We start from the raw sequence: 72089 nt of genomic DNA on the forward strand, positions 1-72089 counted from the left end.
AAATTTCCGAGAGACATGGGCTCTTTTGCCTTCTATTGAGCAAACAAAAGAGAAGTTGTAAGCAAAGCTTCTACTTGCTGAATCAATGTATGCCCATCGTGAATCTCAAAAACAAAAAGGACGTGACACAGCTTACAGCCTACTTACACAGCTCTACTTATCTCAAATCAACGTCGCTGTTTTAATATGGGAGACAATCTACAAAATGTTTGTTCTTTCTGTGGCTATAGTAATCATACATTTGCAAACTGTCGTAAACGCGAACGTGAGCACGGTGATTCCCAACAAGATAATTCCAATCAACGAACAAATCAAAACCGCGAATGCAATGCACTTATTGCGGTTACGCCAATCATGTTGTTACCGTTTGTCGAAAATACATTAGGGTGGAAAAAGAAAAGTCATCTGGCGATTCTACTGCTACGGGACGGACACGGACTACTACTGCTGCTCGGGATTTTTTCCTGATTATTACAACGGAAAATACGATGGATTTCTTGTTATCTGTTTCCAATCATCATAGCGCCCTCGCCAACCAATGGGGAAAGGAAAAAGTTGATCTAGTCTGTATTGTCATCCGCATATTTGGCAAAAGACCCTTCCCAACCTGGGCTATTGTCTTGGTTCTCCCGTCTGATGCTTGATGGAATATTTTATTTGGATTGAACATTCCCAGCTGGATCCCCATATCATAAGCGAGATTTCTTCTTTTCCCTTTTCCGTCATTCGGATCTACCAAGAATGAATCGAATTGACAAGTAAAAAAGGAGGTAATACGTATAAACAGTGAAAGTTTCTCGTCAGATTCATCTAAAAGCTCGGAACAAGTGTTGGAATACTATATAGAAAGAATGAAGAGAGAGAGAGAGAGAGAGAGAGAGAAGTAAAAATCATTGTATAGTTAGAGAGAGTAAAAGCCACAATCACACGGTCGGCGTCAATGTCATAGTTCTTCTTTTCTTTCTACATACCTGTTTTAGACCTGTTTATAAAATTGCCTTGATCTTTTTTCTCCTAAGAATTACTGCCAAAACAACTCCTTATATTTGTACATTCGAACTGGACACAATAATTTCCTAATTTTGTCTTTACGAGTTGATAGACATCCAACGGGAAAAAGGATGTAATGAAAAATTTTTTGGAAAAAAGAGGGAGAAGGGATAATCTAGTGATAATTAAGGTATAATAGGAAACCGGCGACAGTTAAGATAGTTGACAATCTTTTTCTGATTTTTGTAAATTAAGGCAAATACCAACTACAGATACATCAACAAAAGATTATCTATAACAGCCCTACATTATTTTTAAAATTCCGCTTCAAATCGTGATAAAATGTCGCCAAACAATAGAGAACCCGAACTTGGATAACCTAAACTAGGTAAACACTAAACCTTTTTTAAGTAACTTTTAACATTTATAACAAAAATTTATTCAATTTCTAACTTTCGTATTTCTAGTGAATTGGAGACATATTACTGGTCTAGAAGAATATGGTTTCCTTGAAGCAATGGAATAGAAAGCTACTGTAAAAAGAAAACAATTGAGCTTGTGGGTGTGAGTATTATGAGTTTTTCATGAATAATGATTTCATTCTTTATTGCTATTCTTGGTAATCCACTTCCGTTAGCTCGATGGTTATTGGACACTTTTTTCCAAACGTTTCTTTAACCTAAGCCAACATATCGAAATGGTGCAACCAAATGCCCGAAGTCGACCAGTAGTGACCATAATACTTGAAGGTCATCCAAACCTTTCCTTAAGCATTACCAACATCTTAGAGCTATTCAACTTCACAATAAGGGAGTTCAAGGTTGTTACTAATCGATTGAAATCAAATAACGTAAAAGAATCGGAGCGGAAAAATACGGTGACTAATGCACGAATGGTGCGTTCAACGCAGAAAACAGCCAGACTTTGACGTCACTGGCCAATACCACCGACAATTCAGATTAATCCGGCAGACCAATCAATGATGTACCATTATGCCAAGATTCCCGGGTTTGCTGATGTTGATTATTCGATTATTAAGAGAAAATTTCACAGTGAAATCTTCTGCGTAGAGGCGAATACATACTTTAACCTTACGGTTTTGTGCGACACAAATAAAGAGGTAACGTATTGCTTCAGCATGCATCCAGCATACATCCCCACATTCACATTTTCATTTTCCTCAATCCGTAAACATATCGCAAAGACGGTGGTGCCGCCGAGCCAAGAGGTTGTCTGTCTCACATATCCGGTTTCGTGGTAGAGGACGGCAGACAGCTCTATCGCTGCTCCATTGGCTATCCCCTTTGCCGTTTTCAAACGCTTGTAAGTTATTTTGTGTTTGTGTGCTTCTTCTTCGTAGACTTTCGTTTCGTTTCAATGTCTTGCAATATAACTTTACTTTTCCACACTTATACTGGCGATGTTTTGCGAAGTGGCACTTTGAAATCACTATCTGGAACTTGTACGTCATTTTTAGATTAGAATTTACGTGTAAAACGATGGATGACGGAAAACAAGCCAAAAGAACCCACGGATAGGGAGACCAAGCCAATGTATTTCAGCTCTTGGAGGAACGCTGGGACAAGTTAGCAAAGAAACTTACATCATTTATAGGAGTCTACATAGAACGTACCTGTGAATAGTTTATAGAGAGAAACCCTACACTTAGACCGGATAGTTTGAATATGGAACTGTCGAGAAGACTGAAGCTACGTTGGCAGGTACGTCTTTAATGTAAAACTCTTTCAAACCTGTCTAGACACATCAGTCTGCGCACACGATTGCAACGTGATACCTCCAAGATGAAAAGCTGGATCTCGGAAACTGAGACATCGATTGCGGTTGTAGATACTAGGGTCAAACGCATAGCACCGACTACTTTTCCAATAAGCTTTATGTTCACAACACTAGTAAACTGACATTATTAAATTTTTGGAAATTTCATTATTTATAATTTATCATTTATAATTAATGGATGTGGGCAGAATTAGAGTAAACATGTTCGGATTATTCGACCGACTGCATTACTTGATCTAACGGCCCAAAGATGGTCTTTCCCCTCTTTAAGTGTTCCCCACGCCTTCAACATCCGACCCAAAATCCCCCCTATCTATTTTTCTCGAAATTGATATTGTGCCATGACAGCGTTCTGTAGGACTGCAGAAATCAAAAAGGTGCTTTGAAGTGTCTGACAAAACTCATTTAACAAAAAATGAATAAAGTGAACAATGATAGCTTTAAGATTAAGTGTAAAAATATATTTGGATAAAACATCTTCCATATTAACATTTAAGGTATATTTTTATAATCTGTAATTTGTTGCTGCTACTGTTGAGTTAAAATATATGTCCTCTCAACAACGCGATTGTTAGGGAAACATACATACAATACAAAGTATTTTTTTACGATCACAAAATAAAGCTAAAAGAAATAAAGTCAGAAGCCATTTTCTAACTAGAGTATCAATTATTTCCATGGGGAAAACAGCGCAATGGTCAAGTCCTACACAAATTTCAGTCTTTAACCTCGTTGATGATGATTTATCAGCTGCTCAAAGGCTAAATTGTGTATGTCCATAGCGATGCGTGCTTCAAAAAACCTAGGACGTAACAAGGTACAACAAATGTTGTTTTTGTTTTGTTTTTGGTCTTCAATAATAACTTTGTTCAATTTAAGAATAGTGCGTGCACGTTTACTGTATTACACCTTGGCCCTTTTTGCGTTTCCTATTCACTGTCTTTGTCTGAGCGATACATTTAAGGGATTCTGAAACCACAAAAGAGAAAGAGCTATATACACCTTCTAGAATGACGTGGAGGCTATCGACACCTTTCTTTGCTACACATTCATGATCAGTTATTCATCTCCTTGTTTAGAAAAGGGTTAAACAATGCTAAATAAAGAGGAATTTAGTTGAATGAAATCTGAGCAACTGTGTCTAATTTTCTTGTATTGGGGAGAAAAATTGAAAAGCCAAAGCCAATGCCAATTTTTTTTTTTTTCTCAACGAAAACTGTATGATGAATACAAAATATGCACTGAAAAAATGGAAGTTCTACTACAATGAATAAAATCAATTAATTTCTTTTCACCACTTGGCTGTGCAGGAAAAACTCTAGAACATTTCGTTAATGTGATTTCAACCAACTATGATGAGTAATTTACGAAACGAATTTGCGATATTTTCCGATAACTTCAATAACGAAATTTGAATAACAATTGTAAAAAGTTCTAATTCTAGGAAATTAGCGTAAAAGCCAAAAAAATAGCGCATAAATTTTCCACATGTTCGAGATTGGTGCTTACATAAGAATTGGAAAACTGTACAAAGAATTTAAAAAAAAAACAAGAAAACAAACAACATTTTGGGTAAGACTATTCGTTGGCAAAACTTTTTTAAATAAAAAGTAATATGTATGTGTTGTAAACAAATAGTATTATATAACTGTATTAATGAAATAAGTAATTTTGAAAATTCAGATACATTGTACAAAATAACACTTGAACGACCTATTGCACGCATTGTTTCATATGACATTTAAAAATGAGTGACAAGAAGAAGCTATGTAACATTTTTTTGTGATTGTAAAGCGCAATTTGGTATCAGCAGTAATCTAAACAGACATGAGAAAACTGGACATTCCGTGGAATACGAAAAATCCATTTCTTCACATTTACCACTTCTGAATGAAATAAGTGTACCAAAACTCCATCTAGTTCTATGAATATTTCAAAGAAAAAAATCAGTATTGAAAATTTGAAATGTTGCTTGATCCACTTAGAAAGTATTATTTTTAAATGTATAACTTAAAAAAACCTAATTCAGTACAATTGACTAGGGTAATTTTTTTTATTACATAGTTAACTTTCATGTGATTCCATTTCACCACATAGTTTGGTTACAAGACTACATTGCTTTTTATTAGCTGTGGATATTATCATATACTCCATTGTTGTTGATACCTCGACAGCAATCCTCGCTAGACATGGCGGCAACCTTTGCAAACCTTGGACTTCACTAAACAACTTTTTTTTCCAACCTATTACCAACATTACTTTGAAAGATCAATATCGAGCAGTTTTGTCGGCCTTGTCAACTCAAACATCGATATTAAAAAATTGACGTTGTCTACATTTCTACATGGGTCTCTGGAGACGCCACGGTTTATACTTTTCTTTCTTGCTGCCATCTCCTAGCAGACATTTAAATTAATATTTTCATTTTGCTAGCGAGTTGCAATGTTTTGGATGATATGACGTCATGCAGTATTGCCGTGATCGAAATCAATTTTTGATCGAGATCAATCTCAAACTCAAAAATTGATTTTACGATGAGTTTAATCGCGATCAAACTAAAAATTTTTGATCCAACTCAAACTGAATTTTGCAATCAACATTTTATACTGCACACCATCTACTGATAGTATATATAATTAAGTGTCAAGAAATTGTTACTATTTTAGTTAACGGTCAAATCATTCGAAGGTCAACCGGTCAAGGTTTTTTAAAAAGTGCTTTCATATAAGTTTCATAAGTTTAGTCATTGTATTTATTACATTATAATTTTCAATGGAAGCATAGTTAACTGAAGCAGTCCAAGAATTATTACGTCGGAGGCTTCCGATAATGGCGATTCTGGTGATGAGAATGCAGATCCAAATATAGCCATGTATCGCAACCCTATACTAGGTAACAGTTTCTCATCTAAACATCAAATTTATTGTGTGTGAGTGAATTTTTTTGTAATTGTAGCAACAATTCTAATCCTGTAAAGAAACTAGCTTTACCTGCAGAATTCTTCACATATGTAGGGGAAGTGCCTGGAAAAAATGCCAGTGTATATCGGTGTCTACATCCAGGCTTCGTCCCCCCATAAAAAAAGGATGGTTCTGAGAAACCACTTGTGGTGTATCATTATTCTCGACAGTCGACACAGTGCGTAAAGGCATTTCTTGGTGGGTGTTATTTTCTTACATGCATTCTTTACATATTTTCCTACATGTAAGACTCGAACAATAAATTTTCATAATCCCCTTCCAAAAACATGATTCCGCGAACCAGCTTGGATACACAAAACTTTGAGAAGATGCTGTAAAACTAACTGGATAATTTAACCAGTCAACAACACAGCCACTTCAGTAAATAGACGTGTCATAATTGTACAAGAAGACCATGATAGTCGGCTTTTTAGTCAAGCTGGACTAATTTTCACCGCGAAGATATATCACAAAATGTTTACCGACATAAATTTTGAAATGTTACTTTTTTAAAAACTTCATAACCAAATCCAAATGAAAATTAATTCGAAAAACAATAAATGGTCGGAAGAGTTGATCTATTTTTTGTGTGTTTCATTACAATATTATGGCTTAGTAGGTATCAGTAAAAAATTATACAATGAATAACAAAATAAACAAAATAAAACGGTTGAAGGAAGTCTTAACTCTTAAAGCTTAAAGAACAAATAGTTGTTCACATTTTACAACGTCTTTATTTTATTGACCGCTAGATGGCGCAGGAAATTAATCGCAACGATGAGTTATATCGAGATCAAACTCACTCACAGTTGAGTTGATCGCGCGATCAACTCATCGTCGATGAGTTTAATTTCGATCAAACTCAAAAAAATTCATCGCACGGCAAGACTGGCGTCATGCTTGTCAAAAGCCTTGGAAATAAACTTTAAATCCTACCATTGAAAGGCAAAATGGAAGAATAGACAGTGGGAATCAGTATCAGGCAATATACAAATGAAATAAACCTTAAGGCTATGTGGTGTTCACTTTTTAGATGAGGAAATAATCAAAGGAAGCTTTTTCCATGGCAACAGAGTCAAGAGTCATTATTTATTAGTTTTTTTGCAACATTACGTACAAGGGTAGAGCTTATGTAACACGTACAGAACTTTATGTATTGATGGAACAATAAACATATGGAGAGAAATAAGTAGAAGATATGAACGGAAATTAGCCATTCACTTTTGAAATGCTGGAATGAAAAAAAAATAACAAAACAAATACACCATAAAAAACTTCGTTGAATTTTTTCCACTAACCGGACACTACTTCTTGGAGGTTTTTTAAGACACGAAATATCTCTCTTTAGTCGCAACCACAGTTGGACGTCTTCTATTACAACGGGAAAAGCCGACGGGAAAGTAATAACGTACTCTACCGCCGACTGCTTCAAGGAGTGGAATGGGATTTGTGGTTTCTGAGCGAGTATTAACTGGGGTAACACAGGTATCCCCTTGTACTTAAGACGAACCAATGGAAAGTTGTTGGGGGTTAACCAGGCGGATTTGCAGTTGTTGTGAATCAAGGAGAATACTACTTACAACTCGGCTCTCCCGCTTAACTCGTGGTACTTGGGCACAAGCTTCTTTAATACCACTTGCAAAGTCTCGGCATGTTTGTTAGACACTTGTTTGGTTTACATAAACTTTATTTGCGCTTCTTTATAGAAAGTGAAAGAAATGAACTCTTGTTTGGTTAAATTTTCTTATTTCTGCGCGCTCGGTTTATTATTCCATATGATATAAATATGATGTGAAAAAACCATATCTCACATAACCATATGACATACACAAAACACACACACAAACACGAAAAACATAAATTCTAGTGCTTTAATAAGAGAGAAGGTGATACTAGATGCAACGTGTAAGTAGATTTCCTCACTACCACTTTCAATACTGAAATAGAAAAAAAAATTTAAGACAACATCAAGATAACAACGAAATGTTTCCACTTACCATTACTATTTCTTGAATTGTTTCTTAATGAGACTAAATGTCTCTTATAATAGAAAATCTGATTGGATTACCTTACGTACACTTTTAAATCGTCGACTTGAAGATAAGACGGATTGGTGGAGCTCACCCGTACGAAATTTTTAGCTAGTTCTATACTAGAATATAGCTACGAAGTTAGGGGTATATAGCTAGGAATTTTCAGGTCAAAAATTTTAAATTCCACATTGGGAATTTTAGAGTAGTTTTAGCTTTGAATTTGCTAGCTAGATTTCTTAGATTGAAGGTAGCTTGAAAATTTCTCGCTACCATACCAATTCATGAAAAGAGAATTTCGCGCGCATTCCCTTTGTTAACAGGGTCACCCATCCATTTACTACCGTAGAATTCTTTGCTGCACTATTTTACCTATAGTCACTGGTTGTCCTGATCTGGCATCTATTGAAATATTTTTACAATAAAATTATTTGATGGTACTATATTTGTGTCTATAATTCTTCACATAGACTTCTAATTAAAAAACTAATGAGAAGCTTGTATAAAGATAAACCATTTTTAATGTAAACAAATATTTTCAAAATTTCAGCTATTGCCCATACACATATAGAATTATGCTATGCTTTTTTTTAGGTTATACATAAAAAAAATCTGTATGCATATATTTTGTGTCTAGGACCACCCCACATGTCGCTTTTTTAACCTATTATTTTTTTAATCACGATTTATTCCGATCACATTAAGCGAAATAACCCTAGATTAAAAATTCAATACTAGAATTAGCTGAAAAAGTTAGGAAATATATTAGGGGGGAAAATTTCTAGCTGATTTTAAGGTTAATTATTTCAAGCAAGATCAGGAAACGCCCTAGCTTGGAAAATAAAAGCTGAAATCTGCTAAAAAAAAGTGGAGTGAAACCCTAGATTAAAATTTCCATACTGGAATTAGCTTACAGTTAGGTAAAATATTTAGGGGGGAAAATTCTAGCTGGTTTTAAGGTTTATTTTTTCAAGCAAGATAAGAAAACAACCTAGCTCGGAAAATAAAAGCTGATATCTGCTAAAAAAGGGGAATTATTTTGAGATGACAAATTTCGAGGTATTTGCAGCATGATAAAAGGTTTGATTTTTTAGCCTAGCACCGCGTGAGCTGTTATTAGCGGTTATTAGCTAACAGTAAAATTTTAAGCTAAAAGTTTCGTACGGGCAAGGTCATCCGAACTGTAATTTTTACAGTAAGGCAAGGGACCATGACAGCTATAGTCTTAGCGTACTGATCTTGGTGGATATCGAGCAGAGTGCCAAAATCACCCAACCGGACCTTTAGGGCGTCTATGTTGACATTAGGCGGGTAATCGGAGATTCGAAAAAATTTCTCATCGACGTTGGGGTCTTTGATTAGGACCTGGATCGTTCGACCTTTAAGGACGTGTTTTTGAGGCACGATATGTTTGCCCAGAATCGCCGATACATCTACAGACTTGAAATGAGTGACCCGCACGAATTGATCACCGACCGAAAAGACTGAAGCGATTACCAAGATTTGCCTGTCTTGGAGATCGCACTGAAAAAGTGGGTCGTTGAATTTTTGAAAACAGTAAAGAACTTCTTTGTCACCATGGACATATGGAGCTATCCTGACCTGGATAAGTTGTATCTTGGAGTTGTTGTTAAATATTATTCAAAATTGCCCATCATCTAAGTTGCCGCCTTGGCTTGTCCAGATGTCCCTCATCCTTATTCAGGAATTTGGATTCATTAGCTTTTGGAACAAATTTGTGGGGAATATGAATTGGATATGAAGAAATTAAGTGACATGGTTTTTAACCGATAAAAGAGCTAATATTGTTAGTAATTTTTAACCATATTATTCAGTATAATTCAGTGCCTGAAAAAAACGCCGTCACTCGATCAATTATTAGAAGATTGTGACTGTCCTATTCCAATAACCCCTGATGAGTACGTCAAAATTTTACATCGAAATAGAGGACGAAGATAGCGATGACGAACAATTGGAATCTGAAAATGAATCGGACGAAGACCACACGCCTGAGTCTGGAAACCTTTAAGAAGATGGTGTTCCTGACGAAGATGCTTTCTTAGTTGACCAAGAAAGTAAAAAATGTGCTGTTCTTAAAGCGATTAGTCACGGCGACACCTACCTCGAGGGAAAAAAATATCCAACAGCTGCCTGTATCATCCTCTTAATTTTGTCACTAGAAAAACACTTTACAATAACTAAAGAAAAGGGCCCGAGCGATGTTGAGACTTTTATGTGACCTTCGGCTTTCTACAGATGTGTTCTTCATTCAATTCCAATTCATCTTGAATCGGAAATTCTTTGTTTGAAACGCCAAATTCTCTCCGACGGCACCATTCTGCTTCAGCGAGGTATTTCAATGTATACTTGTCACCTTTAAACATGTATAAAAAATCACTACAGATAACAATATGGTAACGATGAAGGCACTTACTTCCTGTTGCCAAAACTCTTCCATGTACGAATTATTTATTCAGTGTCTTCGTATCCTTTTTGATCGTAAACAGAGACAGGTATGAGACCGTAAATGGCTGGATTTATCAGGATTTCCAATGTAAGCAATATGCATACAGGTGAAAGGATTGGGTTCAGGATTTCTCCGCAAGACACCCAAATAAGTATCGCAGAATCTATCTTGCCATTTGTTGTCAGCCTTCTTATTGGGAAGGGAAAGCCAGCAAACCTCGAAGATTATCTTAAACCATTTCTAGAAGAACTAATAGCTTTACAAATTGAAGGTCTTCAATTTAAAGAAATTTTTTGTTATTCAATTGAGGTATCTTCCTTCGTGTGTGAGACCCCTGCTAGAGCATTTCTTAAAGTTATTACTGGTCATACTGGATAGTTTGGGGATGAGTGATACCATCAGAAAGGCGTTTACAGCTTGGTGTATCTTTCCACTTAATTTCCAGAATTTACTTATTTATTTTTAGAACTGACGCCTTTTCCTGAGCCAAGTAACACAAGCCCATTACTATAGATTTCAAAATTGACGTGATATCTTGTGTGCCTTTGGACTATGTATGCAATTGGTTCTTTTTGGATTTTAAAAGAACAAATGTGTGATAAGTTTTACTATAATCACAAACGCTTTGCAGATTCAATCAAAAATTTGAAATCAAACCTTAATTTGTTTTCATATTTTTGATAATTGAAAGAAGTAAATGAATAAAAATCGAATTCAGTGTTAATTGTTTTATTTTGTGTGGGTAATGCAGCTTGTATTGGTATTTTTCATAGAAATCTAACATATTTTAAGGACAATATTAATTTAAAAAAACTAGGTTACCTTCACTAAGCGAAACTCAGAGGTTTTAGTATTATGCAGACTAGTAGAGAACAAATTTTCAAGCTTCTGTTCACGATTTTCAATGTAATTCTAAAATGTTGGTATTTAAAATACTCTTTCTTACAATCCTAACATATACATCTTTACATGTTTTTTTACTTTCAGTTAAACGTCTCATTAAAGTCTGTGCTTTGCAAAGTTACTTAATAATCCGACTTGTTTTTGGTTGTGTGTACAGCATGTGAATAATACAGCAACAAATGTATTTAATAACCCGGAATTTAGTAACACAGTTTTCTCTTTTTTACCGTTTACAGTTTTCACATTTAACCCCTCCCCCTTATGTATCTAGTTCTTATTCCATAATACCCTTCCTACATATCTTTGAACCATTCAACTTCCGCTACAAAATATTCCTTAAATTAGAGGTAGAGAGGCTGTTTTTGGTAGCACCCTTGTCCCAAGCATCCTCTGTAGTCAAAAGCATTTGAATTCACAGCAAGCGGATCCAAGGCGTTTTTTTACAATTCAAGCTGGAAGGTTTCGAATTCTTTAAGGACCTTTCTCTAAAACTGGGCTATAATGGAAATTCAACCAACCGCGATTGTCCCTGTACGTAGATACTTTTTTTGTTTAGTTGTGGAAGGTGAAATTTTAGTGAAATATTCTGTGGCACTCAGAGGTTTTAATAAAGTATTGGAAACCAGAGAAGAACACTTTTTCAAGCTCATCCCCAGAGGAAGATATTTTGCGACCTGAATTGAAGGAAATGTGTATAAAAAAAGAAAGAAAATGTATGGCATTCGTTTCTGTCTGAGATTTTCACGAAAATTTAGAACTATATCAATTTTTACATTTGATATAATCTATTTTATGTTTAAATATTGAAATTTGTGTTAAAAGTAGAAAAAAACAGATCCGTTAACACATGCGTTAAAAGAAAAAAAATAACCAACATTTTACTTTTGATCCTGGGGCTTCAAAAAATTAATACTTTTATCGCCCTGCAGAGATATTTTAGATTTCTGCAATGTTTTAGTGATGAACTGGTATGGGTTACTTTGAAAAATGCAAGTTACTTGAACGTATGTTTTCTTGTTGAGCTGCCATGTTTTTTTATTTGTTTTATATCAAATTTACTTGCATTGAACAGAGTTATTGAAAATAATTATTATATGGAAATCCATTCCAACTAAACAAATCAATATAACTCTCTATTGGCAAAATCCAATTTCAACAAACAATCTTCGATTCTCTACTAAAAAAATTTGTTCTTCCGATAAAAATATAATTTTGTTCTTCGATGGAAGCAATGTTCAAGTGAAATGAGGAGCACATTGCATCTCCCGACGTTACATCCCCCCTAAAAAAAAACTAGAAACAGGGTAGACAGCAATTTTCTGTCTTTGCAGCGATTGGAAACAGTAAAAGAGTGTACTGAAGAATTTTAGAGAAGTAAATTTGCTCGACGGGAAAAGTCAGGAAAGGCTGAATGTTACGCACCGGAAAGAAAAGACGATAAGAAGACATCCGGAGAAGTCTGGATTCTACGAAGGAGACTACGCAGATGAATCATGGAGAAGAAGACGTAGGAAAGACGGGAGAAGAGCGGAGAGGAGAATAGTTAGTTTGGTGAAGACAAGAGAATTAGAGAGAGGTGTATCAAGAAGAACGACGAAGTAAAATCAGGGAGAAAATAACCTAAATGTAAATATTGTTTGAAATGTACTTCTTGTGTATTTTTTTATGCACTGTGTGATCAAAATAAAGAAGTGTGGTTCTCTGACCCTAACATTTAGAGGAGCGGTTTCAAAGTGGTATGAAAGATTTTAAAGAAGACATTTCATAAACATATGTAATAACTAGCTGGAGTTATTATTTTGAAGTTGAAGCGGCACGTACACTGCACAAACGGAAATGCTGAAAATAATTGAAATACAAAAGCTAGTAGGCAATATTATTATTATTACATTTGTAGAGCGTCTTTTACAAAATATGAGACGAAGTACGTACATCATGATCAAAGGCAAAATATGTGCTAAATTTTCTGTATGTTAAGCTTAAGGTTGATCAACTCCACAAGACGGGACAAAACAATTTCCATTGGCCCTTGGAAATACAATTGATGATCCTCCCTATTTCCCATCCTTCTTTTCCTTCCTTTTATTTCTTTTGAACACTTATATTTTTCTCTGATACCATCTCGAACCAGACATCAAAATTATTTGTTAGATTTTGTTACTGAGTTGCGAGTTTGAGGAAGAGGCTGGATGTCGTCATGGTAATTCCAAAGCCCACTGAAGGGCGAACTGGAAGAATGGACAGTGGCAATTAGGAATGGGTTATTCCAAGTGAAACAACCGTTAAGGCTGTGTGATTGTCGGTCCATTGCGAATTAAAAGACTATTACGCTTTTCCAAAGATCTAACTAACAAATACTCCATTGGCAGTTAAAATATCAGTTTCTTGTAATTGACATTTACTCTTTGCATTGAAGAAATCCAGCAACATTTTAATGTTTCTATGTCTTGCAATTTTGGCACAATCACGTCCACGAATGTCAAGCACAAAAACTTGACTTCTCTTCCGCCAATAGCAGCAGCCAATCTATGTTTAATCTAAAAAAATTAAGAACATTAACAAATACCGGCAAATAATATCACTAACAGTTAGTGGCAATGGGAGAACATAATCAAAATGAAAATTGAACGGAACCAAAAAAAACTTTCTTCTCGACGGCCTAAAATTATTTAACAATTAGTTAACTTATAATTTACATAACAGAACATTTACATTGATTTAGTAAACATACCTTGAATTCTTCGGAATTCAGACCAGAATTAGAATAAAAAATAAATAGCCTTTGACTCAGCCCACCTCCAATTCCTGATTTCGGGCTGCGTAGTGACAGGTATGCATTCTCTACACTAAAAATGTAGTAAGGGGTTGAAACATCCTAAAGGTTGAAAAGGAAACATTTGGTAAATGATTTTTTATTTACTGTCTTAGAATTGCATTTTCTACTTGATTAGAAACTTAACTTAATATAACTTTTCCATTTCCATCTGGAATCAAAACATCAGTTTCCTTCCCGAGTTGGATTAACGTCAATGGAGCAATCTCTGTGGTTGTGGCTGCTTTAAAATATCCGAAACACCACAAAGAGTGATGGCGCACAATTTACCAAGGGAAAGCAAAGCTAAAAATATTGATAGTTGACAGATTGTGAACCACAATAAAAAAACTACAACATCTCTTCTCACATTTGTTTTTTTTCATCCGGAATTGAAGTTCGACCTTCGGATCGACCTGTCTTCAAGCGTTAACTACAAATTGCCCTGTAAGGAGTAAAATAGGTAAGTAGTAATCAAGTTACAATAATAGAAAAATTTTAGTAAATAACGCATTGCTTTTCCAGCAAATCTGTTTCAAGTTTCCAAATAAATGTATAGCTTGTAATGTACCAAATAAACGATACTGAAAATAAACAGTGTTGCTAATTAGATTTCTCTTGCTCTCAATTCAATACATCCATTGTCAATTAGACTATCAAGTTCAGAATTCACGTCACGTAAATTTTAGATTTGATTGAGAAAACTGAAAATGACAGAAAAAAAAATTGAATGGCAACAGCCGCCGATTTTAAGATATCGCAAACACTGTAATCGATTTTCCGGGACAAAATGTCTTGGTTAGTAATAAATATTTTTTCAGATGTCTCAATAATTATTTCGAGTCCAAATTTCGGGAAATGTCAAAATAAAAAATGTCAAAATAATTATTCATTAGTCATGGGTATTTTTCAATCTAGTTTTTCCCAATTGGTTGTCAAATCTAGAGTAACCAGACCAGCATACGTTTTGAAGGAAAAAGAATAATAAGATTTTATTCCAATGATATACACGTCAATGCTGCTACAGCTAATTGAGACAATGGTGGAAGATGCTAATGTTTTTTTTTTCTTTTTGATTTTCAACCATGACCAACAGTTTATTCTGTGCTTCGAACTGCTTTGACTGGTGTTTCTATCGAGTTAAGAAAATCCACTGGATTCGATCAAAGAACAGAGTTGTCCGGGCCGTCAACGTCAGTAAACAAAAGTGGGATTTGTGACCAAAACTGACTCACGAATTCCACATACCAGCCATCGTCACGTCCTGGAAAAAACAAATCTTGAAAAAACAGAGCTATGTTGACTTTTTCTTTCTTCTGTATTGTAGTGGTTAAAAAATCCGAATCGTGGACTTTTTCTCGTTCTGTGAACAATCCTTATTCCTTGTTTTGATGTTTTGCTTGACGAATGACGACAATTAATTTATGAGTTGTTCCTGATGAGCCAAATATAAATTTTTATCCTACCTACAACTTTCCCATTTGCAATTGCAATTGGTGTGAGAAGTGTGAACAGTGTAAAATTACATTTTTTATATACGCGGTCTAATCCGGGAATAGTACCAGCACATGTAATCTTACTTTGATTTACAGAACGCCTAGAAAGATGAAGCTACAAAGTATGTTAACTACCCTTCGTGACATCCTAGCCACCATCAAATTTCAGTAGCATAAACCTTCTCTATCCATCATCCTTAACGGCCATTCTAAATGGAAAAAATGTATATTATGGCCGCAAATGGAGGAAGCGTTATGAGTGGTGGTAATATGGTCCTCCAACAACGGCAGCAGAAGCAGCGACGAATTTTAGTTTTAAGTTCGACTCATATGGTTATGGCTACCACTTCAGCCGTTGCTGCTGCCCTTTTGGAAAATCAACAACTGCAAGCAGCACATGCTCCCCTCAAGATAAGTAGCCATTTTACTCCATTACGGATGTTTTTATGGGTAAATTAGCAGTTTTGACCAGGGATTCTTCTTATAGTTGTATTGACAATCCAGTGATACTTTGATCTTTTTTTATGTGATCAACAATTCCCAGCTCCTTACGCGAACCAAAAAACGCTTGTTTCAATCGAGATATTTATAGAGACCGTTGAAACAACATGTTTTTGCCTGCGATCCGGAAAAATACAAAGGAACCAGTTGCAATTATTATGGACAACTGCTATGGCCGTGATCCTTCTTGTGTTGCCTCGACTACTCAGGTTGAAATTATATTTTTCATACCCAATTGCACCTCCATCTATCCACCTCTTGATCAAGGAATCATAACAACACTGAACACTCTTTCCTAGTGAGAGGTATTGAGCTCTTTTCCGGCTGCGTACGACTGCGTAAGAAAGATTCGAAGAGCTACAAAGAGCTCGCAAAATAGGTTTGATCTTCAGTCTTAATAATATTTTAAGAAATGAGGTTTTAGATATAATTTTCAAATGTTATTCAGGCGAAACAATGCTGGGGGAATCATGAAGAAATGTTGGGACTCCTTGAATAAAAAACCATTTTGAGATGTTTCATTCACGCTTTTTGCCTTCCCCACATTCCTAATGAAATAAGCGCGGATGGTCATGAATGTCGTACTCATCAAGGCAGAGCGTCTAGTAGTTTTTGACATCTTCATTATGTATTTCCAATTCTCATTTGACCCAAATAATTTTGAAAAACTTGATTCACTTGGTCTTTCGGCTTCGAATTAGCGGGGATTATATTATTATTATAGTAAGGCTTTTGCAGACTCTGCCACCAAACTCTCAAAAGAAACAATAAATCAGAGATTTGTTTACAGAGTCTTATTGATATCCAAAGTCAACAGAAGGAAGAACTGAAAATACCAATGCAGCTGTTTGCAACCTATCCCAGGATATAGACACAGACAACGGGCGCCTAGTGAGTATAACTTTTCTCACAATTTCCAAATTTCCATTTATTGTTTATCCATTGTATTGTTCTTTCACATAAATCTGAAAAATTTTGTTTGTGTATAAAGTTTACCATGAAAGTAACATTTTGAAATATGGGTTGTTTGCTTTTCACTGTTGCTTCGTTTTTCATGTAATGGAATAATTAGAAAAGGGTTCATCATAGTAATTCTCCTTACATTTGCTATATTTGTATGCATTGCTTGGCGAGGTATCAAACACAAAGCATACATCTGATCTTATTTAAGAGTGGGAAAAATATGACCATCTATATGACTTCTTATCAGGAATATTAGATAAAGAACCAATTATTTATTATCTTAAAGAAGAAACGGAAAGAAGAAGTTTGTAGATATGTCATTGTTGCAGTATCCATTTCCATTTCTTTAAGGTACTCCGATAACGAGTAACAGTTTAATTGGAAATTTCTTTGGACAAGTGTTTACAATTATTTTTTTAAAATTGGCAAATAAAGAACAAATTTGCTGTCTATCAACACAGTTAAGAGCAACCGTCTTACTAAGTGTTATAACAGAAATAACTGTTGCCGTTTACTAGTTGAATAAAATTGATAGTTATGTTTAATAATGAATTTTTGATGATAAACCTCCCCTTTCCCTATTCTAAATTTGTTGAAGATGTGTTCGGTGTTGTTTTGCCAGACCAAAGGGGTAATACCAATTTACAAAATCGTGATGATGTTTGATTGGTCCTGTTTTTACTACTACTGGAATTAAAAAAAAAAATTACGAAAAAAAATAAAACATGTGATCGCTCCAAAGACGATGTAGAAGACTGTGGCAAAATAAGCCACACTGAAGATATCTGTGACGACGCAACTCACAGAAGTAACGCTATTTCAATGCTATTGTGGAATTAGTATTTTTTTTTAATTCATTTTCTTTTTAATAAGTGCTTGCTCGACTAGTTAACCATCCTTAACCACAAGATTGAATTTGTTTCACAAACTTCGTTTATGGAGACGGAAGTTTAATGTGGTTGGTGAGAGAGCCAAACTGAAGACATCTAAAATGCCCATCACAAAGTAGTTGTTTGAAATGAATTCCTTTTATAACAGCAGATCCTCATCTAATTGATCAGCCTTTACCACTTGCGATGTGAAGTTTGTGAGCAACACTATAGCTGAATAGCAGGATAAAAAACCGATAAGAAAATATGAACAACAACAACCCCAGGAGCATATACCGCAACAAATATAAAAGGAATCCGTGCCCGCTTTTCCAACAGGTACCACACTTCTTTTTGTACATTTTTAAATGAAGAAAAGGGACATCAGTAAAATATTTCTAGATTGCTAGTTTATTGATTGGAATGTTGACAGGGAAAGGGCCTTTTGCGATAGAGAGAAATCGGATACCTCATTTATTATTTCTTTCTTTGGGTTTCTTTATTTATTTAAGAAAATTATTTTGTATATTATTTGTTGCACAACTTTTGCTTGCTTTCGCAAGGATTATGCTGGATTTTTTACGTTCTTTTTTTGAACCCATTATTTTATTATAAGATACTCCCACACAAGATGGGCAGTATGTTACCTCTGTGCCGTTCACAGCAAATTGAAATCTCTTTGTTCTCTTCCCTACTTATTTTCCCTAACGTATTTCATTGTTCTTTCAAAACAGTCACGAACTTTATTGTTTGATAGATCAACTTCCTGTAAGCATCTTCAACTGCTAAGAAACCTACTTTAATCTCCTGTGTCTTTCTCTTCTGGATGTTCCAATTTGTTCGTATAAATCATCTGGTAGCAGCTCTAGTTCCGTTCTTTAGGTGCTCATGCATTCATCGCATTTCAGAAGCCGCTTCCGAGAGTTCAAGTCGTACTCACACAAATTATAAACCATTTTTTTGTTTTACTTTGATTTCCACTACATCGGCTCCCGCTCGGACATTGTGCTCTTCGTTTGCTTCTTTAAGCGTAGGAAATCGGAGAAATTCGTACTCCATTAATAGCGGATCAATGACAGAAGAAGTTTGTGGATTTGATGATTGGTTAATGCATCATTATGATCAGCATCACGCGTGGGATCACGCTCCAGTAAGTTTTCAAGTATGTTCTATTTCATACTCATCCAAAGGAAGTCGGGGGGAAATGCATTTGACCTTGAGGAATTCACCAAACAAAACTAGCTTTTGGTGCTGTTCCTCGTCGTCAATATTGACGTGTGCCACAAAATTTTTGGTTGGAAAGTATATACGAAAGAGCTACATTAATGAATGATTAGTTGGGTGTTCATTGAATCCTACGGGATTCCGGATGATTTCAGAAAATCGGCAATAGAACAAAACATATGAGTAATTCATTTGTGACTGCCCTTTTGAATTAATATTCATAAAATGCAACCTCTATACAACCCTGGTTGAATTTTGCGTTTAAAACGAACTCATAATTTTCCGCAAGAAGATCATTTGTAAGATCTATTGTGCTACGTACATAGTTAATCTCAGCGCCTGTAATGTTGTCTGTGACATGAACAGTTTTAAATTTACTTCTGTGGATAGATGATCTGTTATGTCAATTGCATCAAGAAGTTCATGTAACACTTTACAAATAAGTGCGAAATATTTGATTAGTAGGGAGAGTATAGCACATATACATTCACTCTTTTATATGAATAAAATGAGACTATCGCCGCTAGTGGCGCGACCATCTCGGCAGGCATTCAAGGGAGGGGGGGGGCGGAATAGAGTTTTAAGGAGGCATATTCGTAGCGGACCCATCAAGACGACGCCACCTTCGAGATAATCTTCTGCCATAAGAGACCGGTAACCATAGTTAATGGCTCTGATAATATAGCTAGGGTTTAGTAAAGGTTCACCGTGCATATTTTTGACAATGATTCCTGTGATGACGCCACATATGGCAACTCCGCACCCATCCCCACCCAAAAAAATCTAGATGTGCCCAACAGAGAGGCTCGCGACCTCGTTCCCACTCAGTCCAAGTTTGCCCCTCTTGTAGTGACGGTCACGTTGCATCTCTCTCCGTTCCTAATACAATTGCCTTCCGCTTAGTTTTAGTACTTCACTTCATCATAATTGCCATACTAATTATGAACAGAATAGCCAAACCTCGAGAGAGCGCTAAGCTTTCATCTAGAAATAAACCTTAATTCAGTTTTCAATTTGAATTTGAAGGTGGGGGGGGGGAGGTTAAGGGATATGCACCAAACCATAAAACGTTTGCCATGCTCGTTCTGGTACATACCATTGATATGTACATACCATCATGCTGTATATGATAGGCAAAAATGCTTTGGTAGTATGTATAGCATAGTATGTATGCTATGGACTATCATGCCGGACTTATACCTATGCCATTGCGCTTATACTGCAGGTTGCATTTGTATCGCCCCGTGTTTCCTGTTTCTTGGTGAAAAAAATTTCCCACTCCTAGATGCCGTTCGACTGCACAACGTGCATTATGCACAGTGCAGTGGCCCCATCTCCCAGCATCCAGGCTCTCGACGTATGCTGACGTATAATCTGTTTTCTTTATTACAGAAATTTGTTTTTAATGAAAGTTCTAGATAATCCAAATTGACGAGGAAAGAAAAAAAAATTTTGAAGCTTACCGATATATATATTAGGAGTCTATAGCTCTGTTTTTTCAAACAATTTAAATTTTTAGAAAAAAAAAATTAGCGGCGAGTTGCCGGAATTGCCAGCGACGAAATGTCTTTTTGCTGTATGTGCTGGTGCTGTATTATGTTGGTGGTTTGCCTCGGCCCACGGGCGGAGCAGCAGCTGCTGGTGGCGGATGTTGGCCACGTACCACGGGCGGAGCAATAGCAGCTGCGGATGTTGGTGGTTTGCCACGGCCCACGGGCGGAGCAGTAGCGGCTGATGTAGGTGGCTGGCCCCGGCCCACGGGCGGAGCAGTAGCGGCTGATGTAGGTGGCTGGCCCCGGCCCACAGGCGGAGCAGTAGCGGCTGATGTAGGTGGCTGGCCCCGGCCCACGGGTGGAGCAGTAGCGGCTGATGTAGTTGGCTGGCAAAACAGCTGTTGGGAAAATTCATAGAACGCAAAGTTCACTGCATCCTTTTTTCTTTCTTCTATTACGTCGACGCAAATCTTGTCTAGAGAAATTAAAACAATTTATAAAAACAATTTTTTTTTATTATTAAAATTCCTTTTACCTGTTCCATAATTCGGAAACTGCAGGCTTCAGCGGTGTCTACCGGGTCCTCCAGTTTATGAGAAATAAAAATTTCTCCGGCCAAAATATTTTTCTACTGCACAACGTGCATTGTGCACGTTGTAATATCCCCTGTTCCACATTTCTAGGCTGCTGGCGTATTGTTTCAAATTTGGGCCTGTGGTGAACCTACGCCCGTTTAGGGTCACCACGCCTAAATTTATAAGATGATTGACAAAAATCGTTGCTGCCTCTCGCTTGTTATCGTCAACGTAGTTGTCGGCAGTTGCGTACCGGGCCACAAATGGGTCACCTAAAAAAGTTAAAAATAATCAAACCATAACTGTTATATTAATGTAACATATTGCAATTACTTACCAGGTACTTCAACTGTTGTAAAATAACCATTTTCGGTTGGGAAACTCCGGATAATGGCCGCTGTCCCGATAGTTCCTGTCAGGAAATTGAACAAATCATATATGACTTGCATATGACATTTTAGCCAGCCACCGACAGGTGGAGCAATAGCGGCCAGTTATGGATGTTGGCCACGTACCACGGGCGGAGCAGCAGCTGCTGGTGGCGGATGTTGGCCATGTACCACGGGCGGAGCAGCAGCTGCTGGTGGCGGATGTTGGCCACGTACCACGGGCGGAGCAGCAGCTGCTGGTGGCGGATGTTGGCCACGTACCACGGACGGAGCAGCAGCTGCTGGTGGCGGATGTTGGCCACGTTCCACGGGAGGAGCAATAGCAGCTGCGGATGTTGGTGGTTTGCCACGGCCCACGGGCGGAGCAGCAGCTGCTGGTGGCGGATGTTGGCCACGTACCACGGGCGGAGCAATAGCAGCTGTGGATGTAGGTGGCTGGCCCCGGCCAACGGGTGGAGCAGGAGCGGCTGATGTAGGTGGCTGGCCCCGGCCCACAGGCGGAGCAGTAGCGGCAGATGTTGAAGGCTGGCCACGTCCGACGGGCTGTGCAGCAGCGGTAGATGTTGGATGCTGGCCACGTCCGAGGGGCTGTGCAGCAGCGGCAGATGTTGGAGGCTGGCCACGTCCGACGGGCTGTGCAGCAGCGGTAGATGGTGGAGGCTGGCCACGTCCGACGGGCGGCACAGTAGAAATTAAGTTATTCTTTGCATTGAGTTACTCTTAGTATATTGAGTTACTTTAAATGAGTAGAGTTACTTTTATTAAATTTAGTAACTCTTAATGCTTTAAGTTACTCTAAATTTATCGAGTTACTCTAAATACAATTAAGTTATTCTTTGTATTGAGTTACTCTTAATTTATGTAGGTTACTCCAATTACATTTTTTGACTTAAAACTTTTTATATCATGCGAAAGCTAAAAAACGGTCTAAATCTTACATTTAGGCCGAACTAGTTTATTTGCTACATAGCACAGAATACAAACTGAGAGAAAGAGAGAGTTTAACTTACAACTGTTGAGGACGAGTGAGATGACTAGTCTAACTCTTGGAGGGTGCGACGGGAGTTTATATATGTATTCCCGCGCGCCATTTTGGAATGGTTGTACGTATCGATTATTAAAGTAATTCCAAAATGGCGGGACAAAACGATCATGAGTCATGTGGGGTTATTCAAGCGGGTGTGAGAAACGATTGTGGTTATTAATAGACGAAGAGCATGAAGGGGGCGGGGTTACAGACGATACATCCAGTAAACGATATGCACTCTTCTGGTCAGTCTCGGCTGCGCATTACACACCTCCTTTCTTTGAAAAGACACGTCCTCGTGTCTATACCAAATTTCTTGCACATTTTTCATAATATTTGGAACTTACGACAAGATCTACGAGAAAGTAAAATCATTACTATTAGCGAGTATAAATGCATAAATAAATTGTTCTCGCGATGCTTTGCGTGGAGATCGTCTTGTCTTCATGTAGTGGGTGTCCGTGGTTTTCCGCCGATAGGAAAGTACTGATGTGTACGTATACGTACTCTTCCTTACAAGAAAGAGTAACGCCGACTATGCTGAAGTCTGGTATTACGGCGTCTAGTCTTAAGCGGTAGTACAAGAGGGAGACTGAGGGGGAGAAATGAGAGGGAGAATAAGAGGGAGAATGAGAGGGAGAATAAGAGGGAGAATGAGAGGGAGAATAAGAGGGAGAATGAGAGGGGGAGCAAGAGGTAGAATAGAAGGGAGAACACACTGGGATCCTGCACGGCAGTTACGTTCATGACGTCACATTTATTTAGCAATCACGGGGCGGCCATCCGAAGTGGGCATTACAGTACTGATGTACATAATTTTATCACTTTTTTTCGATTCCGTTAACGGTCCCATGAGTCTGTAACAAAGTTGGTTAGACATCTTTGGGGGAGGGGATCGGGTAAAAGTGGTTTTGAATTGCTCTTCTGTTTCTCTTTGGTGCTGATCTTGTATCCACGAACGATTTTGTTTGATTTGTTTACCACTATTTCCAATAAAATCTAAGTTGAATCCGTGCCGTTGTCTTTCCTTTTTTTTTTCTTTACGGATTCCTGTACCAGTTGTCTGTCAGCTTGTGTGGCGATTAAACTTTTGTCAAGCTCATTGATTTAATCGTTGTCATTGAAGACGTCGTTAGCTGAAAGATATACTTGGTCGCTGTCTCAGGGGCTGTCATCGATTGCATTGTCCTTAATCGACGTTTCTGTTTCCTTATTATTCTTCTTTGGAATTTCTCATATTTTGCGCGCGCATTAACAGTACTTAAATTTTTCCTGTTCATCTGCGAAGTTTATGTTTGATAACGCGTTATTCGCTGGCGGCTGCTCAGGTTGCGTTTTCAGTTTGTCGATTGGAATCTGGAGTTCTGTAGGTTCCGTTCGTTATTCGTTTTGTTTTCCAGATTTTATTTTTCGGTCCATGACAATATCACAAACTTGCAGGCATAAAGCCCATCTAGCAAATTTTGCAAATTTTCTTTTATTTCTTCATAAATTTCTTAACGGCTTGTAGTTGCTCAATGCTTGATTTTTCTTCCGTTTCTCTACGGGGAATTAGCTATGCCGCTTGCACAATTGCGTAAGCTTTTCTTTTAAATTTCTCGACATTTATCTGAAATGTCACGAAGTTATAAGCAATGGCGAAAAAATTTTCATTTCACGCCAATTTGTGTGCGTTTGGCTTATTTAAACTGATACTACACCGTAATTCTTGTCGCATCATTATGAATATGAATCTCTCGCGAAAAGATTCGGATAGTGTAAGATTGGTGGGCTGATCAGGTACTTCGTTAAATAACTGGGAAGATTTTCAAATATTTTTTTTTTCTTCTTCTTCCTTTTTTTTTCGGGCCCTTTTAACTACGGATTAATTTTCCGTGTCTTCTTCTTTGTGGTGAGCATTTTTTAGCAAAATTGAATGTTTCTGGCTAGTCTGAGAAGACAGATTTATTGGCTAATGGTTTTCTTTCCTTGAATTTTCTTCTTCTTTTCGCTTGGTTTCTTCATGTTTTAAATATATAGTATTTTCTTGCACTTCCATTACTTTGGATTTTTATTTTTTAACTTTCTTCTTTGATGCAGCTATTCTATTACTACGATTATATATACTACAAGCTGTTGATGTGTTTTTTTTTAGTTTTCGGCTTTCTGTTGATTGACTGACATACTCTCCAACTTCTGAAGTAGTAGTTTCAAGTTGTTGACTTCTTCCGACATTTCCTTACTTTCCTTTGCTGCTAACATGATGGCAGTGGACAAGTCTTTATTTTCCGTTATTTTTTTTCATTTCAACAACTTTTTCACATTCTTCGGCCGATTCTACAGTTTCTGGATAGGTTTTGTCGTTCAAATTGGGCCTATTCCAGACTAGATCTGCTATTTGCGGTTTTAGTCCGTTAAGCAACACGTCTTTCAATGTTTCATTACGCAGTGCTACTACGTCTGCGTGACGACTTGTTGCTGCGTTTACGCCGTATGCAATTCTGTAGGTGTCGTCGATTCTGATTTTAAAATCTCTGACTCGTTCTGTTTCTTTTTGTTTGAGGGTCTTCAGTTGTTCCTTCTTCCTTGCTTTTGTTGTATTATCTGTTAGGCCGTCTAGTAGTGCTTGTTTCCATACTGCATAAGTAGCTTTTTCGGCTGCTGTTAGAGAGTCGTTAAAGTTAGCGGCTGATTTGCTCATTCGTTCTTGGAAAAAACGTAGCTTTTGCACGTCTGTCCATGCTGCGTGTGTTGCTATGCGTTCGGCTATTTTAAACCATTCTTCGATTGCCATTTTTCCTTCGATTTCTCCGGTGAAAGCTGGTATTTCTTTCTTTACGTTCTGTGCATTTATGAATAATAGTCCGTTTTCTAGAATTTCAGCTTGCCTATCTACTGCTCCTTGCCAAGCAGTTACGGCTGCGTTTGTTAGGGCCATTTCGTCGTCGTCGTCGTCGTCGAAAATGTTTCCAAGTGTGGGGGCTTGTGCTCCAATTCTTGCTACTTGCTGATGAGGTTGGGCTAGGTGCTGCGTGGGTGGCAGGTGTACACGTCTGGGAGGTTGCGGTGGTACTTCTTCTTTTGGGTCGACTCGTCTTATATTTTCTTTTGGCTGGTCTTCTTTCAGGGGTTGGTTGGTGTTCGGTTTCTGTTCTTCCGCGTCGCGTGTGTCTCTGTGTGTGTTACACTGCCTACACTGTTCTTTGTCAGTTGTTATCGAGAGTGTTATAGGGGCGTGGCACTTTGCGCTCTCTGTCGTTCGTTGCTTCACCTGAGTTGGAAGGGCTGTTGCTCCTTCTTCAATTTCGTCGATTGAATCGAACAAGGTTACTACCGGTGATTTTGCTGGGGCAACTTTAGGTGGATTGGGCTTGTCTGGGCCCTGTGAGCTTGCTCGGTCAGATTGTTCAACTACTTGCTTCTTTCTTTTATATATGGTAACTGTTGGGTCTATCAATTCTGCGTATTTGGCTTTTAAACTTTTTATGTCGTTCTCTAGGGTTTCTATTTCTTCCGGGTCTCTTTCTTTTGGCCGGGTAGTTCTGTTTAACAGGTATTGAATTCTGATTTCTGCTGTTGATATTTCTGTTTTAATCTTATTTTTTAGTTTTTCTAATTCTTCGGGGGTCAAAATTTGTTTAGTCGGGGAAATTACAGAGTCGCCTTCTTGTGTCTTAGGCTTACGAAAAAAGTTTGGTATTTTGTGCATTACTTACATTTAATCTGTTCGGGTTGGCACGTTCACCAAATGTAAGGCGCTTTTTGGGGGACTCGAAAAGGCGCGCTTACTTCGAAGAACGGTTCAAACATTTAGGCCGAACTAGTTTATTTGCTACATAGCACAGAATACAAACTGAGAGAAAGAGAGAGTTTAACTTACAACTGTTGAGGACGAGTGAGATGACTAGTCTAACTCTTGGAGGGTGCGACGGGAGTTTATATATGTATTCCCGCGCGCCATTTTGGAATGGTTGTACGTATCGATTATTAAAGTAATTCCAAAATGGCGGGACAAAACGATCATGAGTCATGTGGGGTTATTCAAGCGGGTGTGAGAAACGATTGTGGTTATTAATAGACGAAGAGCATGAAGGGGGCGGGGTTACAGACGATACATCCAGTAAACGATATGCACTCTTCTGGTCAGTCTCGGCTGCGCATTACATAATCATGCCAACAAAGAGACCAAGGGCAGCAAAATTAATTTCAAATTTTGTATTTAGAATATAAATTAATTAATTAATAAAACCATACTATACCAGCGACAAGCCCATCATCAACCTGGATAGCAATCATGAGATAGGAGTCCCGAGTGATGCGATGGTAGACGCAGGGATCGACAGTGCTCTGGGAAAGGCAAAACGAAGAAGAGCGGTGTGGAGCAACTGGTTTAAAATAACTCAAATAAGAGATGCTTTAATAGCACATAGTATCCTGTCCCACCGACGGAATTGACTTGAAGTGGGCCGACAAGATCAGAAAAATCAGTTTACTAACAATGTCAGCAGTGTATGTGGTACGAGAGAACGGCCTCTCTTGCATTTCGCCAAGTTTGCATCCATGACATCTTACATGTAGTTTTCGCCCACCAGGAGTGATGGTCAAACCACTCACGCCAACTCTAGACGCCATCCGTTGAACTGCTCTACCGTTGAATCCTTCATGTGTGTGTTTTCTAGTAGTGAGTAGAAGTGTTTGAATTATTGTGTGTCGAATCCAACAAATCACCTCATTGGTGAGTTATAAAGAATTGTCAATCCTATGGTTATAAGGACAAATAAAATACAGACTCTACTTGAGTTTAAAATTTAAAGTAAGCTCGTTATATTATTCTTACAGGTTATGGGCCCAGATTTCATCCTACCGTAAACGAATACGAGAGACCGTTCCCACTTTAGACTCCCTAGTTAGGATGACTGTGGACAGACGCCTGTCCCACTTATTTAGACGGGGTCGAAAAATGGGGAAGAATTCATTTAAAAATTAACAAATAAATTGAGCCGTTAGCTATTTAAGTAAGGGACAATTAAAACATAGTTTCTTAAAGAAATATTGTTTAATAAAAAAGTTTTCTTATACTTTAAGTTTTGGACAGTGAATGCAAGAGAAAAGGGGGAGTTTTACTTATTTGGATCTTTACCTTACGGGTATCTTTCAAATCAATTTTGAGCCATCCCCATGATTGGCGCTTTGACTTTGACTCTCCCCTAACACGCCCGCCTATAGTGAAAAGTCACCCCTCGTTACTGTCTAACTTGGCCCCAAAAAACAACATTTTGCAAAATCAAGATTGCGAATAAAATTGAAGCAGTAAAATTATTTCCTTTTGAGTAATTATTTATTAATGGCTAACCTAGAGTTTTACAATAGTTTTAACTGAATAGTTGTATAATAAATCTGAAAAATTTCACCCAGAAGAGAAAAAAATTTGTGAATTTTTTCTACTGTTTTTTATTTTTAAAATAACTCGTCATATATTCCACTTAAGTGTTTCAAATTTTAACACCATGCGCGGACAATAAAAAAAACTTATCTTATAAAAATAAAAAATGTATTTCAATTTTTTCAATTTTTTAGGCCACTGTATAATATGGGACGGTGTATACAAAGTGGGGACGGTCTCCCAATATCAGAATGGCTCGAAATTATTAAAGATATTAGAATGACTCTTTGGTGCTATAGAGCAATTAAGAAAGTTCGATAGAACTCAATTTGTGGGAGAATGGGGCAATTGAGGTAGTTTGTAAGTTGGCACCCACCAGTTTTCGTCCTCTTGAGATCGAGGGATGGCATTTTAAAAATTACCAGTAATACTTTTTAATAAAAATGAGCATCTTTAAAAAATATAACGGAAAAAGTCCATGTAGTATGGATACAGCAAAAAAAAATTTGGGCCCTTAAATCGTGTCGTCCATTTCGTTTTCTTTTTTCTTTTGTGGACTTCCCTGGTTAACTTAAAATTTATAAAAAATAAGTTCTGAAAGTAAATTCTTTCTTCTTTCAGAAACCGTTTTTTTTTTAATTTTTACTAACAAAATTATTGCTTGAAAACGCAAAAATAACAAAGAAACCTTTTCTCGGGCAACTTGTGTGACTGGGTTAGAGATGGGAGGAGAAATTTTTCGGAAATTTAGTTGATGACGTCATCGCCAGGTGTTCTTTTAGCCCATAAGAATAACATGGGTCGTCCTACCGCGCGTACATGAGCATGTTGCCCCTTGACTCGACCCACCCTCCTTCATTTTCAAAGCGCTTTTGATATTAATTAAAACAAATTGTCATAAACTATAAATACGCTTTTGATAGCTGATTTTTTCTTCTTTTTTTTAAGCCTAGCGGGGATAAGAAATATTGAGAAATTAAGAACTGGGGGCTTAAAAACAAAAAAGTGCCAACTAGTACAACTCTCCCCTCCATGGAAGCATAACATGGAAATAATGTTCACTCTCAAACAAATAAGAATAATTCAAGACTAATAGACGAGTTTATTCAAGGTGAAGACAATTAACCATGAGAAAATCTTAGAAGGTGAAAGGTGCTCTTCGTTTAGTCACCAAATAGAAAATCATTAATGAATGGAGAATGATGGCAACGGCAATTTTCTCATATTCAATTTCTGTGATGAGAATAGAAAGCTTACAGTTCTCAACTGCAGAGCAAGTTATGATATGTGGAATCGATTACAAAACCGGTATCTTCAATAGTTTGCAGATAATAAGCATCTCTTGCGCAGAGACTTTATGAATCGGAGACGAGACCTGAATCGAGAGTCAAAAATCAAGATTTTATGATTCTCATTACTGAGCTAGAATCCAAAGCCGATGAACTCAATGATCTTGAAGTGATGGTAACAAAAAGCATCTCTCCGTTACCTAATATTCTTTGGATTGTTTCTCATCCAGTTTAATTGCGCAACATTTCGGGTAAACGAGGTGACTAAACACCATCTTATTTTACTACCATTTTGTGAAGTATTCCTGAACAGTTTGCAAATCTCACCTCTATTTGGAACAATCTCCAGACGGTGATAGAACAATGGAGTTCTGCGTGCTCGTATTGTTGGGGAAGAAAGAAGGTTCAACAACAGTCAAGGGCATTCAAACTCTCGTTTAGTGACTACGGACAATCAGCCCAAAACTAATTCTAACGGGAATTCTGCACTAATTGAACACGAATCGCGTGAAAGAGGACATTTCTGAGGAGGAAGAGTTCAGTCAAGAGGCCACATCAGTAGTGGAATTAATCTAGATCTTGTTTCGTGCTCATACTGCGGTAAATACCGCCATCTTGAATTTGATGCCACCCCCGTTCAGCAAATGAAAGCGAGAAAACCAATAAAGCTCTTTTCACTACAAACGATCAACACCCTAAAGACGATCAATATCCATCTAATTCGTACAGGAAGAGAGTTGATTGTTCCCTTATCTCGTCTTGTTGCTTGTTGCTGCGATTTCAAAAGACATTTACCTTAATTCGGGTGCTACTAGGCACATGAGTGGGGATGAATCTCTGGTAACTGATCTCCATATCATCCCCAACAATAGCTGGCCTGTCAATCATGATCTGTCATCTCAAAATCGATGTAAAGTTTCACACAGTAAAACTCGCGTCAATTTTTTGACGTCGTTAAGGATTACATTCAGAGATAGCCCTACAATGCCATGTAGTGCTTAATGTACCAACCACAAACATAAACACTTGTTACTACGATACACCTCACTAAGGTATTTATGCTGTTTTCAAATAAAATGTCAAATGTGGCACACAAATTCTCAGAGATTGGTGAAGATGAAGCAGATTATTTAAAAACATTTTAAGTCTTTCTTTATTCAAAATCTTCTTCATTCTTTACCATCTGTTTTAATATTTGGTATGTTGAAAAGATTTTGAAGAGCGACATTCACATAACACGATTTTTCAAATTTCGAGTTCTATATGAAATAGTAAGGTTCTTTTTTGAGAGTAAAATAAATTTTTCGTGTTGGAAAACTGAACTCACCTATACTCTATGAGATACACTTTCCACCAATGTCCACTTTGGACAGTATTACTTTTTGATTCGGAAAACGTCTGCGGATACTTTACTGGACGACAAATTTTTTATTATTTGGAAATGATTGGCGCCATATGCGGATTTTTCATTTTCTTTAGAAATTAAGTAGGCCAGTTACTTTCTCCGGTTCAACGATGGAGTCGGCTTTCGATAATTTGTAAAAGCTATTTTAGCTTTTATGTTAGCTGTTTCATTACTGGTGAATGGCAATAGCACGGTAACTGGTAGAGGCACATCAATATGATTCAAAGGTACTTTGTTGCTTATGAGAGAAGTGGCCGTTCTTTTAGTAGATGTTTCCTGTCAATCACGAATCATATTTCGTGGAAGAGACACAGGCGAGGATGGGGAATACTACAGAAGGAGAACCTGCAGATTTGAGATCTGCAATTGCAACCTCCTGAAGAGAATGGACTAGATGTTAGGGTTGTTTGTTTTTCCCTTTTTTAGTTGTTGTCCTAGTTGTATTCGATATATTTTTGTTTTTAATTGTACATGTTTTTTTTTTTAACAGCCACAGTGTATACACACATTTTTTTTCCATCAAACTCTCTTGTAAAGAATAAGACGGGCCTTGGAAAATCGGAGAAAATCGTCCTTTACGTGCTTCGAGGTGGTTTCAGCACTTACAACATACGACACCCAGCGATGTTACGACCGGTCAAAACTGGAGAATGCAGAAGTCAAAAACTAAATATGGACAGGATTATTCTCCCCCATCCCGAATATTAAAAAAAATGCGATTCACTTCAAATCGACCTCACCCGTCAAATTATAGGTACAAGGGATTTAATTGTGGCAAGTTAGTCGACCGTTTTTGAAGTTACTTGCACGATGTCTCCAACTGTGAATTTTGACTGACAAATGGGATGATTTTTAATAAGATGAATTAAACGAAAATTAAGTTAATTTTCGTTTAATTCGTTTTGTTTACTTGTTCGTTTAATTGTTCCAAACGTCAGCCAAAAAAACTGACGTTAAAAAAAAATGTCAAAGTCAAACATAACGGGAATATCTCATGTAAAATTGCAACGTCAAAACGTCAAACGTCAACAAAAAAATCTTACGTCAAAAGTCATGACTTAACACTAGACATTTTGCATTACCTTATTTCGATCAAAATTTTTTCAAAATACTACTTGAAAGACAATTTGGAAAAAAACTTAACTGATAGTTTAGCTGACACATCAGAAGGTCATCTGTTGTTACAGAAAATTATCAGACAAAAAAAAGGTTGTTTTAATTTTTTTTATTTTGACTACAAATTGTCGTTTTTACGCTTCCAAAACGTCAAACGTCAACGTCAGTGATTATTGGGGGACTACGTCAAAAGTCACCAACACGTCAAAATGTTCAAAAAAATTACTTAAGTAAAAAAATGACGTTCATTTCACTGAATTAACCAAACCTATCTTGCTAGAACAGAATGCTTTGCGATCGCCGTTAACCAAAATATACCTGAAACTTCAAATGGCAACAACAGACATTACATTGTTCTCTTACAACGTAACCTCATAACAAAATCATCGCAATCATCTCAATCATCAGTCAATCATCACATTCACGTAATAATGCAACATTCCTGGCAGATATTTTACGGCCTTTAGCAGTACGCAAATTTTCGGGTCTTTGCAGAGAAATTCCCCAGATGGAGTAATTTTCCAAGAGCCAATTTCTCGGATGATACAAACACCTGAAGTTTGAAACTAGAATGAATAAATAAAATGGTATTGAAAAGTGGCTGTAAATTCTTTCTACAAACATTACCTTTTCAACAACAAAAAATGAAGCAAGACTTACCACGACAGAAATTTGTGTCCATTTCCTTGTTACGTAAGTTAGGTAGATGAAAACTTTCAAAGATTTTTCCAGCAAAGGGCCGAATAGTCGACTGACAACAACCAATACTTGCTCGAGAACAATGTCGAACATCTCCTCTTCCGAATTTCGGTGATGTGAAGTGTCCACTGATGGATGTCCATTGGTCTTTACATTTTTGTCGTTAAATTAACGTACAAATTCTAAACGTAGATATGCGTTCAATTGCTGTATCTATAGCATATGTATGAGCGGCGCATCTATAGCCACTCAATGTTGGGTTTACTACTACAATGTAGTTTTGGATGTAGGTATGTCGTCTGTTTCATTCAATCTAGAAAACAGGAAAACTAAAAAATTACGTGGTTTACTATTCCAAAGACAAATTGTTGAAAAACCTACTGTATGCAGATAAAGTTATGGAGTAATCTCTGTTTGATTTGATTTCTAATAATTTTTTTTTAATTTTGTATGTGTAGAATGAAAACTAAACGATAAGTTTCAGTGCCACCCAAAGATATTACATTGGAAAATCCAAACTTCAAAATGGACCAAATCAGCCTGATTCCAAAAGAGTATTTTTTAGTTGTTGGAAGGTAAAGCAACTGACACGACCCACCATTTCCGAGCCGAATAATTGTACTACAAATTTTAAGTTTTCCTATTTTATCAAATGTTTCATTTTCATCTTACTTCGATAATTTGGATATTAAACAACTTGAGGGTAAAATAATGGTTTAGCTTAATTAAATTATTTTGATTTTAAGCAACTTGAGGGTAAAGTAATGGTTTAGCTTAATTAAATTATTTTGATTTTAAGCAACTTGAGGGAAGAATAATCACTATAGCTTAGTTAATTCTAAGCGATAAGTAGTTGATAGTAGTAAGTTGATAAGTAATTTGAGAGCAGAATAATGGCGCTATAATTATTAGGGTATAGTATGACAGAAAAAGGAGATATCAACAAAAAATTGTACGACAGAAGTTTATTGCATATTTGACGCTTTTGTCGATGCCAGATACTCCATTCGTGGATTGATACGCTGTCGTTGAAAATCCCATAATCTCTCAACATTTTACCGGTTGGATTGCATTCTGGGAAAATATCTCCCCGGAACAAGGATTACAATTCTTCTGTTCCATCTGGCTAACTTTACTCTAAGCCCAGTCCATTTCGTAATATATAATTGATTTTATTTAAATCCAAAAACTATTTGGTTAAAAAAAAATTTCAGGCAATGTTTGTAGTTTATGCCGAAAATTCGAGGTTCCTCCCTGCAATCTTTTCTTTTTCTGCCATGGAAGTGTTAATGACAAAAAAAAGGATACGCAACCATTCCATTCAACTCATTCTTTTCTGGGGAAGAATTGAAGAGACCCATATAAACCCTTTTGTGCTGCAGTACACCCCAACAGTGGAAGGATTTCTACTTCAATGTGTTTAGTGGAAACAAATATACTTTCGGAATATATAAATTTGATTCATTCTTGGCTTACATGACGTTCCTTGTGGGTATTATTATGGCGAGTTTCGGTCCAAAAACAATTATCTGGTGGTTCCGTGCATTTTTTAAATGTATTACTAGAGGAGGCAGGGGAGGGTGTTATTGATTAATGAAATTTTTTGTGAGACAATTTGATTGTATAATTTGAGTCTAATTATCGTACTTTTAGAGGAAGTTACCCTGTTCTGAAAGGTGGGAGATCAATTTATCTCAAACCAATCTTCATATAAATGATCTTTATTTGATTCATAAAAAGTGAAATTTCTGTTCTTTTTTACTTACTACTGGCTTTTTCAAACCATCTGCGGTATCCCTGAGATCAAGAGCGTGAATTGGCGTCAACTTTACATTAAATAATACTTTTTTCATTCATTTTATCTGTTCACATCTCAAACTGCAGACGTGTCCTTTTAATTCATAAAAATTTTTTTTTTTTTTGAAAAATAAACTATAGGGTCTGAAAAAGGGGGAACCCAGGCGTTGTGAATCCTGTTATAAAATAAAAAAAAGTGTTTGATAATAAAGGCAAACAAATTTTTTTTGAAATTTTTTTTGAAAAATGTAGCATTTACTGTCGGGGATTCCATTGAGGATGAAAAGGAAAGATAAAGTAAAGGAGGCTTATTGCATGTTTGGATGCGGAAAATCTTACCTTGGCTGAATCCTTCAAGTAGATCATTCCCGGAATGTTAATGCTCTTGCCCGATGCGGATTGAGTGCAGATACCACGTCTTTGACGGAGTTATGGCAGACCGTGGGTGGATCTTTGAGGTTGAGGGCAAGCGACTTGGTTGCCGAAATAATCGAGCACAAACCATCAACGATGGATTTACCAGGAACAAAATAAAATTGGATGTAAACATTTTTTAAATTTGGCAAGGAATTTAAAAAATGGTTTTACCGATTGAAGTATAGGGTTTTTGGTACTGGCGGGCGGTTGGTGAAATTTTAACAAGGATGGAGGCAAAGTTGGGTGAATTCGGCGAGCGTGAACAAATTATCGACCGCTTTGATGAGAGGCTGAGTCACAGCGGTTCAAATATCGTGATTGCGCTGGCTTCGCCGTCCAAGCGGAAACGATTCTTGCCCTGGTTGGCGGATGAATCGCGATCGCATGGGGTGCAGGGAAAGAGAATGAACCACAGAGCTTCTTGTGCCTCTTTTTCCTGCCTCAGAAAAAGACTGACCTCAGCTGTAACTGGTATCATTCTGGCGGTCGTGTTTTCTTCACTCTTGACAGCGGTGCGTTCATTTTTTCCTCACTCTTGACAGTGGCTGCGGCGGTGGCCGCTTCTTCAACCAACTCCGTTTTAACGGCTTGTTAGCCCACTTGCTTTGGTTCCTGAACGCTAGGATTATCTTTATCTTCATGTTCGGTATTATATAATTTCTTATCGTATTATAAAAATACTACCGTATCTGCTCCCGTCAGGTTGAATCTATCATCACTACCAGGTCGATTGGATAGCAAGAAGCAAAATTTTTTTCTCCTCTCAAACGTAAAGTTGCCTTTCAATGATTTTCCAGAGGACGTAAATGCAGAAACACCGTGACATTCTTAAAAATATCTCAATGGGTACATCCAAGGCTGTGATTTTATATTTTAGCGATGAACATCTTAAACAACTTCGGGCTAAACGCTTCAATTTGTAATCTTGTTGGACGGAAGGGAGTCAGTTATCGTTTTTAATCATGTAGATATCACCGAGTATGGGCGCATTTTTCTGTTTAGACCGCATTTCGTCATCATCACGTTTTACGACAGTCGATGCATCCGTGCCTGTTCCAACGTAATGCGTTTCTATATCAGCCAAAGTCAGTTTCCAATTTATGAAATCAATATCAACGTTCTCTTGAATAACGGAGGCGTCTATATGATTTGAGATTTTTCAATACGGAAAGCTTCAACATGTCATCAACTGAGCAATGAATCTGGTTTGGATCTTTTGCAATTCAAGGAATAAACAATTTGAGATTCAGGAGCGACGTTTTGCCTTAAGCACAAAGAGTAATTAGCGTGCTTTATGATAAAAACTAGTTATTGTTATACGCACCTGTATCCCTCGTGATCCAAATGGGAGCCATCTGCCTCAGATTGTATTTTGCTCCTGACTAATAATTTTTCAAATTCATTTTGGCCCAAACTGCAATTTACTTCTCGAACTGATGAGGCTGCCCAAGCAGTACCAGGTTTTTGGGTTCTCAACCGTAATCGTTTCATCACCACCGTCTCATCCTTCCTGGTCGTCAATTTTATTCGACAAAGATCCGTCTCGCAATGAGCCGGTTTTTTTTGCTCGCGTTGGTTATAACCCAAAGGTTCCTCCCAAAGAAGTCTAGAAGAAAACTCCTTAGAATTGTTTTTTTTAGTAACAAGAGCAACAAGCAATTCTATTACAATCCTTTATAAATATTTCTCTATTTTTATGATATACACATAATTCAAAATCGCCAAAGTCTAGAAAATGGGCTATTTTTTTAAATTACTGTATCATATATCCTATTAAGCTGGTCAGTGAAAACAGTCTCAAAGATTTTCATCTCCACTTTTATCTCTTGCAAACATGGAACATGTAGGAAAAAACTGGGCTATATTTACTCACAAATTCTCTTGTCGACTGAAAATTGAAATTTTTGCCAGTTCAGGTAGCAAAGAATAATAATGAAACTTTTTCTTCAAAACTGGGATTTTTTCTAGAAACTACATTGAATTTGATTCCTTCCTTATACAATAAATAGCGAAACAGTTCTGTATTTTAATTCAAATTCAACTTATATAGGTTTTGTCGATGCTTGTCTTCTTGATTTTTCTTCAATTTTGATTGATTTCACAACTAAGAATCTTTTGATTTCATCAATAGATAACCTTAGAGTTTTTTAAATAAAATTCTGCAAGGTAAAGTTGACCCTTTACAGTTATTCACCATTTAACTATTTAATTATCTTTATGTCTTTTAGGCATAACATCTGAGTATGACGTTAATTATGTTAACATTGCGAGATGCGTTGAAGATAATGCAGATAACCTTATATGGACCTTAACGGTTAACAAACATGGAAAAGGAACACCAGTGGTGTTAATCCATGAATTCCTCTCTGCATTGGGATTATGGGTCCTTAACCTAGATGACCTTGCTAAAAACAGGCCAGTTTACGCAATTGATCTTTTTGGTAAATATTGTTACATTTTTGTTTTAGATTATAATTGTTTCACACGGTGCAATATCATTCCAGGTTTTGGGTCCAGTGGACGACCAAAATGCACATTTGACGTGTTTCCAAGGGCAACACGAAATCAAGAGACAGCCCACACAAGTCGTCTATGCCTCAAGACAATGGAGATTGACGTACAGACAGGGGGGAAATGTCAGCTCTATTTATTCTCTATTTATTCGCCTATAAACGAGTTGTTTCAATATCGACTTGATGAAATAACAGATGGAGTTCAATGCGGAAAACCTTTTTTGTTTTTTAAAATTGATTCAACAGCACCGTGTATCCTCTTGCCTGCAGCCCGAATTTTTGTTCCGTCTCTATACGTCGACTTGGGATGCTAGCAAACTTCTTGTGCCAAAGGGATTTTCACGGTGTATAGCTAGACGTAATGACATTGTCTAGCATTTCGATTTGCAAGGTTCTTTTTATATTAATGTATACTCGTCCGGAAATAAGAAAAAAAAACGTTCCCGCAGCACAATTGTGTCTCGTCGAGCTGCGCGACTAATCTAACGCCGCATTATTAAACGTTCAGCATTCAGTTCAGTTCAGTTCTTGTTGGACAAAGGTATAATGCAATATTTATGCAGTAATTCGAATGGTAATGAAATAATTGTATTTCACTAGCATGGGAGGTGTTATCGTTTCGGCTTACGCCCTACAGCATCCCGAACGAGTTTCACACCTTATGCTAGCAGACCTTTGGGGCTTTCCTACTGAAAAGGCCAACGGAAACATTCCATTTTGGTTAAACCCATCCAATTTCTCACAGGACTTTTTAACCCGCTGTCGGCCCTCCGATTGTCTGAACGCTTAGGTTTGTTCACATAGCTAGTAGACTAATGTAATTCAGCTTATGTTTATCTTACTTATAATCAATTTTGATCTTCTAAACAGGTCCAAAACTATCGTGTAAAGTTTCTGATTACCTCTCTCAGAAATTTTCTGGAGCAGTCGAAGATGCTTATGATAACATTTCTCAATATCTTTATTGTTGCAACGCACAAAGTCCAACGTAAGAACGTTTAAATTAAAAATAATTTCATTCAACAATTGGCTCAAAAGTTTTCTTTGAATTAATATTTTCAATTTCACGGGAGAAACGCGCTTCATTCATACAATAGTTAGTAGTTCGTGTTTACATTAAGATTTCTTCTCTAATAAAAACTTGTATTTGTATTATTCGATGCATAGATGGGAAGTGGTTTTCAATGTGCCAAACACCCCATGGAGAACCGCCTTCCAGCACTAGAGCCAGAAACTCCGATAACTTTCATCTACGGAGCAAACTCGTGGATTGTATGGGAACCGGGCAGGATTGTGAAGGAGAGAAGAAATGAATCCACTGTCAACCTCCATGTAAGCGTCTGTTTTTATTTTTTTCAGTTCAATTTTTAAATAAAGAGGTCTTCATTCAGGTAATTGGTGGCGCTGGCCATCACATTTATGCCGAAAAAGTGAATAAATTTAATGAACTTGTTTTGGGATCATGCATGGAGACTGACAATAGGAAGTCAGCTGCAGCAACTACCAGAGTCGGACATCGCTCACCACCAAACGCTAGCGCGCTCTGAGCTTTCCGCTCAGTCCCCCAGAGGGAACGCGCCTCACGTTAACCACAATTTTTTTGAAGTTGCAATTTTTTTTTTCAATTACTTATGTCACATTTTATCTTATGCTCCGGCGGTAGCCCTTCCCACCTCACCTCACGATGGCCGCCACCAAGGAAATCACTGTTTGACGTCACGACCGGCACCGCCTGACGTAATCCCTCATCTTCACACCAGGCAACACGCGGACTCAGCAACCCCCGAGTCAGCACTCGTCCCAGCCGGACCGGCTCTCCCTCAACCCCAGACCAGCCGCCGCTACAGCCTGGACCGGGCAACAACACAGCCCAAACCGACTGGAAGATGTGCCGACCCAGCAATAACCTCCTCATATAAACTGGCGCTTCTTCTCTTTTTCGCTCTCTCTCGTACGCTGCTGCTCTCTCTGCCATACGCTCTTTCGTCCGGCACCCTCTGTCTCCTCCTCTCTGCTTGTACTCCCACCCGTAGCATCCAATACAGTTTATTGCCTTTCGAACAGTCCGTGTCTTCTCCCTTATAATAACGGTGTTTTACACATGCGACAACGAGATCTTTATCTTCAAACATTCTTAAGCATCGCCAGGGCTTCCTGTTCTGCTGTCAAACCTTTTGTGAGATATTTTAGGCAGAACAAGAAGTGGAAGCAAGTACCAAGGTTACGCTTCACCAAGCCTTAGGAAGAAATAATAAATTATTTTGACTTTGAATGTTGTCCTCGTTGTTTCTTAAATAATAAAAAAAACTCGAATGTTAAGCAGAGACCCCTTTTTTACGAATTTAGGCTTGTATTGTTTTGCTGATGGCTAACCTCACAATCAAAATTGTAATATCCAATAATTCATACTTTCACTCGTGTTGGTGGAACCACGGACAGAGATGAAGGAAATACAATGCCTTATTAAAATCAACTGACAGCGTCACCCCCTTCTAAAAAGTTGCCAGGTTGAGAAAATTATACTTGGGGCCCGGGGTTGCCATTGGGATAAAATTAATGGCCTGAAGGCTTTTCCTGATACCCGATTTGGTTAACGTATTGTTAACCAAAAGCCAGACTGCGCGGAATATTGTTGGCAAGTGTAATTTTCGGCTGCTGTCAAGTCAAGTAGGCCTACTCATCAAGTGTCATGTTGTTTGAAATTGTGTTCAGTTGCATTACAGTTTCAATTGTTCACAAGAAGTATTTGATAAAGTAATGAAATTTCATAATTTTTCAAGCGGGTGAGAATTCTAATAACTATATTTTTCGAAACAGGTCTTACATTGGAAGTAACAGAAGGTGGATTTTGGGATATTGGCAATTGAATGGCCAGACAATTGAGTCTGGTGAACATGTTGGCAATCGAAAGTCTGCTTTCAAGCAAACGTGCATGAGGTGTACATTTATAGCTGTTCAAACAACATGTCTACTATGACTGTCATGACTCCCAAACTTGTCGTGTTCACCATTGATGTTAGAGAGCCTATTGCTGAACTCTACTCAGATGCAGCGAGTAAGAATTCATAAATTAGAAATCATAATCACAGATATTGAACTAATAAATGCTTTTTGTAATCTATAGATGGAAATAACAACAAATTGAAAGAAATGATCAACATGCACCCTGCCAAAAGTGAAACACGAACAGGATTACATGAATCTATACGTTAACGCGTCAACGAGAGCACAAATTCGCCAGTGAAGTGGTCGTTTTTCTAGGCCTTCGAACCACGACTGCCGGTCAGGGTTATTATTTCAAGAGGGTTTTCGATGTCAGAAGAGATGTTACATTTAAGAGAAAATTCATATTCAAAATAATAGTGACTCTTTCCTGTATGAGTAAATAAGGTTTAAATAAACACAAATTTTGACCGTCATCATCATTCAAGTTTTAGCACGTTTTATCTGGTACTGGTATCGGTATTGGTATGTGTCAACGACTAAAACATTGGTTTACAGGAAGAGCTAGAGATTATCGTGCCCTACCATCTTTACAGAAACTAAAAAAGGAGCTTCAGATACCAGAAAAGAGTACAATGTCAATGAACAATGAACATTGTACAATGTACAATGTCCCAGTGGAATTTTCGTTTATTGTTAGTAGGCACTGAAAAAGAATTGAAAATTTCGGGAATTAAAAATGCATTGACAAACATTTTCATTTCTTGTTTAGTATTTCGCTCAATACTTGAACCATGGCATTTGCAACAGCAAGTTTTTTTTCTTCGGTCTCCTGGATGAATGCATCTCTTTTTGCTGCCCGATCGTCTCTCTCTTTCTGTCTTTTTTCAGCATTTTCCATCCTTTTCTTTAAAGTTATGAAACAATGAATACATGATGAGCATAAATGTGTCAATTGATGATTTATTCTATGATTACCTGTTCCAAAGACTTCAGTTCATCCAGACTGGAAGCTACGTCACTCATAATCTTGGCAGATGCACCCAATTTAGTTTTTTTCTTGGCGGGTACTGAGGGATCACCTAGCAGTTGTTCCGCTTCATCGGCTTCTTCCTGTGTCATTGCCCCGTGTGCCACCAACTCAGCGTTTTCCTTCCTAATTAGTTCTCTTTCTTTCTCGTTATCTATGGATGACATAGATTCCGCAGCTCTTTTTCCATAGGGCATGGAGCTGCTTAATGCTTTGGGCTTCATAATTGCTCTACTACCTGTTAAGTTATATTAATAAACGGAATGAACATATGAAACAAGTTACAAAAAGGTTTTCTATACCCATCAATTCCTGAAGTTCCTCATATAATGGTGGTGGTGCCGACGCACCTTTTCCAGTTTCAGATAATGAGTCGCTGAAGTTTGTATACGACCTTTTTATATTATTCCACCTGTCGTACACCTTTGACCAGACTTTTTCTGGTTTACGACTGATTTTAATTCCCCTAGCTCTCATTTCTCTTGCAATCGAAGTAAACAAGATAGATCTTGATACTTTCTTGTCCGTAACTGCCTCCCACCGTTCCTTAATGATGTCCAAAAGAACGACAGATGCACGATTATCTAATTCTTTCCGTACTCGTGATCTTTTGCCGGACCAGAGATCGTTGTCCGTGTCATCAGCTTCTTCGCTCCCCCCATACGTTACTGCTGCGCTGACGGTTTCAGATTGACGATTTAGCTCAGACGGAACGTCAAAATCAAGCTCGCCGTTAGCCTTTTCTTGGTGATCCACATTCACTACAGATATGGGCTCTTCATTCTCTTGGGCTGATATAAGTTCATTCATACCGTTGATGGCATTCTGCTCAATGGGTTCTAGGCACGGTACATCATGATGTTCTAGAGGCACCTTATCGATTTCAACGGAAACCATATAGCTTGTTCCTGAAACACAAAGTTGTTTTCAGTAATTCAGTCACATTTTAAATGGAAAATTACATACCATCATCCATTTGGCACGAATAAACGTAAAATGCGTCGCACTTAAAAGTAATAAATCCATGCAGGATCGCATTTCCCTTAAAATCAAATTCACGGTTGTCTTCCATGGTCACAGTACTTACTTACTCAACAACTGAAGCGTAACTGAGCTTGGCGAAAAATGTTTCGAAGGAAGAGTTTAAAAATGTGACAAAATATACTTTTTGTGCCAATTAACATAATTTGCTTTTTCTTTCCTATCCCCTAAAACCTGACTTTTTCTTCGAAGATATTTACGCATAATCCAAGGTCGTGAAAGTAAAAGAAAAGAGACCTTCATTCCAAAAACAAAAGTAGAAAATGGGAAAAAGTTTTCTCATTTTCTAATTTTATTTTTCTTCTCAGTTGATATCCAAGATAGTTAAGATCACGGTCATGGATAACTGCGCGCTTGTGGTGGGTTGCAAAACTGTTTTTGACTTAGTGTTGTCTGACATGCCAGAATTCGAATCGGAAGACGAAGAAGATTTACAGCCTTCTTATAGTCTTTCAAGAATTCTCTTATTAGCTAGTATTGGAATTGCCAGAAACATTCGAGAATGTCATATCCGTGTATCGGGGTACGTTGAAGCGAACGGAGGATGTACAACATATAAATACGTTATAATACTTTTTTAAAGCTGTTGGTGGAATTAGATATTTCAATATTTCATTATTTCGTTAGGTTTGTGCGCACTGTCATACCACAGTTTACGGATGCGGATTTTCAAAGCCATTTTCGCATGTCCCGCCCATCTTTTGAAGCGTTGGTTGTGTTTTGCGACACCCACAAGCTTCCGGATTCCGCAATTTTTCCACATCGTTCAATACAACCAGTGCCGATGAACAAAATGTTGTACATCACGTTGTGGTATTTGGCTAATCAATGTACGCATCGCGAAATTTCAGTGCTTTTTGATCGATCCATATCGACGGTTTGGAGATCTGTCAACAATATTACAAAGATTATTGAACGACATCTCCAGAGTTTCATCAAATGGCCAACAGCTGAAGAGGTTCCTGTTATTGCCGAAAACTTTCGACACATTGCCGGATTTCCTGGCGCAATAGAAGCTATGGATGGGACACATATAGAAATTGTTACACAGTCTGAAAATCAGAAAGATTACAACAACCGGAAAATGCGCCATTCCCTCATATTATTAGCTGTGTGTCTCCCAAACCGTGCCTTTTCCTACACCTTTGCTGGATTCCCTGGTAGTGCGAATGATTCAAGAGTTTTCCGCTGCTCTGATTTGGGAGTCCGTCTTGACGAAGATCCGACTTCCCTTTTCCCTGGTGCACAATATCATTTATTGAGTGATTGTGCATTCTCATGTTCACCTCATATCATGCCTTCCATAAAAACAAGTCTTGCTAACACTGTTAAAAAAAGAAACTACAACACGATTTTATCAAAAACCCGTATCATAATCGAGCACGCATTCGGGGCCTTAAAAAACACATGGCGCCGACTGCGATATATATATGCCCATGTGAAAAAAGCTTCACGGATTATCTCCTGCTGCTGTGCTTTACACAATTTCCTTATAAGCAGAGGAGAAAGAATGGTTAATTACCGTGCACTCGATGCTGATAACGAAAATGTTGATGAAATTGCTGATGACTGGTTCGATCTTCAATCCGGAATCCAGAAAAGGAATGAGATAATTGACCTGTTGTACTATAATAACGATGGTGACTATGACATGGAAGACGATGAATAAATGACCGTATCAATTACATACCCAATATCATTTTCTTAATTTCTTCGATCTCTCTGTTGAGTTCCTGAGAAGCTGAGTGTTCCAGTTGCCCGTATAAAGTAGCCCAGTTCAGCTAGTTTGCCAATTTCAATCCACACTCCATCAACAAGAATACACGATAGTGACAATACCAGTACCAGATAAAATGTGCTAAAACTTGAATGATGATGCTGGTCAAATTTCGTGTTTATTTAAACTACTTTTACTCATACAAGAAAGAGTCACAATTATTTTTTAAATGGATTTTCTCTTAAATCAAACAATTAGCTCTTCCGACTTGAAGACCTAGCTTTCTGACGGAATAGTTCTTGAGATAATACACCTGACTTTAGCAGTCGTGGTTCGAAGCCCTGGAATTTGTTGTTATTTCCATCTATAGATTACAAAAAGCATTTATTAGTTCAATATCTGTGATTATGATTTCTAATTTATGAATTCTTACTCGCTGCATCTGAGTAGAGTTCAGCAATAGGCTCTCTAACATCAATGGTGAACACGACAAGTTTGGGAGTCATGACAGTCATAGTAGACATGTTGTTTGAACAGCTATAAATGTACACCTCATGCACGTTTGCTTGAAAGCAGACTTTCGATTGCCAACATGTTCACCAGACTCAATTGTCTGGCCATTCAATTGCCAATATCCCAAAATCCACCTTCGGTTACTTCCAATGTAAGACCTGTTTCGCAAAATATAGTTATTAGAATTCTCACCCGCTTGAAAAATTATGAAATTTCATTACTTTATCAAATACTTCTTGTGAACAATTGAAACTGTAATGCAACTGAACACAATTTCAAACAACATGACACTTGATGAGTAGGCCTACTTGACTTGACAGCAGCCGAAAATTACACTTGCCAACAATATTCCGCGCAGTCTGGCTTTTGGTTAACAATACGTTAACCAAATCGGGTATCAGGAAAAGCCTTCTGTTGGGGACTTCTGTTTTTAAGTCGTTTGTCATCACATTTTGTTTTGACAGTTGTCTTCTGCTTGTTTACATATATAGCTATTGAAATGTACGTACTTTGGATGCAATCAGAAGCTTAGCGTCTGATTACTTAGCGACTAAAAGTACGCCTCAAGCTTAAGAGCTCTTAATCCTGATATTCTTGCTCATGCGTAAGATTCTGAAATTTTATTGTAGCGGACTTGGCAGCAATTTTCACGACTTACACGAAAGGTTGCAATCAATATTTGAAGATTACGAGGGTTTAAATTTAATGTCACGCAATTGGTTGCAGAGTAACTGTAAAACGACGACAACTATATCACCCTGAGGACTGGGAATCACTTCTTAAAATATACAATTTTAAGAAATAGGTTGCAACATTAATCGTAGACTATCATACATTGGGTACAGGACGCATAAGTAAATGCAGCAATTCATCATTAGAAGACTCAGAGGTTACATCATGAGCTACGTCTCGAATTCTAGCGTTATTTATCAGATTATTCCAGGTCTCATTACTTTTCAATGTTAAGAAATGTCCACAGACCCTAAGAGACTCTTTGGCAAGAGTCATGGCGACATCCAATCTTTGCAAATTACTAATAAATCCAATATCAGCACCGAATTTTGCTTTTTTGACTGCTCTTACGCAAGAGACGATAATTTTCCTTTTCACGTCCTTGGAAACTGTCGACTTTATTGATTTCTAATCTTGATGCGCTGAAAAAAAAGGTTTTAAAGGAAAACCGTTTTTTGAAATATTTATTGTCAAACTATAACTAACTTCAAATGGCGAACCTCTTTGTTAAGTGGTTTCAAAATCAATTCCCGCTGACTGCGATAAAAAATGCTGACGCCTACAGATTTTCCAAGGGTCATCGGAGAATTCAAAATCAATCTGACAATTTTGGCTACAACAGAGCCCTCTCTCTAGTTCATCAAACTTCTTCCATGGCTGCTTTCTTCACGCCCATCACTGACATTCAATACTCTAAAAATTTACAATTTTTTATATGAATGAAAAGTTACAGCTTTTAACTAATTATATTACCAGTACCCATGACATGGTCCATTTCTAATAATATTTCGGGCGGTGATAAGTTTCTTTCCGTAAAAGAAATTAGATGGCCACTCAACAATGGCTGGTGCCATTCTATACTGCATAGTGAGAATTATGACATCCTGTTCAGCGGCAATTTTGGTGGCACAAATCCGATTGAAAAGAGACTGCTCATACTGGTGTCTTTGGGAGACCTAAATGAGGGGAAAGTTTGTAAAGAAGGAGGTAATTTCAATTATTTAATTTAAATGTTAGTTTACGTCATTTGATCACCTGGGATATAACCGTTTCTGGAGGCTGCATTGGGTCACCAATTAACACTAGCTTGTTGACACCAAAGGCAAAGGGTTGCAGTGATTCAGGTTCTGTGCATTGGGAGGCTTCATCTACTATACAGCAGAGGGATGGTTGATACGAACTTCCCCGGTACTCCTGTTCCCTAATTAATTGAAACAGTAAATCAATTTTTATGAATTTTGAGTAACATTATTATTACTTACTTAATGAAGATCGATTCCATATCTTTAGTACGAAAAGAATTCAAAGTTGTGCAAATAACTTTCGCTTGAGAAAGTAACTGCATTTTCATCAAAAACGCTGTTTTTCCGTTTCAAAATACTTTTCGTGGGTCTCACGACACTTTTTTTATAACCAATCTGCTTCTTCGATTCGATCCTCTATTTTAAATATCTTTTTACCATTCATCTGGGCTGAATTCAACAATTTCATCTATTTAAAAAATAGAAAACACGTTAAGAACTAGACTAGCATTATAATAAAACGAAACAGAAACCACCTTATTAGCACCCCTGATTGAGGCTACAATATTACTCCTTTCTTTTCGAAAACGAATTAATTCTCGTTCCAAAGTTTGAAAATCGCTACTATACGGGGAACGGCTTGCACCAGCAAGGTCTCGTATTTTCTTATCCACCAGTTCGTTCAGAGAAATTGGAACAACGTCATGATGCATGATGCTGGAACACCGAACCGTATAACTACAAAAAAAATAAAATATTAAAGATGGTAAGTCATAGTTATAACTGCAATTTACTTACTTCCGTATCCACTGTTTTCAACACGTGCAATGAGAAGACGGTTGGAAATTTCATCAACTGCGTTGTTTAATGGTGCACAGACTAGTATGCAAGGGTATCTTCCGGTTTTCTCAAGATGCATGGACATCATCCGTATTATCAATTCCACGATGACATTTCCCAGTTCCTAAACGAATAAATAGTGCATAAAGTTTAGGTTAAAAAGAAATTAAGCGAGGACATGAAATTTACCTGAAGGTTCCTGTAGAAGCGCAATTTTTGGTGTCTTAGTCGATGCGTGTACCATTGTTTTTGTAATGGAATGGACTGCTTTTAGCTGGCCAGAATTCAAAGCCGTGTTATTTTCCAGTATTTTTGCAGTGTCCAACTTAAATACATTCATATTTTCACTCGGTCGAAGAATTTCGTCGAAAAGAGAGGAATTGGCTAATTCAGCATTCAGAATGAATTGTTCAACTACCATGTTCAGCGATGATAGTTTGTTAACAATGAAGTCTTGATCCAGTGTGTTGGGGACATGCGATTTGAGTAGCCTTAGAGTGAACTTGAAATTTGAAGGCCCTACTTCAACTTCATTTTCCCTCCACTTATTGCTGCTGAACATCTCCATCCCTTCAACAACAGCAAACACTTTCACAGTTAGTCCCTTTGGTGAAATTTTTGTGTTTAACGTAACTAGTTCCATATCGAATATTAAGGTTTTGGATGTTGCTTGAAACTGTATGTAAGCGAAACCATCATCGCACAACTTGGGTGGAGCACAAATAACTGCTGATAGAGAATCACGGCTCGATCCCATATTCTGGCAAACGATAGCCCATACTTCGAGAAGCATGAGCGGGGTGAAAACGCTCCGATACTTTTTTAGGTTTTCATAAACAGGTAACACTGGGAAAAGCGATAACTTTGGAAGAATACAATTGTCTCGTCTTAATTCATTGAGCAGCGGAGGGAACTTATCCCTATTCCATGGTTTCTTTTAATCTTTTTTGTTTTGTTTTTCCAATTTTTTGTTACAGAAACTACGTCATAGTTTTCTTTCTCATTTCTTTTGGTTACTTACCAGTTCAAAATAAAAATACTAATTATTGTGCACGCTATTCAATTAATAAGAAATTTTCAATTTTTGAATTTCAATGAAAATGTATTTCACGTTGTTGTATAATTATTGGTCCAAGAAAATGTCTATAAATCTTTCTATTCCAATACATCGCTAAAAATTAGAGCAGGATAGTTTAAAAGAAAAGCACTCGGTATTGGAAATCTTAGGAAACGTCGTTTTTTTCCAATCACACAGTTTCTAATCATTTTATGAAATTCGATTTCAGATCCGTTCTGACGTGTAGCAACAATCTTAGAAAGTGAAAAAATGACAATTGACACAATTTTCCAATTCATTTAATATCTCCATAAAGGAATGCAGGAAGCGAAAATAAAGCATGAATTGAAGCATTAAAAAAAATTGTGTCAAATTATACGAATGTAATTCTCTCAGATTCAGTTTTTAACCAATTATTAAAAGAAATAGTTTTTTCATTGTATGTCTTTGGAATTTTTTCGTATTTATTTACTTACACTACGGTTTCTTAAATAAGTTTATGTTACATTAATTTGAAACGTTGTTAGCCGGCAAAACTTTTTGCTTTGCAGTTATTTGGTCACCATTGTTATAAGTCCGACAAGCCCCCTAAGAGACTCAAATCACACTATATTTTATCGATAATTATCAGGTATCTATGGCAACACTTACTTTCATAGTCATATGTTTCTTTCTTCGAGGTCTGTTTTTTTGCATTTCTAGTTTTCAGTGTTTTCTGAATTAGTCGTATCTTTTTCCGGATATGAGTTGAGCTAAGCCTGCTGTATCTGCAAACCGAGCTAAATAAAATTTCTTTAAGTAAATCATCTTCCTATAACAAAATTTTCACAGAAATGATTTGGGGTTGAAGAGTTTTGATCTGATGATTGATTTTACATACCATTGGTCTTGACAACCCATCTCAACCCATCTCAACCCATCTCCAAAGTACCCAACCCAAAGTACGTACATTTCAATAGCTAAAGGCGTAATCTGGTCAATTTGAACTTTTATTTTAAATTCTGAAAATCTATGTTTATATTTTATTATATTTTCTTAGACTGGAATAGCCCACGCGTATAATACGGTTTCTTGCAAAGTTGATTCTGTTATAAACTTCCGACAAAAGTTTAAAAACGAGGGTATTAAATTTTCAATCAACAGCATCGTCATCAAGGCACTTGCCACGTCATTAGATTTGTTCCCTGATGTTAATGTTATTGGGAAAGGAGACCAGGTTAGCAATTTTTCCCGTCTTATTCACTACTTGCTATATTGGCGGTGAGTGGAAGTTGTCTAGAACTTGGTAGGTTTTAACGGATGTACGACATTCAGGCCCAGTCATTCATGCCCACGTCTTACAGGCCCACATTTTTTAACGTGCCTTTCAGGCCCAATTTTGGCGACCTTCAGGCCCATTTTTTTTATTAAATGATGGTTAAATATTTATTTGTTTGTATAATAATTCATTTAATAAAAAAATACGAACGACGGCTTTTTTACTGTTAACAAAAGATAATAGCCTAGAAAATTAAATGTTGGATAGGAATAAACACACACATAGAATAGGACTCTACGAAATAGCCCCACTTAAAAAAAAATTAAAGCGGTCCTATTTCTCCGTCATAGTGGGCCTATTTCCCCATTTCATTTCGAAGTTCCATAAGGAACTTCAAAATAAATTCTTTAAAGTTCGACCTTTTTCTCCATGAGAGAGAAGGCGGATTGATGTGCGACACTTCCACCACTGTTTACATTTTTGCCGTAGCTCAAACCATGATGAGTGAAATTCATACATTGCCGTTTCGTTTTTCAAATGATAGTTAGCAGATTCCCGTCTTTATTTTTTCATGGTCATATTCCCCTTGATGTTATCTGTAAAATTCATTTGTTACAAACGTCGTTTTTGCTTAATAACTATCACTTATTTAAAAAATGAACAAATTTCTGTGTTTTCTTCGCCATTTATTTGTTTCGTAGCTCGACCCCCCCCCCCCCCCTTCAACGGCTCAGCCTTGAACGCGTCTCCCCCCTCTACCTATGCCAATGCCAGTGCTCGGGTGAAGTAGAAAACGAACATATTTAATGAAATAACTCTTATCGTGTAGGTCATGCGTCGTAGGTAATCATTAAAGGATTTCAAACAAATAAGTTATTTCCATTTCCCAGCTAACAAAAAAATTATTAAATTCACCAGAAACATTACAAAATTCAAATTATACAAAAAGAAAATAAAGTCAATATTTTGGAATTTGAAAATGCCGGGGCGTTTTCGTATTCGGTAGGGACCGAAAAATCACCAAGATTAAATTAATAAAGAATTCCAACTAAAAATAATAACTACCACCTATAAGTGTAATTTGAACTCTCTTCTATTCTCAATCTGTTTTGATTATCATGATTATTACTGATGCTACGAACTTTGCCCGGTCCCCAATTTCAAAATGGTTTCAGTTTTTGCCAACAGATTTTATAATGGCTGCTGGTGCAAAAGATTTTCAATGGGAATTTCTTATTTTCACGTAAAATCTCTCAGGTAAAAAGCTTTCGAACAAAACACCAAATAGAAACACCATTATTTTCTGTACAATATAAAGTACGGAAATAGAAACATTGGGACAATACACATTTTTCACGAAATGGCTACTGTTGGGGATTGCCTGAAATCAGTTGAGACACTTATATACCCATAGTGTCCCTTTTCAATGACATTTGTGACACCATGCCCTATTTTTGTGATTATGTGTTCTATTCTTGTCTTTTTTAATACCAACTGATGCAACTGCCTCACCCTCAACTACGATTGACGGCTCATGCACCAAATACCCAAATACACGCACAATCAGCAATCAAAAAAGAAATTTATCCAATTTAGTTTTCGTTATTTAATTTTACAATTCTACGAAACATATCCACATCGCAGAAGGTGGCGAAGACCTCAGGTAAATTGGATTTTTTTCCTCCATAGATTTTTCATTTTGATCCCTTAGCCTGACTTAAGAAATACCAATTACAGCAATGACAGGAAGGTAAATACACAAAACAAACCTTTGTTTAAAATCTTTTTTCCTCTCGGAATCCATTCAATCCGGTGACAGTCAGTGAATTGGGACTGCCACTTCACTTCATATATTAAACCCTAATACCATAAATTGTTAACCGTAATAATCTCGAAATCCAATCGAAATCCATTCAAACCGGTGACAATCGTCTTTAGTTAACTGGTACTGCAACTCCACTTCATCAGATAATGAACCCTACCACGAAATGATCTGTAATATAACAAAAACTTTTAATTAATGCTAAATTAAAGTTGCATAATCTAAATTAAGGCTATCGAAATAATGACGTTTCTTTATGGAGAGATTCCAAGGCATATTAAGTTTCCATTGTGTTGTACACTATTTCTTTAGTTAGGGTGAGCAGTTTCCACTAGATTTTGTGCCCAACAAACTTATGTCCAGATCTGGCCTAATTAAAAGTTCATTTAATCAAAAGTATGCCATGTTTAAAGATTACTTGTAGTACAGAATGATTGTGTTACACTTTTTGGGTTGGTTTCAGAATTAAAAACTTAGCAGTCTAGCAGAATGGTCTCTGGCCACGAGAGAAGCCAACTGAAAACATCGTCAATTTCTAACAAAGAACAAACGATAGATTAATATCAAATGCTATGGTTACATAAGCAATTCATTCGGCTTGTCAATTGATTTGTGGCCAACTGCTGCGCCAACAAAAAGAAAGAATCAGCCAGGGAAAAAGGAAATAAAAATCGAACAGAAAGTCATAAGATGCGTTGACTAACGTGTAATGTCTGTGGCACGAGAGGCCACACTGAATATATCTGCGACATTCATTACAGAAGTAGTGGTAATATCAAATTCTTTCGTGGAATAAGTATTTTTCATTTTCATTCAATAAGTATTTTCTTTTTAAAAAAAATTGCACATCTCCAACTAGTTGACCATCCTCAACAACAAGATTAAATTTGGTAGGGTAAACCATTCCCACTTTGCACACTTCCGTTTTTCCTCATTATCTCCCATTCCAATCAGTACAAACTTGTCCAATTGTGATGTTAAATGAATTCCTTGAAAAGGTGCTGGATGTTTACTGCTCTTATTGTTTTGAATGCTAAATCTATTTCACCACTTCTTGTTGTTGTCAGTTTTTTTTTATTATTAGGACCTTTGCCGAGGAGCCGTTTTGAAGTGGTCAACTACCTAACGAAGCATTTTCCGATTTTAGTTTTGCAGGGAATTACAGAAAATGCTCGAAACTTTTCAATTGAATTTGACCAACAATATGCTGCAAAATCGCCAGCATGGTTTCTCAGATCTTCCTCGAATGCTCCATCTGACCAGTATGGCGCTAAATTGCAGGTGGTGTAAGGGTGCAATTTGTACCCTTTTCCACAATTTTTTTCGCAAAGCTAATCTACCCCAGGTTTTGCTCGCTCAGCGTCCCCAAATCTTATATCCCCGATCCGTTATTACATTGGTTTTGCGCATTGTAATTAAATGAGTAACCAACATCGCAGAGGCGATCTTCGCCAACTTTTGGTGGAAGGAATCGGACTTTCTTAGAAAAAACGTCAAATGCGGCTGTTACTGGCAAGGTCAATTCCAACGATTGAAAAAAATCCCATTTTTTTACTATTATTCTGTTCATTTCCATGTTGTTTTTCTGTTCTTCCTGTTTCCCATTTCAGTTTTCTTTGCATTCTAGTTATGTTCATCCCCATCCCCATTCTTAATCCTATTAGGCCTGAGTTTGGAGAATCTAAAATCTCTAAATTTAATATTTTCAAATTGCACAAGAACTTCTCAAATCAACCAGTAATTTTACGTCAAAATCAACCAATCAAGTTTTACGTCCTCGCTTCGTGGCAAGTACCTCTTTTATAACAACACCAACGTCCAAGATAAGGCCCCAACCTTTTACGATTTCAAAAAACTCAGAAATGTGGTGTTGAAGGTAACAAGCAATTTAAACAAACACGCTTTTTCATGATTCCTGCAGTCCCCCAAGGTAAGATGTTTAGGATTTTGTTCAACAGCACCGAACATCTAACAGCTGGATGACAGAGGAGGTAGCCTTGGCCCTCTTTGTAAGAAACTACTTTTACGGTTAAGGTAACTTGATAGTGTCATAAGTAAGTTTAAAGTATCACGTAAAAAAGGAAACCACATACTAACTAACACATGTATTTGACTTAATCGTTTATGTGGTTTATGATCAATTAGTTTTACACATGTGTGTAAAGAACAGTAAATGTGTGTGAGTGTGTATTGCTTCAGCAGGTTATGGGAAACTTCAATGCTCCTTTTCTTTTATTTTTCTTACACACAGATTGTCTTGTGTAACTGCAATTTTATTATCGTGACCAATTTTGGACAATCATCACACAAGATTCATCATAATGCAAAACAAAATGGCAGGAATTTGACTTCTTTGCGTTATTGCTGCAACCTACTTCTTCATAAGAACAGGATGATCCCGATTGTTCTAAGACATTTCAGTTTTTTTAAGAGTTTTATCCAGCTAAAGTATTAAAAGTTATTTTAGTGGCCACATGTTAAAATAGGTGTGGAGTTATCATTCGGCAATGTGAACTGTTTAGTCTCACGAATGACTAGTTGTTACTGGTGATTGAAGGTTTGATACCACATTTAGTCTGACATTTCAATTCCAGTAGTACAAGTGGGTGAGTTTCATTTAAGTTGATATAAAGAAAAGAAACAGAATACGGTTAATCTGAGATCGTTTATTGAGGGATAAGTAAAATATGGTTATTCTGAGTTGGTTTGTTGAAAAATAAAATAGAATATGGTGATTCTGAGTTGAATGCATCCTTCGTACTTTGTTGGAAATAGAGTATATGATAGTTTTAATTAATATAGTGTTTGAAGTCGGTCAAAGTTTTCTTTTGTCTTTCGTTGTTGGGTTTAAGTCTAATGTCCTTTTTTCAGTGAACAGATTATTGAATATGACGGCGTTGTGATCGATCAATCAAAATCTAATTGATGCCTGGGAACTAAACGATGCTAAAGCTAGAATCATTTTCTACTGCAATGTTGAAATTGGTTGGCAGGTTCGGATTGAAGGATGTTCGTGGGTGGTGGATATGTGGGAAATAGATTGTTTTTACAGTTTGCAAAGGCTGCCCCAGCCAAACCCATTCTTCTTATGGCTAAATTTTACGATTATAAGTACAACAAAGGTACCACAAACAAATGTTACACATTCCTGAGAGTTCTTTTTAAAATTTAGCTTCAATTACAACCCTGCTAGCACGCTTACATCTCAACAACGTATTCCTGCTATCCATTTTCGACGTTTGGATATACATTTTGGTCATCCATGGTACGTTGAATGTCCATCCTAATGTCACATCTTTCTACGTAGATTTTTAACGTCTATAGGATATCCATTTCGGACGTAGCTTGGACGTCCGTAACACGTAAAACGTACGCTTAATTTACAACATAGATAAAAGATTTGACTTTTCTTGGGATTGAACCTTCGACCTTCCGCATCGCAATTCACCGCTTTATCCACTAGACCAAACGATCCTTATTAAGACTAATCAAATTTATGATCCATATCTTATAACTTATATATTGTCAAATAACACAAATTAACAGCTAATTACATTCACGTTAAATAAGGAATAGGATTAAAGAAGTAAAATAAAAAAAATATATATAAATAAATTTTTTGTTCATTTAAATTTTACTGTTTTATTGTTACTTAGCTTAAAACATAAATTTATGGAAATTTCTAATTTTCACATGGTGAATTAAGGCGAGTTCTATCAACTGATAGAAACATTTTAGCTATATTGATTCTGGTGTTGGTCCATTGGCCGTCCATTTGTTGTACTAAAATGAACTTAAACAAAACTAGACGTATATTTGCATCCAAAGGACGTCCAAACTAGGTCCGTACGTTTATCGTCTACTTTGGTTATCTAATGGACGTAATTTGTAGCTAGGGAAAGTAGATCCAGTTTATGTGAAAATATTACGTCTATTAGACAGTTAAAATTCATACAAAATAGACAAGATCACAACATCGAAGAAAGACGTGAAAAGTACGTTGTATCGCCGTACTTTTTCTACCAAAAATAGACAAGACGGAGAATGGATAAACAAACGTCGTATAGACGGATATTAGACCAGCCGTGTTAGCAGGGAACAGAACACAACATGTTGAGCCATATTACAACTTTGTCTGATATTACTGAAGAATTTCATAATCTTGGTTCTCCCGTCACTGAGCAACAGCTAATCATGAAAACGTTGCATGCTCTACCACCCAGCTTTACATGTTGTCAATCCACATTGCCGAGTGTACTTGTTGTTGATAAGACGATGGTGAATATCACAAACAGGCTGATAGCTGAAGAAGTCCCATTCAAGACTATCAATAGTGGTGGAACCCCGCTGATGTCACATTCTTTGCCTGTAACTTGTTGGGGTGGCGGTTGCCTCAAATACCACCAATGATGCCGATGCCGCTTTTTCTGCAAGAAGAAGCTATCAAGGCTATAGAATAGGAGTATTAGGATACCTTGACAATGTCAAGGGTTTTCACATTTGGTTCCCCAGTCAAAGAAAAGTTGGTGTTGTAGCGAAGCGGGAGCCCCCTGCCTTTCTATAAGAAGGCGAAAGCCGACAGCCTTTTATAACAAAGCAGGCGCTTTCAGCATTGATTCTTAGATTGCTTCTAATGGTGCAATGCAAATCACCACATCCTGTTAATGGTGCAACTGTAACTGTGTATCCGTGCCCATGTCACAATCCTAAATTCGAGTATAAAAAGCCCACGCTCTGTCTCTTCCCAGGCAGTGTATTTCCCAGTTTCTACAATACATGTAACTATACTCTTACTGTGTTCGTGTTTATCTTAACTGTAGTTTGTGCAATATAATTGTTTTACGTGCATCAATCATCACAGTGTCGTGGGAGATTGTTTTCAATGAGACGTTTTTTAGACTCTGGCTAATTTCCAAACATTGAAAACAAACACAACCGTGTGAACCGTTTAATGTTCTGAAATATAAGTTTGCTTTGTTTCAACAGCCTCAAAGAGAAGTGATCCCTCAAGAGGTTGACCTTGATGGTAATACATTTATAGGTTTTCTCTCTTTCAATATAATTGTGCGGAGCAGCTGACACAGTTTTTTATCACTTTGTAGGCATGGAGTTGCTGAAACCGGTCATGAATATGCTCACGGAGCCGCAAAACAAGTTGCTATCGAATTTAGACACGAAATCCTTGCCCAACCTGGGATCTTGATGATCACAAGTCATGGATCTTGGTACCACCCTTTGAATTTCATTTCGGGACGAAACCAATTCCTCACCATTGGAGAAGGAAACAGAAACCAGTTTACGGCAATATTCCGGCAAGGTTAAAAATGCCGTCTTACAACTGTTGAATGCAACCAAAGACCAGGGATCGATTATGGAAAGACGTTTGCTCCGGTAACTTATCGTGAAGGTGAGTCGTTTTGCATTTTCCTGTCGATCGTTGCAACTTGACAATTTGGAGAAGATCCAGATTTATATCAAGACTCCTTTCCCCCTCCCCCCCCCCCGCTGATCTCGACTAACCCATCTACATGAACCAACCAAGGTTTGTGGAAACAGGGAGAGAAGATCACCTTTGCTTGGTGCTGAAGGCACTTTATGGAACCAAGCAGGCCCCCTATCTCTTTGGAGAGAAGCTGAAGAAGCGAGTTATAGAAGCGGGCTTCAAACAATTTACAGTGGATGTCTGTGTCTATACACTCAAGTAAATGGTAACGAATATTCAATTATCGTCACGTCGTCACGACGACTGCGTTTGCAATGAATCGCAAGGAAACTATTTAACCTTTCATTGACTTCATAACCACTGAGTTTGAAACTTGAATCCTCTCACGTGATTTCTTGGTATTAACCTGCGAAGGGATAGAAAGAATCGTCAAATTTCATCTCTCATGAGGATACAACACTTAACCTAATTGAGAAATATGGAATGAACGACTGCAAAATTTTTTCGGCACCTGCAGATCCATCGTCTTTCTGATCAGATGTTGCCGTCATCCAAGAGAGAGAATTCAGTGGATATGTCTACGATACGACAGTTCGGCTGTTGGCCCATTGCAGTGTTTTTTTCGGGGGCTACAAGGCTGGACATCGCGTTTGTAGTAGGGCAAGTGGCAAATTACTGCTCCAATCCTCTCCCAGCTCATTGTAGAGCAGTAATGCTGAGTCATCTTCCGTTATCTTGGAGTATGGTGTCCCTCAAGGCTCAGTGCTTGGTCCGTTGATCTTTATTCTCTACTCTAGTCCACTCAGTCAGATAATCGGTCGATTCGGCATCAAGTCACACTTTTTCTCGAATGACTCGAATGACACTTTTTCCAAACAAGTTTTCAAGTTCTTTCTTTTTCCCTGTTTGTGGATAGCACTGGCAGCAATCGCACTTGTTAGCACTTGTTAGCAGCAATAGCACTGGCCGTTTTCACAAATAAATTGCGTGAGAAATTGAGAAAAAAAAATGAAATCGTTCGAGGCGAAAAGTCAGACTGTCTAGGATCTTTTTCCTCTATTGCTGGCGTGACCTCGTATGCAAATTCCGTCTGCTGCTTTCATTCATCGAAAGTCTCTTTACCATCACAAAATTTATTTTTTTAATTATCCAACCGGTCAAGAGAGTCAATCGACGACAACAACTTTTGGCCCTTTCTCTATTCTCCGTGTGTAATAGGATTACCAACAACAAATTTGATCCATATTAATACGTGCACTAGTGTCTAGTCTATCTTTCTTTCTTTTTTTTGGCGTCTGGATCCGAGTAGGAGAATCTACTCGTATTATTGCGTGATGAATAAAATTAATCACGATGGGAATAATGAGCTTTTAGACTATTCTAATCGATCCGGGCAGCAATTTTTATCCCTCTTGAAAGTGAGATCCGTTTAAAATGTTGTTTTGTCTAGATGGATGTTTCATCTTGTATACATCATTACGTTATTACGATTGCCCAAGCTTCAGGGCAATTCAAAAACGTGTTTGATGTTTTGTTTTTATTTCCATTTCATTTTTGTTTTATAACTTTTTGAAAATCGACTTCTTGTGTGGCGCCAAAATGAAATTATTTAATAAGGATTGAGATTTTTTTCTCCTCTCTCTTTTTTTGTTGTTGCTCGCATTCAATCTGGGCATCGACCGTTTTTCTATTGTTTAATATCAACATTTTTTTGAATCGTAACCGATATGCAAGTTCTCCCTCCCCAGCGTTTCTCTTTCAACAGTTAATCTCCATCCATCTATTCCATCTAATTCTCTCTCTATGCGATGACCACCGGTGTTGCAGCCGTCCGTTAACCAACGTTATACAAATAACCGGGACTTGTAGAATACATCCCTACAACAACAACGACAACAACAACAACACTGGAATATTAGAAGAATTGGGGGAATATTTAGTTCCTCTTCGGTTTGCCACTCAACTGGAAACTTTCGGACGGGTTCAAAAATTCTCAAAAATTTGTAATTGTAATAGTAACTCGTTTTGTACTAGCCAAAATACTAAAATTGTCATTACTTGCTTCTAAATGTGTTCTTTCAGAATGTACCCTGTCTACCAGAAGAGACACTGCTGAGGCTCACACTCATTTGGGTTCAATGAACATATTAACGAAACCAGCCCAGGGAAATTCAAACGGTTATGAAAAATTTATTTCACTAGTCATTATTTCCTTTTTTTAATTCTCTATCTTATGTTCGGACATCCTTGCAACGTGTGATGTTACTACTGAGGTGTTATCCTGAGGTTATTCCACCGACAGTTGCACGCAGGGCTTCCAACAGATTGGGGAAAAACCGCATTTTGACTTATACACCAGATACTGAAAAGATTGAAGAACACTTCATGTCGAAACGAGAAAAGGAAAACTGCTTAGTACCAAAATCCCACGTAACAACAAGAACAAAGATGATGTGTCAAATACAGAAAAGTTGTAAGACCATTTCATTTACGAGGATAAACCTTGTACTTCAACAGGTTTTAAATGTGGGCGTGTAATAAAACCTCCATTACGTATAAAGTAGTTATATATTTTACATTTATTTTGGCGTGTACTCAAAATATTATACCAATACAGAATCCTTAAATTAAAATTGAACTTTTTAAATAATAATAAATAAAAATGTGCAATTTCAAGACAACAACAAACGATGACGACGTTAACGTGGATTAATTTATTAACTTAATGAATTAATTCTTTTTTAATTGCACTGTTGTGCATAACGTATGGGATTTCATGGATGTAATCCCGGGTCATGTATGGTGGAGGCAAAGGAACAGGCTGCTTGCAATTGCAGTCCGGTTGATCAAAAATGAACCTTTTCAAGGATCATCTTTGTATCATCCTTATATTCAAATGAATCACATCCCAAAATGTATGAAAATAATTTTAATTTTTTTGATTTAGATTTAAATTATACACGTACGTTGAATGTGTACATAAAATCAAAAATGATTTTAACAAAATTCATCACAAAATTCAAATTTTAACAAAAGCTTTAACTATAAAGAAAGAAACCCTGACCCAAAAGGCTCTGTCAAAAATGTGTACCGATGCTGATTCTACCTCAAGCATAGAATTAAGTTCTTCTTGGCCACCAAAGTAAAGTGAGTAACCGCCGCTTTAGCAGATTACAGTCACGGTGATGGCAATTGAACGCCAAGACTTTTAACAAGACGGGATACCATTTCTCCATCTAGTAGCCTCTAGGGTTTTGTTACATGGATTTAATTTATGGGGTCTTTTTAATACGGGTTTATCGGGCTGGGAAAATAGCAAAAAATGACAGGTTACGAGACACAAAAATTATACCAGCACGGGTCTTGGGCCATCCCCCGGGCCATGACTCATGGTCCGGGTAAAAACTGGGCGAAAAACAATTTTTTTAAATATATCAATGCATTTTTTAATAAATATTACAAAATATTTATTGCTTGACGTTAACCTGCAAAGTATGTGTATTCTTTGTTTCAACAAACATTGATAAAAGAAAGTTAAAAGTGTTATGAAGTTTTAAAAAAATCCGAGGTTACTGTTAACTTATTGAACAAAGTTGGAAAAATTCATAAAAATTTCTTAATAAGAATTTTTTTTTCTAGCAGTAACACTTCAATATAAAAGGCTGAAGGTTGAGGAAAATGATGCACTTTCCAAGAGAAAGAAAAAAAGTAATTTTCTGAAAATCAGAAAAATACACATTTTAAGCACTCTAGGCTACGTCTCACCTTGAAACGAGGCAGTCTGGAATGCTAAAAAGTTTTACTTTTTCTTGGTCTGGAAAATAAATCAGTTTCTTTAGCCTACAGTCTTTTTCCAAAAACAAAGACTTCAATTTTTCTGACCAGCCGCTAGATGGTTTAGGACAGAAAAATCTCTGGCCCAATTTCTGTGCGGATACTGTACATCAATCGATTCACCTTGAAATTATCCGTTAATTGATGTACATACATAATAAAATAATGAAAATTTAATTTTGGTATTTTTTTTTGTCCGAACTTTTCACTTTCAACTGTCCAGATTCGCATTTTTACCCTACATTGGTGTGCTTTTACTCTTTTTCGCCAATTCTTTTGTCTCTTCAGTTGTCTCTGTATAGGTGTTGATCGAACGTTCTTATATACCTGATTAAAAACGTGAAAACGGAGAGGCGTTGAAGATAAACTTTCTGCTGGTGAAGCATAGGGACTTGTAATCCGGAAAAGGTTATGGATTACACGCGGAAGTTCCAGTAATGACCCTGTGTAAGTGTTTTGCTAACTTTTTGACGTGCATGACTCAGGTCATTGCGATTCTGAGTTATGCCACTGTGGGTTGGTCTAAAAGAAGTCGATAAGTAAGGGAATGCGCAACATGCCCTCCCGCGTTTCCTTAAGCCAATTTTTTTTTAATATTGACTTTGCTTAAGCCAATTTATTTTTATCGCGATTAGCTTTCTTTAAGTCATATTTTGTTTGATTGTAATCAGCATCTTATTATGCCAATATATTTTTGAAAAGGAAAAATAAGGTTGTTTTGAAAATTAATAAAAGAGAAGGCTATTATGGCTTTAAAAGAAACTTTTTCAGTGATACCTAAACGGTGGTATGGCTTCAACTGGCGAAAAAATTTTATCAAGCGAAAATACTGCAGATATCCTTAAAGGTCGGACTTTCGTACAAGGCTAGAAATAAGGAAATTTGTAGTCACAAAGTCGTTGAAATTAAAAACAACATTAATATTTTTTGCTTAGCTTTTCAGTAAATTAGGGAAAATTCTTATATAATATATGTACTGCTTCTTTTGCTAATGTTTCAAAGTTGAGTGAGGTTAATCAAAGCGATAATTTCAAGAGTTAACAGGTTTGATTTATTGCGACGTACGCAAATCAATGTTATAACTTGAAATTTCCCTTAGTTGAATAATTATTTTGTTGTTTGAATACATTAATACATAAATTGGCGTTCTTTTCGTTACAACACAAGCAATTTTACTTTTTATTTGTAATGTAACGAGTGATTCTTAATAACAAAATGAATACATCAGATTCTCAATATCTAATTAATTCAATGAATATTCGTGAACATATTAATTTCGATATAACATATAATAATAATTGCTATCGGCTTAAAGGGAGCAAGCAATAAACATGTTGTTCCTGCGCTTTAGTTAACTGTAAGTGAGACGCTAGGTTAGTTATTTTACTTTAGGTTTACCGGTAATGACGCTAATAGTAATGGAAATATGATTTCGAGCTAAGAAGAAGAAAGAAGTTAGGCTAATGAAATTTGATACATAAACATTGATAAAAAAGTAAAAGTGGAGAGAATTTAAAATATCTCAAAAGTAAGATATCAAAAAGATAAGACATATACTACTAGATCGCTCGGGTTTTCGTTTTCCATGGTGTTCCCCAGTTCTTGTTGATGCGGACGATGGCAGCGTTTTCCGCTGCATTTTCTTTATCCGTTCTTGACGAAAAGGAGGCATCAGAGCACTGTGTGAGTTGTTAAAGCAAGCAGATTCAGCCTCTGTAGTGGTGCTCTTACAGTTTTTATGTGATAACTGCTCTTTTTTCTTCGATTACGCACATTTTTTACTTATTCTTTCTGGCGTTCTTTGTGTTGGATTGTGCGGTTGTGGTCAAAGATAGTTTCGGCGATCTTAAGGTCTATTTTTTCGTTATACGCGTAGTCAAAAGTTGCACAGTAGGGCAGGTAATTCTTTTGAAACAGGTGGATTATTGTGTGGACTGTTCTTGGTTCCATAGGGCGTATAATATAATTGCTGAAAAAGGTCTCTGTCCTTTTTCTCAAGTTTTTCTTCACTACCCCAATTCAATAGGGCGTGTGTATTTATAGGAATATCTTTGTCTGTTCATGGTAGTTTAGATTATTTGTGTTAATTTGGTCTTGGGTGAGTGTTTGAGAGTTTAACTTATTAACTTAGTTACTATTACTTTGCATTGTAGTTTTAACTTAGGGTTGTGTTTCTTTGGGAGGGAGTGGGGAATAAATGGTTGGTTTGCTTAGAGATTTAGACACGTTTCTGAGGAGATGGCTTTTGGGACAAACATTTTGCAACCATCTTACCAGTAATATCCTTTTGATGATTTGAATCTTGGGATTATATGTTGAGAGAAGTCATGAGTTTTTATATTATAGTTTTTATTTTTAGAGATTGGTAAGGCGTTTGAATTTAAATTATTGAGATGATTGGCTGCCTCGGGTGTAACAGGCGTTTGAGGAGGGGCGGGTCGAATGAGGATTGATGGTTTTTGAGTGGGGGGTTGGTGGAACAGGGGTTGGTGTTGTCCAGCTGATGCTACGAGTAGTATTTTTGGTTATAGAATTGGCGAGCTGAGGGTTTATGTCTGAATTTTATCTTTTGGTTTCATGGAATGAGTGCTGGTATTAATAGAACACTGTTATCATTTGACGCATGTTGGATGTGCAAACTATTAACACAAAATAAATAAATATGGATTCAAGAAACTTATTGTATTTATCGTAGTCGGAAATACCCAATGCAGATTCTGGGGGGATTGATAGTATCTCTACATGATTTACCATCGTCTGTGAGGGGACTTCTTGTTTTGCAGATGCTGGGGGGGGGGGGGCTACGTGATGGTATCTGTACAGTCTTGGTTTACAAATGGGGAGACTTATTTTATCGTTAAAGAAGTAAGTGATATCTGAAATTCAATTTCTTTAATTATCCTTCTCATTTTCTATTTTTCCTCTTATGCATTTTCTTTCTATGAAATCTGTGATGTTTAAGCGGAGGAGTTACGTGAGGATGGACTGCCGGCCAACAACGATTCAGTAAGTTTGATGAAAGTACATGTGTTTGGAATTCATTTTGTTAATTTTTATACAAAAATATATGTAGGGAAATTATATGCAAGAGACATTATGATGGAGAGAAGGTAAACGACTGGATCCAAGCAGTGGACGCCTAAGCCCTAGTGGTGTGGAAGTGGGGTGGAATGATCAGGTTAAGTCAAACATGGCAAAAGCCACGCTTAGCGGAACAATGGGCCGACAGAAGCCGAATAGAGACATGGAGAAAAGTGGGGAGCTTAGTCATGTTGCAAATGGCCCACCCAACCGTTTCACTACCGACCAAAATATTGTAAAAAAAAAATATTGTTTGGGCCTCGTACAGCGCCCAAAAGGGGGTGCTACTGCCAATTGTAAGCCGGCTAGCGTGTTAAACGGAAGACCTTTGTCAGTCGTAGGACGATATGTATGTCGTTCGTGTTACTCCTTACGTGTGTAAGTGGGTCGTCATATCTAAGGGAGTCCTGCGATGTTATACCTCTGACTGATCTTATTACTGGTTTCTGTGTTTTATTTATATTATTCTCTCTCTCTCTCTTCTTCTCTCATTCAACTGACGGGTCAAATTCGCTCGTCGACTAATCAACTTGCAACAATTGGTGTCGGAAGATGGGCACGGTTCTTTGAAAAGTTCTCATTCCGTTTTTTTTCTTTCTCTCCGAGCTGCCATGATGCAAATCTGTTGGAGTAATCATTTTTTTGTGTTTTACGCATTACGATTTTTTTACACATAAATATAGATTTTTTCTAGTTTTTTCATGTTAAAAATGATTGGTGTACTTTAAATTTTGTCATTTTGGTCGGAAATTGAGTTCAGTTTGATTAGAAGACATTTCATACGTAAAATTCCATTTTCTTTGCTTTTTTTTCGCCATTTGTACATTTCCTTCCCTTATGCATTGTCTAATACTGCATGGCGCCCGGACAATATTCCCATCCCCTATCACCTTTTGTATCTACCTCATTCCTTTTCCCTCTCACTTATCTACTACTGGCTCCAAGCCAACAGCACCTCCCTCTCCTGCCACCGTTCGTAGCTCTCTCATTAACCTCAAAAATTCATTGTTTCCTACTGCACCTAATCACCGTCTTCGCCTCCCACTCAAAACTTTTGTTTCGCGATTCACGTAGACCAAAAACTCCCATCATTAGTGTTTTTGTTAGAGTAACCTCGGGCGTTTTGGAAAATGAACTCTTTCCTTTGTCAGGGTAATGTAGGCGAACACGAGTGAATCACCAGAAAATATTGTTAGATTTATTCTCATCTTGTGCTGATTGCTTGTTTTGGTTTTTACCCATCTAAAAATATATTATTAGTAGTTTTTTTGTAAGAAGTCACGTTTTTTCTCTTGGTAAGTTTGTATATTGCTAAATTTATTCCATGTGCGATTGGAATTTATATAAGATTTAAACATTTAGTAATACTATTTGATGGTTAGTAGTTGGTATTATTAGTTAGTATATAGTTAGTATTTTTTAATTTCCTTGTGTCGTAGGTTATTTTTTTTGTGCATTTAAATTATTCCTCAGTGCGTAAGCTTATTTGAGTTATTTAGTTCTACAGTTATCATATGTGGCGTAAAAGAGGAGAAACATCAGTCCAGTTTCAGACCACAACACGTGCTAGATACGCAGCCAACGTGACGACAACGACAGGACAAAGAGTAACGGTTGATCTAACTGAACGGATAGCAACACCTTCTCCTCGTGGTTCAGCACGAGGTATGAATAGACTTATCTTACAGCTTCCTGAAAACGCAACAGCATTCGCGAGAACCAGGGAAATGTAACTGGACATAGCAGAAGATCTTATTAAGTTCCTGAGGCGCCTCACATCAGCAATGACAAATGACATACAAGATGCCCAGTCGCAAACAGCGCAACTCACTACAGCCCTAGAACAGCAACGTCAATAAAAAACAGCACTGATCACGATACTGAACACAGGAGCTGCATCCGGACAAGCAGCTGCTGGTCAATCAGGTGCCCAAGCCTTACCTGTCACACCTCACATCTCAGCCACTGCGGTGGAATCAATTCCGAATTTTGAAAGTTGGGTTAAGAGACTTCCCACAATACTTCGTCAATTTTGTGGAAAGAGTAGCCGTGGTCGAAAATTTGACAAATGCTCTGCGTATCCAAGTAGCATCAAGAAGATTCATGAAGACAGCTTTGGATTGGCCGGTCGAGTCTGCTCGTCAAATGAACGGCTTGCAACAGTCACAAGCAATAGCGGAGGCTTAGTGGTTTCATCTGCTTAAGGCAAGACAACTAGAAATAGGAGAATCGACCGCTCGATACGCGTTGAAAAAATCGAAATTACTCCAGTTTTGCCAAAAGCTCTTTGTAAAAGAAAATTTGTGACGTATTTTATTCAAGGAATACGGCACTGGCAATTCAGCCCGAGGTTGATTCAAAATCCCCCAGTAATGATTAGAGAGTGTGTAGCTATCTATGGTGAACTGGAGACGAATGCATCTTTTGCGCCGGCTTGAGCCCCGCATCACGAGGAAACCATTCGTTCGTTGACTTTGCAGTTGGAGAAACAAGACTTGGAATTAAAAGAATTAAAAGAAGATCAAGGGAAAAATTGGGGCAATCGCCCAAGCCATGTCAGCGTCAACGGCATCACCCACCCAAAAGAAACCAGCTACCTCCAAAGTGCTTCCACTGTGGAAAAGAAGGACATCTGTTGAGGAATTGTCCTTTTCCAGGTTGGTACAGTCGGATTTTCGAAATCATAAGCGGGTTGGTTTGTGATGTGGATCGCCCGAGCATCTTATCAGTGGGTGTCCGAGTATGAAGAGAGCGTCAGATGCCGCAACCAGATCGCAATAAAAAAAGAGACAATCGGGCGGGACCAGCGTTGGAAAACAAGAAAGCCGACCTGGGGGAGGGGGTAGTTCAGCAAGAATTTCGTGTGTATCAGACCCCCACTTCCGGTTGAGATCCCCGAAGGTTAAAAAAAAGGTAACAGAATTTAGTGGAGGGGTAAAAGTGATCATGTATGCGGTGGCGACAGTGATAGCTTTGAAGAGATCGTGCGCCCGAGACATGATTCTGGAGAAAACTAAAATTAAACAAGTTAAGTTTGCAGAAGGAACTATGATTCTGGAGAAATCAAACCATTAGTCATTTTGAGCGGGGAGATTAACGAGATAACGTTCTTAGTTTTGGAAGAGATTCCTTATTCGTTAATTCTGGGAACCGATTGGATTCGCGAGGCTGACGCCACTATTTACTACATAATCGGAAAGATTTGGGTGTCTTAAAGGAGGAGTGGTGAGTTCGAGAGATTTCTAGACAATTGCCCTTTACATGAACCTAACGAAGTATTAAACAAGCAACAATTATTCCACCTTTTTTGTCGTTTTTTTTTCGGTGGCCTGTGCATCGCTGCCAAGCGGACCTGAAAAAGGTGGTAGTCGGCTAGTTTGATTTGATTTGATTTGATTTATTTATAACGCGCATTATCCAAATTAAGTTCTAATGACGCGGAAAGTACAGTCAGGGTAAAAAGTCACAGAAAAAGCATAAGACACATCAATCGGAAAGGTGTTTGAATAAAAGAGAGCGAAACTTGGGGAGTGTGGTGGCATTACGAACAGCAAGAGGGAGTCGGTTCCAGATGGATGGAGCGACCTTTGCAAAAGATCGATCACCAAGATTAACATGGCGAGTGCGAGGAACGCGAAGTAGAGCAGATAAAGATGAGCGTAGGCTGCGTGAGTTTTCTAGAGGAATTATTAGACGAGACAGGTAAGGAGGTGCGGAGCCATTTAAACAGCGATAGGTCAAGGTGGCAATACGAAAAGTGATTCTGTCTTTAACACAGAGCCAATTAAGGGAGCGCAGATGGGAACGAATGCTGTCTCTCTTCCTCACACGAAGAATGAGACGAGCGGAAGCGTTTATCACGCGCTGCAGCTTAGAGAGCAAAGTGCTAGGAAGACCAACGAAGAGAGAACAGGCATAGTCAACACGAGAGAGGACGAGAGACTGAACAAGGCACTTAGTAGTAAGAGGATCGAGAAAGCGCCGAACTTTGCCAATACGCCACAAGTGAAAGAAGGAGGACCGACAAACATTGCGAATGTGGGAGGACATCGAAAGATGAGAATCAAAAGTGACGCCAAGGTGTTTGACTTCAGCAGACGGTTGAAGAATGCTGGAGCCCATTTCCAACGGTAGAGGGGCAAGTTTGTGGTCTTGATGAGGGGAGACGGCGTAAAAGAAGAGACACTTAGAAAGGTTGAGGATGACGTGTTGATCAAAAAGCCATCGATCAGTGCGACAAGTCCAGTGACTAAGGTTTGCAATAGCAGCCTGTTGGTCAGAATGGTTGGTTTTAGAGTGTAGTTGGAAAGTGATTCGGCCATTTGTGTCATCAGAATATTGATCAATGATGACACCATCGGTTTCGGTTTGGTCAGGAAGGGCAGAGACTAGAAGAATAAAAAGGATTGCACCATTGACAGAGCCTTGAGGAACACCATAAGGAACTGGAACACTCGAGGAGAAGCAGTCACCAACACGAACACACTGGGTGCGACCAGAAAGGTAAGATGCAAACCAGAGTAAGGCATCAGCTGCAACGCCACAACGAGTTGAAAGAGAGTCGAGAAGAATGGTGTGATCGATGGTATCAAAGGCAGCTGTCAGATCAAGGAAGCAAACGGCAGTGGCCTGACCGGCGTCGACAGTGCAGAGAAGGTCATTGTAGAGTCCAAGAAGCGCAGTCTCAGTGGAGTAATTTGTGCGATAGGCAGACTGACGATCAGGAAGAAGGTTGAATGCCCCGAGATGAGTAGAGAGTTGGCGGTGGACTACACGTTCAATCAGCTTCGAAAGAAAGGAGAGTCCAGCAATCGGCCGATGGTTGGCGAGATCCTCAGGATCAAGTCCAGGCTTCTTGATGAGGGGTGTGATGACAGCATGCTTCAAGGTGGAAGGAAAGCAGCCAGTAGTGATGGATAAGTTGATGATGAGAGAGATCGGACCAGCGAGAAGGTGGACAAATTTTTTCACCAGTTGTGTGGGAAGAGGATCGAGGCTGCAGGACGTCGTTTTGGAAGAGTTGATGAGTTTAGTAACATCGTCGCTCGAAACCGGGACAAAGCGGAGCAGCTGCATGTCGTGTCCATGAGTGGAGACGAAGGAGCTGGTAGCTGGTCGTGGTGAGCAACGAGAAGAATCGGTGTCGGAGTGAAAGCGCGATGTGAGAGCAGAGACCTTGGAGCAGAAAAACTGGTTCAGGTCGTCTGCAACTTCTTGATCACTCGAGCGAGTGGGAAGTGATGGCTTGGTCGTTGATCCCATGAGGTCACCGACGAGACGATATAATGCGCGCATGTCACCTCGACACTGACGGACTTCAGTGGAGAAAAAAAGAGTTCGAGCAGCCTTAAGCATCTCCGAGTAGGTGAGCAGATGAGTTTATCGAAGGTACTGTGAAAACCCGAAGCGAAATCGGACGATCCACAATTATTTGGTAATAGAAGATGGGGGGGGGGGGTATGGTATGGTACCCGTTATATAAATCCTGGTCTACGTCCTGTGCGCTTCTATCCGAATAAAGAGATCGCCACGTCTCTGCTTTTATGCGGTGCTGTCATCGCCTGTCCTTATTCACGCGGAAAATACCATTGGAGGAATCAATGAAATAATTCTGTAGGAAGGAGAAATCCGTGAAGAAAAGGTTATTCAGATTTTATGCAACGACTCCTGAACCAAATCCCGTAGGTGCGGCAAGAGTTAATGCGCGAAGTCCTACTCCGTTTTCAACATTTTTTTTTGCGGATGACTACGGTCCCCTAAAATCAAAAACCTTGATGTCCAAAAAGCCAAAAAGTTTTCCACCGTTTCATGTCTCTCCCGTCGAGAGAGATAGAATCAAGGTAGAAGAAAGTGAAAATGAAAAAGAAGAATGTGGTAAAAGAGTCCGTCAGTCCTTGGTAATCGAGAGTCCTGTTAATTCTTAAACCCTGTGGGACCACACGATTCTGTATTGATCTTCGAGCTCTGAATCGTGTGACTGTTTCATATATGTTTCCCCTCCCCCGGATTGACGACATTTTGAGTAAATTGGGTGGATCTTCCGTGTCCTTTCATTATTGGCAGCTTCCTTTAGATCTTGAGAGTAAACCCAAAACGGCCTGTGGGACCCCGGATGGATTGTATGAGTGTACCCGACTCCCGATGGGACTTTATAACGGTTGAGCGTCGTTCCAATGACTGATGGACCTTGCACTAAGCCACTTGAAATGGACCGCATGTTTGATATACCTCGATAACTTAGCAGTGATAGGGATAAATTTTGCAGAACATCCATTCGGGCTAAAGGCAGTTCTAACGGCACGAGGAAAAGCGAATCTGACGTTAAACGCAGAGAAATGTTTATTTGCGGCCGATGAGATCTCATGTCTCGGCCACAGAGTTTCCTGAAAAGGAGCCCAGCAAAATCCGGAGAAAATAGTAGTGAAAGTTGATTTTCTCCTAGACGGACACCCAGCAAAGCAACGGGCAGGAGCAGCACTGATTTTTCTTGGTATGGTGTCTTTCTTTCGAAATTTCATCGAGCGGTTTGCGGAAAAGGCAAATCCACTTCATGCAATATTGAAGAAGGGATGGACTAGTGCGGCGTGACCACCTTGTGGCGTTACGACAGTCAAAAGAGGGACCACTCAAATGAGCTAGAATGCTTAACATTAGTGTGGGCATTCAAGAAGCTCCGTCACTTCTTTTTCGGTCGACAGTTTCGAGGCAAACGGACAAAAATGTGGTGAAGTGGCTGTGTAGCAAGAAAGAATAAGATGGGAAGTTGGAATGCTGGATAATGAATCTACAGGAATTCGATTTTGAAATTCACCATCTAAAGGCTGCGGAGAACGTCGTCGCGGATACGCTTTCTCGCTATCTTGTGAAATGCGAAGATTGTATTGGAGTTAGCGTTTGTGTATTTAAACCGGCAGGATAATCAATGGAAGAATTTGCGTTGTGGCAGCAGAGTGACGACTCGATTAAGGCGCCGGCACTTCGTTTCCAAGGACTATCAGAATGCTGTTGGTGTCGTCTCTGCAGCGCGAAATTATCGCTCATCACGATGTTCCAAGACGGATAATTTCTCACTGAGGAACGGCGTTTCCGTCGATTGAGTAGGAAGGAACTCAAAACCATTGGGAATTACGCACAGTTTTGCGTCTCCCACGTATCCAAAATGAAACGGCAAGTTTAAGAAAACAATGTGACGATCTTCATGGCCATGTAGGCTTTCATTGACAGAATAAATCAAACTGGGACGAGTTCCTGTCCGATGCGGTAATAGCTATGAATTCGGCCAAACTGTTGAGTACATGTTTGACTCCATTTGAGATCCTCTATGAAAGAAAAGCCGAGCTCCCTCAAGAAAGTCTATTTCCATGGACTGGAGAAGAAAGCGAGTCTTATGCCGAGTTCGTAAAAGTAATCACCGATCTCAGACTAACTGTCCAAAAGAAGCTGAGAGAACGTAAATTGAAACTCAAACTGAAGATTGACAAGAAAAGAAAGTGGACTAGAGTGTATGATCTCGGTGAACTCGTCCTGGTGATTCGAGATATCAGTAAAAAAGGTAAATCGAGAATATTTCTGCTCCATTTTCATGGGACCCTATCAAGTTGAACCAATCGGATCACCCCGGTAACTTAAATGATTGAGGACGTACCTGTGCGAAAGAAGAAAAAGACCTGGAGATGTTTTCCGGCCCTTGTCAGCGAGCTGAAATCCATCCATCTCCCACGTGACAACGAGTGAGTTGCTGGACCTCGACCGACAAAAGATACGGACCCACTTTTGCCGCTAAGAAAACGGACAAGAAGTTGACGCGAAGTTAAATTACCTGGCGCTTACGACGAATTCGAGCTGGATTCTTCCCCGAGTCACAGCGGAGAGACGGATTTTCGTAAGCAATAACAAAAATAACGGTAAGGAAAGGCCGTGTGTTACAGTCGAAAGGTTCCAAGAAAATACGTAAGAAAGACGGCAATATTTCCTAGAAACTGACGAAGAGGAGGTGCCAGAGAAGGAGATGGAGAGAATATAGTCGAGGCATTACGTTGACGAGGGGGGAGAGAAGAGGTCGAACATCATATCAGGAGAAAACATAGTGTGTCTTGATGCTTTTGTTTGATGACCTTGTGCTCTTATCTTGATTCTATATACCTATTCTATTGGTTGGAATAAGTAATACTTATTTTTTTTAAAAATTCCATGAAGATGTTTCCCGACATGATTTGTGGCCGTCATGGACTACTATCATCTTTAGTAGAGCTAAATATAACTAACAAATTCAATGGTTACTCAATCTAAAAAAGGAAATAAATGGCTGATTGATTACAAACAAATTTAAGCACAATTGGCCGAACTAATTGACAATGAATAGTTTGATTTGATGCTTTTTTTATCTAGTGGCAGGTGCTACTTTTGCGTTTCCCAAACTAAATAGCGATAGCGTTAACTACAATAAACCGACTTAAACGGTCCGTTTTTAACGGTAAACTACGTTTTATTGAGAGAAACCGTAAGACGCTGGTTACTTGAGCTTCGCCTAAACCAACTGATCGTCCTTCTTCCATAGGAGGTGGGGCGACGTTGTTGGACCAACTTAAAATAAAACCAGAATGAAACACTACGAAACCCATTTATATGTACACCATTCCAGGCTAGCTGAATCTTTACATGG

The 72089-nt window shown here is 37.9% G+C and overlaps 3 protein-coding genes and 3 long non-coding RNA genes across 6 annotated transcripts; 3 read left to right on the forward strand and 3 right to left on the reverse strand.

The window, feature by feature from the left end:
• Positions 1-20606: 20606 nt before the first annotated feature.
• LOC124207688 (lysine-rich arabinogalactan protein 19-like) lies at positions 20607-21049 on the reverse strand. Its single transcript, XM_046605262.1, has 2 exons — positions 21041-21049; positions 20607-20903 (listed from the first exon to the last, which is right to left on the reverse strand). Exons 1-2 carry the CDS (start codon positions 21047-21049, stop codon positions 20607-20609), a joined length of 306 nt encoding a protein of 101 aa, XP_046461218.1.
• Positions 21050-21080: 31 nt separating this feature from the next.
• Positions 21081-22183, reverse strand: LOC124209687. Its single transcript, XM_046607790.1, has 2 exons — positions 21418-22183; positions 21081-21352 (listed from the first exon to the last, which is right to left on the reverse strand). Exons 1-2 carry the CDS (start codon positions 21527-21529, stop codon positions 21096-21098), a joined length of 369 nt encoding a protein of 122 aa, XP_046463746.1. The 5' UTR covers positions 21530-22183; the 3' UTR covers positions 21081-21095.
• A 17478-nt stretch (positions 22184-39661) lies between these two features.
• LOC124204938 lies at positions 39662-40513 on the forward strand. Its single transcript, XR_006879168.1, has 3 exons — positions 39662-39848; positions 39912-40149; positions 40219-40513. It is a non-coding gene; the product is annotated as an uncharacterized LOC124204938 (long non-coding RNA).
• A 1993-nt stretch (positions 40514-42506) lies between these two features.
• Positions 42507-43777, forward strand: LOC124207694 (protein ALP1-like). The gene is made up of 2 exons (XM_046605277.1): positions 42507-42631; positions 42736-43777. Exons 1-2 carry the CDS (start codon positions 42507-42509, stop codon positions 43775-43777), a joined length of 1167 nt encoding a protein of 388 aa, XP_046461233.1.
• A 204-nt stretch (positions 43778-43981) lies between these two features.
• On the reverse strand, positions 43982-44746 carry LOC124207436. The gene is made up of 3 exons (XR_006879969.1): positions 44560-44746; positions 44259-44496; positions 43982-44189 (listed from the first exon to the last, which is right to left on the reverse strand). It is a non-coding gene; the product is annotated as an uncharacterized LOC124207436 (long non-coding RNA).
• An 11070-nt stretch (positions 44747-55816) lies between these two features.
• On the forward strand, positions 55817-59145 carry LOC124209331. The gene is made up of 4 exons (XR_006880872.1): positions 55817-56095; positions 56172-56476; positions 58340-58515; positions 58595-59145. It is a non-coding gene; the product is annotated as an uncharacterized LOC124209331 (long non-coding RNA).
• Positions 59146-72089: the final 12944 nt, after the last annotated feature.

This window comes from Daphnia pulex, chromosome 2 (genome assembly GCF_021134715.1).
Source record: "Daphnia pulex isolate KAP4 chromosome 2, ASM2113471v1".
Classification (NCBI taxonomy): domain Eukaryota; kingdom Metazoa; phylum Arthropoda; class Branchiopoda; order Diplostraca; family Daphniidae; genus Daphnia; species Daphnia pulex.

Bases quoted from the DNA above. Each gene is read 5' to 3' on its own strand.
- LOC124207694 (XM_046605277.1), top strand. From the start codon at position 42,507: ATGCCAGAATTCGAATCGGAAGACGAAGAAGATTTACAGCCTTCTTAT. The intron at 42,632-42,735 runs GTACGTTGAAGC...TTATTTCGTTAG, and splicing joins TGTCATATCCGTGTATCGGG to GTTTGTGCGCACTGTCATAC.
- LOC124209687 (XM_046607790.1), bottom strand. From the start codon at position 21,529: ATGCAAGTCATATATGATTTGTTCAATTTCCTGACAGGAACTATCGGG. The intron at 21,353-21,417 runs GTAAGTAATTGC...TAACTTTTTTAG, and splicing joins TACAACAGTTGAAGTACCTG to GTGACCCATTTGTGGCCCGG.